Source organism: Lutra lutra, chromosome 11 (genome assembly GCF_902655055.1).
Source record: "Lutra lutra chromosome 11, mLutLut1.2, whole genome shotgun sequence".
In the NCBI taxonomy this organism is placed as follows: domain Eukaryota; kingdom Metazoa; phylum Chordata; class Mammalia; order Carnivora; family Mustelidae; genus Lutra; species Lutra lutra.
The window spans coordinates 104458877-104530965 of NC_062288.1; the positions used below are offsets into that span (position 1 = coordinate 104458877).

Sequence of the window (72089 nt, forward strand, 5' to 3'; positions counted from 1 at the left end):
AACATATATTTTTATCCCCAGGGGTACAGGTCTGTGAATCGCCATGTTTACACACTTCACAGCACTCACCATAGCACATACCCTCCCCAATGTCCATAATCCCCCCCCCCTCCCAACCCCCCCTCCCCCCATCCACCCTCAGTTTGTTTTGTGAGATTAAGAGTCACTTATGGTTTGTCTCCCTCCCGATCCCATCTTGTTTCATTTACTCTTCTCCTACCCCCTTAACCCCCCATGTTGCATCTTCTCTCCCTCATATCAGGGAGATCATATGATAGTTGTCTTTCTCTGATTGGCTTATTTTGCTAAGCATGATACCCTCTAGTTCCATCCACGTCGTCACAAATGGCAAGATTTCATTTCTTTTGATGGCTGCATAGTATTCCATTGTGTATATATATATACCACATCTTCTTTATCCATTCGTCTGTTGATGGACATCTAGGTTCTTTCCATAGTTTGGCTATCGTGGACATTGCTGCTATAAACATTCGGGTGCACATGCCCCTTCAGATCACTACCTTTGTATCTTTAGGGTAAATACCCAGCAGTGCAATTGCTGGGTCATAGGGTAGTTCTATTTTCAACATTTTGAGGAACCTCCATGCTGTTTTCCAGAAGTCTGAAGTTTTAATGTTGCTTTAAAACTAGGCATTAATTTGCCTGAGTTATGACTGTGGGCATGAGCTAGACAGACACACCTGTCCATCACCGCTCGTCTGTGCTTCAAGCCTGCGTCCTCAGGCGGCAACAAGCCTGGGCCCTTGACCTTAGGAAAGAGAATTTCATGCTTACATCGGCTTCTTGGAAAAACTCTTACCCAAGAACTGGAGGGAAGGGTCACCTTAGGACCAGATGTAAAAAATAACAGCCAAATAGACTTTCTGATTTTATTTTATTTTATTATTATTATTTTTAAAGATTTTATTTATTTATTTAACACAAAGGGAGAGACAGCGAGAGAGGGAGCACAAGCAGGGGGAGTGGGAGAGGGAGAAGCAGGCTTCCTGCCAAGCAGAGAGCCTGATGCAGGGCTCGATCCCAGGATCCTGGGATCATGACCTGAGCTGAAGGCAGACACTTAACAACTGAGCCACCCGGGCACCCTGGTTTTCAGATTTTGATTAAAAGATCGTTTTCTTGTTCCAATGGCACCACTCAACCTCTTATTTCGTCCTGTAAGAGGAGGACAGAAGTGTAGCCCTCTTTCCCCAGGGTGATGGCATCCCAGTCCTCAGGAGCGTAGCAGCCACTGAGCGATTACACGGTCGGCTTGTTGAGTGTAATGGCAGGCGGGGATTCAGAGGCCGGCAGGGTGGATTCGAAATGGGAGCGCTGGCCAAGCATTTTATTCAGGCTGAAATTGAAGTGATTCAGAACTTTTTGTGGACCCTTTACTCTTGATTTATAAAAGGAGATTAAAGCAAGAAGCAGTGAAGTAATGGTTTATGGATTCGTAGAAAAGGGGATAACGCAGAATATAAAGTGGAAAAAACTATAGTCCGAAGTTGCAAGACATGGACTGGAGTCCCACCATGACTGCTACCTGTGAATTTAAGGACGTGGCCCCTCCTCCTTCAGCTCCAGAGTCCTGGTTTACGAAGTGGGTACATCACCACCTGCCCTGTAATTGTGCTCGATGGGGAGGATCCAGGGTTGAACGATAGGAACAAACAGCCATTTAGAAAGAGTCCCCATACTCTCTGTTTATTATTCTGTGACCCTCCGTAGTAATCATGGTAGTTCGGGCGGTGGCAGCTCTGTTCTTGCAGGAACCCAAGGCGGGAATGGGGATGTAGAGTTTAGGTTTCTTGTCAACCCAAAGAGTGTCACCCATGGATGGATATGGGGTGGGACCTAGTTCCTTTCCTAAATAAAGCTCAAGTTCACTTGGTGGAGGTGGGCTGGAGACCACGCAGCCCGCTGCTGGGTGCAAAGCTTGGGGGCGTCCTGCCTGGCACAGGGTACCTGGAGCTGGGTTCACTGGGAACTGTCAGCTGGAGAGAAGGGGTGCGGGCCCACCTCTCCCATCCCTGTGCATGCGGGGGCTGCATTCTAGAGGGGCCTTCCCGCCAGCTCTCCCTTCTACTGGGCAGTGCTAGAGCAGCCTCATTTACGGAAGGAGAGAGTGACCTCTTGGGGTTCGGGCGGGCTGGAGTCAAGGGTAGTGTCTACAGGAGATGCTGGAGGAACAGAGCTGTCCAAGGTCCCTGTTGCCAGGCCGGGGGCTCCTGGTCCCGTGGGGAAGCTGAGGGTCAGCTCGTCCTGCTGGAAGCGAATCTCAGCCCGCTCGTTCCAGGGACTCAGCCCGCTCCCAGGGCCGTCTGCGGAGAGTCCGGCTTGTGGCACCACCACGGGGCTCAAGGACATGCTGAGCACTAGCGGAGCTCAAGGCTGAGAAGGAAGTCTGCTGCCGCGTGTCTCTGACTGCCAGTGAAGCCTCTTCCCCATGGTAACTGGATAAGAATATTTAGCAGCCGCAGTGGAGGCACACCTTCGAGCTGGTTGTGGCTGCCCCCAGTCCGTGGAGCTGTGACTAGGACGTAGGCTCAGGCGGAAGCCGAGAATGGCCTCATGCTGGGAACGAGCGTCCCCGGGCATCCGAATCCAAGTCAGTGGGAGCTAGGTGAGAGCCACAAGGCTCCCGGCCCCTTCTGCAGCTGCACCTATCTGGCCTGGGGCCTCGAGGTAGGTCACTGACTCTGAGGCCAAGCAGAGCAAAGAGCCAAGCCTGTGTATCCTTTCTGGAATCTTCAGGCACATGAGCCCAGCTGCCTAGCGGGATCAGATGCATGGACCCAGGGGTGATGTCCCCTTCTGAGGGGCTCAGTGCTCAGACACGCAGCCCGGATCCACTGCCCTGTGGACCCCCATCCTCACCATGATGTTAAATCACCTGCAGATGTAAGGCTTAGCAAAATGGCCCATGTGCTCATTTTTAAGATATCTTTCCCTAGGACTTCCCGGATGGCACGAACCCACCCAGTTACACATCTGAGCTTTCGAGAACTAAGGGCGTTGCTGGGGAGAGAAGATGTAGGACTGGCTTCAACGGGAACGGGGCCAGGGAAGCTGGAAGGCGGAAAAACCAGCTGCGGTGCCAGGTCTCCTGAGACTGAAGAGCTTTATTCTCCTGGAGACCCCACACTGCTGAGAAGATGACCAGAAAGAGGGGAAGGTCTCTGAATGCGTCCACTGGTGTGGCTGAACCCATCAAGGAGATCTGTCTGTGCTGTGGGTCAGATCGTGTGCTCCAAGTTCATATGTTGACAACCCAGCCCACCAGCAGCTCCGAGTATGACCTTATTTAGAAATAAGGTCATCACAGACCCAGTAAGATCAGAGTCATCATAAAGAGGGGGGTTTGGGTACGACACATGGGGAGAACTCCGTGGCACGAGGATGGTGGGGAGTGGGTGATGCTTGTGCAAGCTAGGGAGCTCTGAAGACCTTCCGAGCATCTGGGAGACGGCAAGCACCTCAGTCACAGCACCAGAAGGAGCCAGTCCTGTCCACACCTGGATCCTGGACTTCTGGCCTCGAGACGGTGAGACACTGGTTTCTGCTGTTTGCACGTCCCAGCGTGGGGTGCTTTTCTGTGGCAGCCCGAGAAGAATACAGCAGGGTGGTGGGTGTTCAGCCCCTGCCGGCTTCGAGAATAGCACCAGTGGATGAGTCAACTGATGTGTTCGTTTTATCGGGGGTCAGGGTGGTGCGGCGGGTGAATGCTGGGACCCAGGCCTGGAACATATCGGCTTGCTCTGTCGACAAATAGTTGTGGCTCCATTTTCAAATTGACACGCAGCAGTGCCTACTAAGTGAGACTGTGCAGAAGCTCTGTGAGATGGGGACAAATGTGGGCAAGCAAAACCCGTGTTGTGACGGTTCCAGGTGGGAGATGCTGCTTATTGTTCATTTGCTTCAGCAAGGATCTGTACACCTGCTGTGAGGTGCGGCGCCGTTCGGGGCTCAGGGAGCACAGCGGCACCCGAACTGACCGATCTGCCTTTGGGGCTTAGTGGACACAGTGGTTCTCAGTCAGTGGGAAGTGCTAGGGAGGAAAACAGACTTGAAGATAGGGAGGTGCTGAGATGGAGTTTGACACTGTAAGGAGGGGGACCGTGAGAAGAAGACAGTGCTGGGGGGCATCCGGCCTGTCCTGGAGCGGGGAAGAGCTGAGGACAAGGACAGACAATGTGATGTGTGACCTTGGATGCCAGCTGGGGTCCTGGCACACGCCACCCATCCCTACTGCTCTCCTCCCCACAGGGGACGCCTCCACGGTTCCCTGCCTCTCTCGTCTTACCTGCTGTCCCGCCTCACCTGCGTCGCTTACCACAGTGACTCCTCTGTCCCACTTCTCCATTTCCCTCGCCTGCCTCCCCTGGGGCACCTGCCGCAACCCAGTCCCAGGGCCAAGGGATGTCCAGTCACCCGGGGGACGAGGATGGTGCCATTTGAATGTCATTTGCCGCTAGAGCACGACTTTGACATTTGATGGAAGTAAATGAAAATGTTGAAAGGCGATGACAGAGACCTGAGGCTTTTCTGAATGTTTGCGACGGGAAAAATAGAGCCCCGAGGGACGTTCAGGCGAGTGATCAGCTAAGGAGAAAGTCAGCACCCCGCCATCCCAAGTTAAATTGTCTGCTCGAAGGAGCTGTGGCAGGCCAGACCCAGGAGCAGCAGGAGCTGTGGAAATGGATTCTGTGAGCCAGGGTGGAAAAGTGTCAACGTAGTGTGTAGCGACTGAGTTCCCGTTGGCTTGTGCTGGGGGGGTCCAAGAGAAGCAGGGCAGGTGGGAGTCTCGAGTCTTGGGGGAGACCCCTTTAGAAGATAACGGAACACTTCAAAACTTTGCCTCTCCTCTGTCCATGTGCAAAGCTCCTGGGTGGGGAAGGGCATAGTTTTTTGTTTGTTTTGTTTTGTTTTAGAGAGAGCGAGCACGAGCAGGGAGAGGGGCAAAAGGAGAGGAGCAGGGAGAGAGAGAGAGAGAACCTTAATCAGACACCACACCCAGCGCAGAGCCCAAGGTGGGGCCCCATTTCATGACCCTAAGGTCATGACCTGAGCTTCACTGACTGAATCATCCTGGCACCCCACGGAAGGACTTATTCTTGAAATCATGGGCGGCAGAGCCCAGAGTCTTCACGAAAACACCTGGAGGGGGTCGATCTCTGAGCCCAGGTCTTTCATCCGTAGGATGAATCGTGCCTCCCCGAGGTGATGCATCTTGTAAGCGGCAAAGCATAGATTCACATACAGATGAGGCCTGTGTAGCTCATGCAACTGGACTCATTAGGTCAAGTTCAGGAAGTTGAATATAACCTGCGGCAGGCCCTAAGAAATGAAAAATAACTCAAAATGTCATGCGAAAGAGCATCTGAAATGAGCCTTTCCCCCATAATTTCATGATTTTTAAGACAGATTTATTGAAGTTTGGCTTTTCGCTGCTGTGCTCATGCACAGCCTGTCTGTTGGATGGGGCCACATGGCAGGTGGGTGGGATCTGAGCGATATGTGGCGTGTGGGTCTGCAGCATACCCCAGAGAAGGACGGGAAAGGACAGGATTCAGGGGGAGCAGGGCTGTCAGGGACAGTGCAGGTTTGGATGAGAAGGGGGAGGTGACAGGTCATGATCGCCCAAGGGAAGGCATGGGTCTGTCTACAGGCTGCACAGAGCCAGTCTTTCTGGTCCAAACCCTGTTTTTCCAGTAGGTAATTCAGGTCAAATTGGCAGTGGGATATGTCTTTGTTTAATTGGCGTGGCTGATTAAACAAAGACCCCAGTTGACCACAGTCCCCACCGTTCCTTATTATAGTACCTTGAGTATAGTACCTCGTTTGTCCATTTGTTACCCTCCTGGGCCATGCGGTGTTTGGCTCGGGACCTGGTCTACCCCTTTGTTTATATAGAGCTCTGAAAGGTTCCCTCTGTGATAATGATTCTTCTGCCTCAGCACCTGTTGTGGACTTTGCCAATAGGTCCTGGGCAAAGACTTTCCCTTTTCTTTCCTAAAAGGAACTCAGATTTTGTTCAAGTGTTTCTATCCCTTCATCTCACAGTCTTAAGTTCTGCAGGGAAAGGAGACCCCGCTCTAGGGATGGAGCTCCTATTAACCCATACCTGATTATTCTGCTCCTTGACCCATTGACAGGTTGAGCAAAGGACATAATTCTGGCCAGTGGGACATGAGGAGGTCTTCTAGAAGCCGGAAATGGAGGTTTCTCATTTGTGTGGGAAAATTATTAGTCGCTAACAAGGTCTCTTCACAGCCATTCTGAGGAAGCATGCGCTGGGCGGGGGTGGGAGACCAGCTTCTTCCTTGTAAACAGTGGGGAGAACCTGATGGCGTCATTGAGCTGCTGGATTAACCCCGTGCAAGGTCTGCCCCACCTGTAGGCACTGTCAAGCCAAGGGCTTTCCTCCTTGTTGGTTCTGGTTGGGTTCCATGTTATTCTGTTTGCAGCCCAAACTCTTCTAACGCCCATCACCCCGTAATAGACTTGGTTTTTTGGTGCCATGCCTAAAATACCCCAAGTCATTTCTTCTCTGTGCCGAACGTAAGTTCGGAAAAGAAAGGACAGCTTTGGGTTCTGCATTTGCCTCTAAGAGCCTGGCATAGAATCAGACGTTGTATTAGCCATCAGGAAAGCACGAGATCTCTCCACGAACTGCGTGCCCTTCCTAAAAACAACAGGAAAAGAACATTTAAATCCCTCTGGATTTGGAAAAGAGGGGAAAAGATTGTGTTTTTCCTGATGTTGTTAGAAATCATACAAAGACTAGATGAAAATATCAACAGCCTTGACTTTCACAATTCCACCAGGAATTTCGGAGGTGAGATTAAAACCTCTAAATAAAACTCGGTTTAATTCTGTAAACTGTGTGTGTGTGTGTGTGTGTGTGTGTGTGTGTGTGTGTGTGTGTAGAGGGAGCAGAACAGAAAGGTAGAGATGTAGGCGTCATACCCCCAAATTCACCGCAATTGCAATTAGGGTGTCTGTAAACCGTAAAAGGTGGGGAGTATCTAGCAATCATTTGCAGACCAGCTAGTTTTCTGGCATTAAAAAAAAAAATTCAGTTGCCTTCCTCTAGCCTTCTCGGTTGAAACTCATTTATGAAATACAAAGCAGACCGAAAGCTACTGGAGCTGCACAGAGCTCTTCTTTCTGGTCCAAGGACTATTTCCTCGGCAGATAATCCAGGTCAAAGGGGCAGCCAGGGTATGTCTTTGTAGAGATAAAATTAGATTTCCTTGTTGCTGTTCCTAAAAACGGGGAGATCATATTGCATTTCACTTTTTCCGTTGCAGAGTCTGGTAGTAGACGGTTGCCTTGATGAGCCCCAGAAATGCCAGTGAGCAGTTTTATTTATTTATTTTTCAAGCTGTGGGGATGTTAAGGGACAGGTGTCGAGCGTGGGGACAACGAGGTATGGCTGCTTCGAATTCTTTTTTGGAGTTTCTTGCTGTTGTAAGTTCTGATGCCCTGCTAACCGGGCAGGAGGAGGAGAGGAGTCCGTCTCTGGTCATGTCAGAGACAAGCCTGGGGCGCCATTGGCGGAATTCTGCAGGGGCATATGTGTTCTGTGAACCCAGAAAAGAGAAGGGGCGGGCGCCTGTCCGCACCCCTGCAGAAGCCCAGTGTCCCAGAGGCTAAGACAGCATGTGGGGTTGGGGTAGCAGCTCCCCATTTGCAGAGGCCACCCCGTGTGGACCTCTTGTGGCTGGTCATCCAGGGGGACTATGAAAGCGTGAATACTGAGCTCCCCTGGTTGGTCCCTGCCCCCCACGAGCAGCTTGCGCTTTGCTCCCTCTTGCTCCAGACTTAGAGCAAATCGTAAATCGGATTGGTCCACGCAGGCCAACCTTTGTCAAAAGCATATTTAAAAGGAGCATCGTGCCAGGCTTTCTTTTGTCTCATTTCTTATTATATACAATACGAAGAACAGTGACGCTCCATTCTGGTAGAGTTGATTTCCAGTTCCACATCAGAAACTCTTTAAATTTGCAATGACTGCTTAATCTTAAATCCCGGAGGTATGTTTTAATCCAAAATTCAATCAAAGTGAGAAAGCTCCCTGGGCAGTGTGGCCTTCGATGTCAATCCCCTTTTATATATACATCGCTCAGTAAGGGAAATGAGAATGAGAGAGATGTCGTGTGCTGCATCAAGGACAGGGGTAATCGGATGATGTATGGTTGAGGCCATTCCTCTCTCAGATAAAAAATGGATTTTCCATTAAATCCAGAAGTGCTACAAGACCTCAGTGATGATCACTGCCCCTGTTTCAACTGGGAAAGGTGATCTGTGCGTTTTCTTCCCTGGAGATGGAAACCCATATTCAGCTTTCAATAATTGATAAGAACGATTTCACTTTGTCCTATAGGAAACTAAAACCAGGCGTTCGAGGGGAAGGGGTGAGAGAGGGGATGAGATTGAGATTCATTTCAGACCATCTGGCCCTGGGGACGGAGGGAAATTGAAGACCAAACAGAGACATGCACCCAGGAAATGCGTTTCTTGTTGCATTTATGACTTGAGGAGCGAGACCCCTTAAAGCAGAGTCGCCCTTTGGTTTCCTCCAGCTGTTTTTCCTGATCAAGGGGAAGGTAGACCCGCCTCACAGAAAACTCTAGTCAGGACTTGGAGTGCCAGCTTTCTACTCAAGGTCTTCTCCCTCTGGCCTTGCAAAGGCCTTTGCATGGAGTCTCAAATTCCCAACACACCATGGCCCAGAAAGCCCTCTGCAAACACATTCCATCGGATGAGAAATTCTGTAAGGGTGTTCCAGTTTCCTCCTAAGTCCTCAAAATCTCACAAGCCTGAGTTTGGCTTCTGAATATGATTCCCCATGAAAGCTAGGGCTTCTGGGATAACTGGCGAGGAGAAGGCAGTGGCGAGCACGGAGCCTTTTGTGTGGCCAGCAGGCTGGTACGGCCAACCCCTGGTTCTTCGCTGTCTCCGCCAGGGATGCGTCTGGCTCAGGCTGGAACGAGGGGGTAAGGGGTAATCGGTCCGTAGAGAAACAGTCCTCAGACGCTGCCGTGTTTTTGAGTCACACAGAGAACCTGCTTACAATATGCACCCTCAGAGCTTCTGATTCAGTAGGTCTGGAGTAAGAACCGGAAAATCTGGTTTTTAGTGAACGATCCAAGTGATTCCGACATAGGTCATGCATGGGCCGGACTTCGAGGAAAACTGAACTTGATGAATGGTCCCGAGTGGCTACTGAACTCAGTTTAAATCAAAACCGTGCCTGAGATCTCACGATGGCACCACGTGGGGCCCAGAGCTGACCTCTAACTGAGTTGAGGCACCCAGGCGCTCTGCGTCCTCGGGGCCCCCTGTCTCTCCACACTGGACAAGATTGTTTTGCCGCACACAGGAGTTGGAAACGTAGAACTGGAGAAATCACCTGTGAAAATCCCTTTAGAAAAGTTTCTCCACCTTTGAGATAATCCATTTTGTTCTCCCCTTCAGTGGGAACCACGAGCCTTCGAGGTCCATCTTCTGCGTCATTGGGCAGACATTCCACACCATTCCCTCCCCACCCCACGCCCAGACTTCACACCACAGGAGAGGGTCTCTGGGGAGCTGTCAGCTGCTGAAGGTATGGCTAGGGGGGAAAGAAGGATGTTTTTCCCCAAAGGAAAAAGGTCTTGAATGTCTAAAAACAAAATAAGGAGAATGTTAGGGAGCGCTTCTAGTGTGCTTATTTTATTTTATTTTTTTTTTAAAGATTTTTTTTTTTTTTATTTGACAGATAGAGATCACAGGTAGGCAGCGAGGCAGGCAGAGAGAGGAGGAAGCGGGCTCCCTGCCGAGCAGAGAGCCCGATGCGGGGCTTGATCCCAGGACCCTGGAATCATGACCTGAGCCAAAGGCAGAGGCTTCAACCCACTGAGCCACCCAGGCGCCCCAAATGTGCTTATTTTAAAAGTAAGCATAGCCTGAATGAAATAAAGTAGGTTAAGCTTTAAATAAGACCTGAAAACCTTCTATAGTATTTGTTGGGGAGGAACACACTTTTCATTGAGAGAGAGGGAAAGGGGGCAAGAAAATTGGATGGGGACGAGGCACCCACGTTTCGAGCCGTAGCAAGATGCACTATACGGAGAACACGCCAGTCTTCTGGCTTAGTGATGGTCCCAGGCTGAACCTTGTGTGTACTCATCACTGGGATTGGAAGGTGACTGCATGCACCTGCGAGACTGGTGCGCTAGGCCCTCAGGAGGCCACCTGCTGGGGGTGAGGGGTCTCCTGGACCTTACTCACCTCCTCCTCGGGGACGTGGGATTCTTACTCTTAAAGCCCAAGGTGAGGTAAGGAATTGGCATGCAATGCGGTGATCTGTGTGGGCACCTCTTGGAACTGCCTTGCCTCACTGTGATGGTGAGTGAGCAAGGTGGCCAGCCTGGCCTAAAATTCACACGGTTGCCAGGGGCTCTGTTTCCTTGGAAATGAGCATTTGAGTCATAACCCGTGGATTAGGATCCTGGGGCTGCCTTATAGGACAGGGGCCTTGAAAGAGCAGAAATTCACTCTCTCACTGCGCTAGTGGCCCCAGCTAGAAATCAAGGTGTCATCATGGCCATATTTTCTTTGTCCACTCAAAGGGAGAATCCGTCCTTGTCTCTTCCAGCTTCTGGGGGTCCCAGCAATCATGGCGTTGCACGCACAGCCCTGCAGGCTCTGCTCTGGTCTCCACGTGGCCTTCTCCCTATCTCTGTGTCTCCTCTTCTTCTGAGAACAATCACGCTGAACTCGGAGCGCACCTGACCCTAACGTGAGCTCATCCTACCTAATCAATCTGTGGGGACCTATTTCTACATAAGGCCACATTCACAGGTGCCTGGAGCGAGATCTTTCTGCGGGGACACAATTCAAACCACAACACCAGGTGAGCCCCCGAGAGCAGCAGAGGCGGTGGCTGAGGGGGCAGGAAACCTATACATGACCGTGAAGGAGGAAGAGGGGAGTCCTGAGTTTGCATTCCCACCCCAAGGGAGCGGCACCCCAAGGGCAACTGCAGGAACAGGACACGGTCTATTCCCTCCTTCTCAGTTCCCCCCAGAAGAGGCCCATGGAACCTCAGAGGATGTTTCCTGAGTGTGGATGGAGGTTCCTCAGGTGCCTGCAGCGCTGTGAAGGTGTCCTGCTCGCTAGGACAACCTCCCTTCCAGAAGGAACTTGTTCGTCAGTTGGCTCGTGGTGTCCAGCTGTGAGAAGCTTTGCTGCACGCGGTGAGGGTGAGCATATGGTTTCTGCCCGATGCTTCTGAGGGGCAGTGTTTGCTCCAAACCCCCCACTGGCTTGGCTGAGACTTATCAGATCTGCATCACAATTGGAGATAATACTCCCATCTGTCTGTCTTCCTGTCTGTGGTTTGCCTTCCACGGGCAGCCTCCCTCCCCTGAGTCTCCAGAAATCTCTTGCCCTCCTGACTCTTCCTCAGCATCCGCTCCTGGAGGACGGAGGTGGCCATATGAGCGTGGGAAACACATGCAACTCCTTCTCAGCTCCCTTCCCTGGTCTCTCCCTTTGCTCTGTCCTCTTTCCCTCTCTCTTGAGGCTCCGGGCGTGGGATTCTGTGTCCCACAGCAGAGAAAGATGCAGCACCAAATAATTATCCAGCTGAGGTTTGAGACCCCTGAAGGCGGCGTAGGTAGAAATTTGTGTGATACGAACACCAAGGTCCAGCACACCCTCACCACTGCCTTACATTCTGTATTCGGTCAAAATATCCCGGGGACTTCATCCAGAATTTCCTTTCCTTGGACACAAACATCCCTAGAAGGAATACAGTATTGTACTTTGGTTACCAGGAAGGTATACTTAGTGTGAATGGAAGTTTAATCCGGAGGCAAAACTTAAACCCATAAAGTAAACCTTAGAGTAGACAGGATGTGCGGACATCTTGCTGATGGTTGTTGCTGTTTTAGGTAGGCGGGGTTTAAGAAAATTAATTTGAATACCATCATGCTACCTTTTTTTTTTTTTTTAAAGAGATTCTTTTATTCATTTTAGAGAGAGAGAGGAGAGTGTGGAGGCAGAGGGACAGAGAGAGAGAGGGAATCCTTAAGTGGACACCTGCTGAGCACAGAGCCTGATGCGGGCTCAATCCCATGCCCCTAAGATCATACATGAGCTGAAACCAAGAGTCAGGCGCTAAACTGTGCCACCCAGGCCGCCCCTAGTCCTGCTACGTTTTGTTGGATGCATTGATCACTACCTGGTAATGGAACTGAACTGAATCAGAGCCCACCAGGAATGTCCTGGAGATACTCACTGTCAAAGGCAACCATGACCTTCTCTATCCTACACACTGTCTCCCTGGCCATCACTCATTAGCTCCCTGGTGTTTGAGCTCCCCTGAGAAGAGTAAAATATATTGCGAAGACAACAAGACTGAAATCACTGAAATGATGCTACGTGGCCCAAACACCAGTGATAACATGACAGCTGAATGGTACTTCTGACTCTAGTCGGGCTGGATAGGTTCTGCCCCGGAGAGAGCCCTGTGATTGCTTCCCTGATCTGTGATCTTCAATGGCAGGAAGGGACAAGGGGGGAAGCTGTTGAGACCCACTCACTTTGGGAGTAATTGCTGTGATTAGCATCACCAAAAACAAAGGGTGCTGAATGGCGATACCAGTCACCTGCTGGTCAGTCCACCTCTCTGGTCCCTGGGAGGATATGCGGCATGGCAGGCTGTGGTAGGCAGCCGTTAGCCTAACTGGGTGGTAGCCCCACCCCAGTAGCTGTGGGACTTTCATGGAGGGGACCAGCACAGCCTCTGGCTTTTGATAGGTGGTTGCTGACCTACAGATGTTTTCTTCTCTCCCTCCTTTTTGACTTGACTTATTAAGTTACAATTCACGCTTTGTACAACTTACCCATCGACAGTGTTTAATTCAGTGATTTTTAAAAAAGATTTTATTTATTTATTTGACAGAGATCACAAGTAGGCAGAGCGGCAGGCAGAGAGAGAAGAGGAAGCAGGCTCCCCGCTGAGCAGAGAGCCCTACTTGGGGCTCGATCCCAGGACCCTGAGATCGTGACCTGAACTGAAGGCAGAGGCTTTAACCCACTGAGCCACCCAGATGCCCCCAATTCAGTGATATTTAGTACACTCGTGGATGTATGCAAACATCACCAGTCAATTCTAGAACATTTCATCATCTCAGAAAAATATCCTGGACCCGTTAGCCCTCCATCTCCCTAACCCCCGATCCCCAACCCCCCCAAGCCCTAAGAATCCACTAGTCTACTTTCTGTCTCTATAGGGTTCTTGGTTATGGACGTAGAATATAAATAGAACCATGAAGCATGTGTTCCTCGGTGATGGGCTTCTTTGCACTCAGCACGTTTCCGAGGTTCATCCGTGTCCTAATGAGTGTCAGTACTCTCTGCTTCTTTTATGGCCAGATGGTGTTCCACTGTACAGATGTAACGCATTGGCTTATCCACTCATCAGTGGTTGGACATTGGGGTCGTTCCACTCTGGCTCTTATAAATAACACATTATCATAAGCACTTCTGTCCAAGTTTTTACATAGCCATGTTTTCATTTCTCTTGGGTATATACCTCGGAGTGAAACCAAATACATTCTTCTTGGGTCATCAGTAAGGAATGGAAAAAACCAACTTATCTTCAGGAAGTGAGGACAGCGGCTCTCATTCTCTGTTTTGCCCCATAGCCATGTGGACTCTTCAGTTGTTTGTCCTCATATAGTCCACAGAGACCTTAAACATCTCAACACAACCCCCCACTGGCCCCTAATATTGACGACAAAATGCTCACTGAATCTGATGAACGGAAAGGAGTCATTTCCCTAAATGCCCCAGTAACTCACATGGGAGCCAGAAGATAAGAGATAAAGCCCCACGAATGTTTGGGGCCTGCCATATCAGTGTAGTTTGTGGGATTTCTCCTGTAAGGTGAATGAATAGTTTTGAACTGTGGCACACTTATGGCTGAGAAAGAGGCACTAGACTTCGTACACCTCTTCAGGGTTTGGAAGCGGCACGTTACACTCTGAGGAATGTTCCTTGCCCCAGGAATTGGGTGAGTGGGGAGGCTGTCACTGTCAACAGGGGGCTCAGCTGAGAGTCCGGGCCAGGTGTAAGCTGTCCTGTCCCTTGAGCCACTGAACCTGGCAAGGCTGGGGGTGCGAGAGGTAGCCATGTCGGGTACGGAAGCTCTGTGAACCTCACGAGTGTGGTAGAGGAGCTGTGGCATGGAACCCCCAGGAGCAAGGTTACACCGTCTATTGAACAAACAGCTCCCCAAGGGTAAACGTGGTATAAAGTTGCTATGCTTCTGCCCTTTGTTGTCATGTCTTTGAGTGACATAATAGGATTGGTACCTAAGCCAATGACAAACATGCATGGGCTGGACCTGAGGGGGCAGCTTGTACAGACCTTTGTCCCATGGGATTACTTTATATGAGACCCAATGAGACACTTCCCAATAGAGAATGCAATTCTGGAAACAAATACAGGTTGTCTCCCACTAGCTTATGCTGCCGGTCGTATCACCAGGTCTCCTTGAGGTAGGATGCTCTCCCAAGTTTCAAAGTGACTGTACGGCTGAGGAGGAGACACGGTTCTGTTCCTTCGTGTCTCTTCCATCAAACACTACTCTAGATGGTGAGCTGGGCGCTGCTCTTAATTGACTTAACGATAAGTTGGCTGTGTGGACCGGGACAGGATGTCTCTGCAGGCATTCTGCCTATCTTGGTTGAACCTTCTGCAAGATATAAACACTATTTCTTTCCGAGGAGGAGGTATAACCAAACATTCAACCTATTCCTTATTCATGAGAGGTTAGTTTCAGTTTGCACAGAGCTCTCCTGGAAATTACATTTGTACCATTGTCAAGGTTGACTTTCTCGGGAAAGCAAAGGAGTGGTGTTGGCCAGAACTCTTTTTCGCATGGGGCTCTAACTTTAATTTCCTTAATTAAAAATGGTAACCTATTAGGTGACTTGACTGAAGCTTCCAGGGATAGAGTCAGGCATGGCTGGATCTAGGGACTCACAGAATTAATCCATTCACGGTGTCTCCCTTCCCATTTCCCTCCTGTCTCTCTTTACTTCAAAGACTTTATTTTTATAGGTTTGGGTTGTTCCACTTTATAGAACTTGGTGGGTGGAGGCTAGTGCTGGCTCTCTTACTGTCAGCAGTTTCAGCAGAGAGAGGATTTTGTTGCCCTGAACTCCCATCATTATGTCCCTAAATTGGAACCAGGCTGGGTCCTGTGTCATCCTGCCTAGGGAACTGGGTGTTTGGTTTGTCCACGCCTGGGTGCATGTCACCCCTGCAGCAGAGGCGGAGAGAGCCATATCCGAGCAAGGGACGCAGAATGGGGGAAAGGTGGTGTTCCAAAAGGCCACTCACTCTTTATCAGAAAAAGGGAAAAGGGATCCTGGGCAGGCAACACATCCAGTGCCCACTGCAAGCAACCCCCCACATCAGCTGTGTTCGGAGGCTTTATCTTTAAGTCTGAGCAGATTACTAATGATTAGAATGCCCGGGGGAAGGCTCATCTTATTTCAGAAAGACCACTTTCAAGTAGCAGCTTTTGACTCTAATCAGTTTGCTAATTATAATTATTTTCATTAAAGCAGGTGCTCAAGAGCCTTCCACTTGGCAACACATTGTTAATGGCTTGAGTTATTGCATGTGGCTGGGAGCTTTTAAAGTTATATTTCTTGCCGAGTATTTGATCAATAATTTGAAGCAATTAGGGGCAAGTTCACCTTAATGGAGTTTTGCTGTGTCTCTGCTACTTTTCCTCCTTTTATTCTGTGAACGTGAAAGTGCCCAGTGGCTACCTTGGGGAGCCTGCACTGGGCTTGACTCACATGTTGGTGCTGATGTTACTGTGACCATGTAAATCCTATTTAGAGTTGGGCTTTGTGGCATGGTGTAGTTTCTTTTTCTTTCTGGTATCGGATAGCTTCCTTCCTTCCTTCTCTTCCTTTTCCCTCCCTCCATTCATCCCTTTCTCCCTTCCTTCCTCATTCCTCCTCATCCTCCACTTCTACCTCCTTCTTGTTCTTTCCTTGTTGCTATAGGTACTTATCACTAACTCAACCCCAAATTCTCTCCCCATTGTGCAAATCTCCTCTCAATATATTAGTGGGCACTTGGCAGGTATCACTTTTGTCTTCTTAAAGAAGTCACTGCTGGAATCTTCTCCAGGTAGGTGCCGTCCTCTTTCTCTGGTTTCTATGAAAGGAGAAGAAAAGAATTCAGAGCAAGAGGGACAGGTAGTGGATGGCTGGGGCTCTTATCCAAGTCCCTGAAAATATACACACTTGGGCCAGAAGTTAGCTTTTTGTTAAATATGGCTCATTCATTGTGATTTTGTCTTTTCTTATAAACCAAAGTGTCTCTAAGCACATCAGTATTTGACATCCCGTTAACTCCAAATCCCCATTGACTTTTCCCACATCTTCTGCGGGATGGTTGGTGGTGTACACACTGACCACGAAGCACCTTCTTGATATTCGGAGATGAACTTCATCAGTTTTCAGTAATTTATGAGTGGGAAAGAGGGTGTTTGTCTGTCTGTTCCCAGTGCATTTGTAATTCATGTGTGTGGCAGCTTGATATAAATCAGAATATTTGATTTCCAGTGATATTTCACTAGTCACACATCTGAAAGGGGAAGAGAAGATATTGTACCTAGAATTAGAATAAATCCAAAATCTTTTTTATCATGTTTGACTCTATTCAGAACTGACTTACCTGTAACATTGCATCTGATCCTCAAAAAGCTCTCGAGGTTTGGTAAGAAGATTTGGTGTGGTTCCTTAGGGTCAAAGATATTAATGGGTCCACATTCAAGGTCAGTCAGTGCCCGAGATCACACCACTGCTTTCCATATTTGGTTCTTGAAGAATCCTTGATGTGAACACTGTCCCTATAACACGTCCTCAAAGGTAAGAGAGGAACCACGAGGTATTACTATTTCTGCCCCATGGACCACCCCTCTGGCGGGCAGGCTTGAAGGCGAGGTTGGGCCAAGGACAAGGTCAACCGCTGCGGAATGATGGGGCTCTTTTGACCTAGGGATGTTGAAAACTGAGTCATGGGGGGCTGAGCAGTTTTGTTTCAGAAGTGTTGGCTGAATGTAAACTTTCAAAAAAATCTTGATATAAAATCTCATCACATAACATTGATTACGTTAAGTGCATGAGTCACTGACTTCTAGTACAGTCACATCACTCTGTGACCTCCACCACATTCAGTGCAAAACCATTTTCATGACCCCAAAAGGAAACTGTGCCCATGAGGCAGTTAGCTCCCATTCTCCCCTTCTGCCCCCAGTCCCTGGCAAGCGCCGGTCCGCTTTTCGTCCCGGTGCTTTACCTGTTGTGTATATTTCATGGAAGTGGGATCACATGACAAGTGATCTTTCACGACGGCTTTCACTCAGTGTTGTGGTTTGGAGGCTTGTCTGTGTTGTAGCCTACAGAGGGACTTCCTTCCTTCTGATGGATGAAGAAGACGGCATCGTATGGACATGCCACAGGTTTTTTACCCCTCTATCCACTGATGGTCACTGGCTTGTTTCTACCTTTTGTCTACTGTGAATGGTGCTGCTACGATCATGTGTGTGCATGCATTGGAGTCCCTGTTTTCAACTCTTTGGGTATATACTCAGGAGTGGGGTTTCTGGATCATACAGTATTTTATATTTAATTCTATATTCTATGTCTTATAGAATATATAAAATATATTTTATATAAAAATATATTTATAAATGTATAAAAACATATAAAATATATTCTAATATATAAAATATATCCTATATTTTAAGTAGGATCCATGCTTAGCATTGAGCCCACCATGGGGTTTGAACCCATGACCCTGCTATCAAGACCTGAGCTGAGATCCAGAGTTGGACGCTCAACTGACTGAGCCACCAGGCGCCCCTCTATATTTAATTTTTTAAGGGACCACCCAGCTGGTTTCTGCAGTGGCCGCACCGCGTGTGATTCCCACCAGCAGTGTATGAGGCTTTGAACTTGTCCACATCCTCACCCACACTTGTTATTTTTAATTTTTAAAAAATTACAGCCATCGTAGTGGGTGTGACACAGCATCTTTGTGTGGTTTTGACCCGTGTTTCTCCCATGAATGGGGCCGAGCTCCTTTTCGTGTGCTGCTCTGGTGTCTGGGTGTCCTCTGACATACTGTCATCTTACCGTCTGAGGAAGCGTTCTTACGATGTGAGAAGCCCCGGCCCCTGGGTTTGCTCTTCGCCCGGTGACCCATGAGTAGGTGCGGGGTAAAGGGGAGGTGGGTGTGTGGGAAATAAACGAACCAGTCCTAATCGTTCCCTCCACTCAGCCCTGCTTTGCTCTTACTGGACGGGCTGCTTTGAAAACGCTATTCCGCACCGGCGGGGTGTCTCAGCTTTTCTAAAGCCCACACACTGTCTTCTCTGACTCTTGGGGGATCTGGCCTCCCTCCAAACAGCCGTGTGCTGAGGACAGAGCTGGGCACAGCTGCGCCTGGTAATGAAGCCCGGGTCCCTCGAGCTGCCCGCGACACTGTTCAATAAAGAGAGCTTCCGAAGTCAGGCTGTAGGCTTATCCCGCGTCCTTTTCCAGCTCCTCACGGGAAACTTCAATGCTCGTTAGCTCTTCTGGAGTCTTGAGCCAACAATTTTAGACAAACCATGAATCTGCTGTGGGCCAGTGCGTGGTGTATGCTCGGCCTCAGAGGGATAGTGGATATAAACCCCGAAGTTAACTCCCGCCTTCTCCTGGAGAGGCTCTTGGAGCATGAAACGCCGCTCCTCACAAACCTGCCGTGGCTCTCCCTTCCCACGATCCGTGGGTATTCCTGCCAGCAAGATGTGGCCCTGCCCACCTCCTCAGCAGCTCCCAGCCCCTGGACCCCATCACACAGGTGGTTCTGCCTTAGCCCTGCAAGTGACGCTTGGGGACACACCAGAGCCAGCCTCACACCTGCTGCTGTCCTTCCCCCTTCCTCGTCCTTCTAGGACGAGGCTATGAGAGGCTGTGAGAGAAGCCTTGCCTTACCCACTTATCAAAAACAATACACCTCTTCCTTTGGATTTTGTTAGTGGAAAATTTATGCTGCTACTTGTTGAAAGAGGAAGGAAATCTTATTGAGGACCGATGCGATAGGGGTCGAGGGTTACGACAGGGAGAGCAGTTGGGCTCATCTGCGAACACAAGGACAAGTGAGCATTTATAGGTAAGCAGCAGGGTCAGGGAGGGGTCAGTGGATGGAAAGTGAGTAAGAGGAGATGTCGGGGGGGAGGGGATGGCCCAGGTATGCTGCTGACCTCATGGGATTCCTGCTGCAGGCAGGCCAGGGAGACCAGGTGTCAAGGCTGAGGGATTCTCTTTCTAGGACCTTAGCAGGATTCTTGCGAAAAGTAGGTTCTGCACATCCAGCAAGGATGGGGCCGGAGGGCCAGGTCTAATTGGAAATGGGGTGAGAGGAGCCTGACCGAATTTGATAAGGAGAAAGGCTTTGACATTCCTCATGGTCCGGATCCCTGGGGGTTTTGTTTACTGGCCTGATCACCATCTACACCTTTAATGCTTGCAACGGAAGAGTTGGTCATTTCTTGTTTTGTCTTCCGCAGGGAAGCAAAAGCTCGTGGCCTAGAGGTTTTTCACCCTTTCCAGCCCTATCCTCAGTGTCCAGGGCAGTGTGTGTGCCCTGTGAGCACGTGCATGGTGGGAAGTTGTCCAGAGTCATGCGAACCTGGAACGTGGGCCCTTTCTTGCGCGGCGGGTGCACACAGAAAGCGGATGGGGCTCAGGTGGGCTCTGTAAGAAGTCCGCCTACCTGTTAGTCTCGGCAGCTCACCTGTAGGACCGCGGACACATCATCGGGGTCCACATCCCATGGTCCTTGGTGTAGGGAATTCCTTGGCAGGGCGAGGCTTCTGCAGCGATAGAAGCTGTTAGCTTTTCCATCTCCCATTTCATGCTGACATTGCCTATCTCCTGTCTTTCTCAGGCAGCCTTGGGACTGCGCAGAAATTCAAGGAAACTCACCGGGGAAACCTACTGTAGTACAGGCTGGGCAGAGATGACAGAATTGAAGCAGGGGTTCAGGGGGAGCCTGTTTGATCCATGACACTGGTCACGCTTATGTCGTGATAGCCCGACAGTCAAGGCTTCTTGAGGAATTTAGTTTCCAGCACTGTTAGAAACTGGACTCGAGCAAGCTTGGATCGTACGTCCCCTTATCCCATGCTTGTTCCTGGCATCCAGAATTCTGCAGACACTCCTGGGAGCCCGGCGCGGGCTGGGCTAATGCAACGTTAGCCGCAGTGCAGAGGTTTTCTATGCTTTTTTGAGAACAAGGCCATGAATCTCCACAGTAAGCTCCAGCTCTCTCAAGTCTCGAGAACCCGATGCCTGTATTTCACAGTAACTTCAGGTGGGAAAATGTCTTCTGGCACTCTTATTTGAGAGGAAATGGGCTGCAAGGTCAAATGCAGTTTCCATCTGACCATGAGAGTCATCAGAGCTGGTGACTGCCCATGTGATTTATGAGAACTTCGGCCAGAAACATACCCTTTATTAAACAGCTTTCTTGCCCACCCCTGGATTGCCAGAAATACCGTCTTGGTACCTTGAGTCAAGGCAAATGTGTTCTCTGGAGCAGCCGTCATGGGCCAGCCTGCACTCCTCATTTGTTTTAAAGATGTGGTCTTTGAAGCCCTGTGCTAGGCCTGGGAAGGCAGGTCTATGGAAGCCAGGTGTGCGGCCCTCCGGTCTGCAATTTACATCTGGTTAGCCACGGTCCTAGCAGGCTGTCGGGCTCATCTTCGAACACAAGGACAAGTGGGCTTCAGCCTCCAGAGTCCCTGTGGGTTAGATTAGGAATGGTTAAAGGGCAAAGAGAGGATGGAGGCCCACCATTCTACTGGCGCCATGACTTGGACTAGTTTAGATTCCTTACGAAAGTGGAATCACGCTGTGTCTATCCTTCCTGGCCTTATTTTGGTCAACACGATGTCCTCCAAATTCATCCAGGTTGTCACCGATGGCCCAATTTCACTCTTTTGAAGGGATGAATAATATTCTATTGTATATACCACACCTTCTTTATCCGTCCGTCCACCAGTGGATGCTCAGGTCGCTTCCATATCTTGGCTATCGTGATTAGTGTTGCCACGAACACAGGAGTGCGGATAGCTGTCTCTTAGAGATCTCGGTTTCAACTCTTCTGGATAAACACCCAGAAGTGGGATTGTTGCATCATATGGTAGTTCCATTTTTAATTTTTTTTTTTTTGAGTTAGAAAATATATATTTAAGTTATCCTGAGATTTTTGTTTTCTATAGGGAAGCTGCATAGTGAAGCATAACGATCCAAGATTTATCCATGTTTTATTTATTATCTATGAACAACTGGGCAATTTTTAAGTTCTCTGAACTTTAGTTTTCTCCTATGTAGTAAAATGGAGCTAATACTACCAGCTTCTAAGTTGTAACACTGAGATAACATGTGTAAAATCCCTAGCACCTCCCATGCAGATTAAATGCTCACACGAGGGGTCAAACTTATAGGAAAATCTACACAGTACAGTGCTGCTTTGAATTTCCTTATAAGAGAAAAACTAGCAAATAATATAGTGCTAGGCAATTTTACTTAATACTTAACATATCTGAATAACTGATTAAAAAGCAAATATTTATCCGATTTAAAGAGTTGCACAAAAGGAAAATAATAGGGAAACTAATTGCTTGTTTGCAAAATTCATTTGGATGTGGGGTCAGTTTCATTAAACTTAAAAAAATTCTAAGTCTTTAGACCCTAGAGCTCTAAAAGTAGCAGTTAGAATTAATACTGGTTTGAGATCCATGGTTCACAGAAATCATTACATTTTGTCTCTTGATGCTATGGATTTAACAAAAGATTGGTAGAAACATGAAACTTCTCACATGGATTAGACATCAAGAGACCAATCTGTGCATATAAACTAAAAATTGATAATACATTCAGATATGATAGAACCATATAGCAAATACGAAGTTGTTAACAACTTTCCAGAAGGAATAAAAAAAAGTATTAATAAAGAGTGGTCCTTTTCATCATTCTCAAAAATTCTTCCTCATTTATCTCTCCATCCCTATCACGATCAGCTTCATCAAGCATTTCCTTAAGTTCATCATCTGTTAAATTTTCCCCCAATTCCTTAGCAACCCTCTTGATATTGTTTAGTGTTATGCTTCCAGTATCATCATCATCAAATAATTTGAAAGCCTTCAGTATTTCTTCTTTTTCATTTTTTTCACTCATTTTTACACTCATTATGGCAAAAAAATCTTCAAAAGTAATGGTGCCAAATCCTTCTTTGTCGATTTCAGCTATCATTTTTTTAATTTCTTCTTTCTTTGGATCAAGTCCTAAGGCTTGCATGGCAATCTTTAGTTCTTTCACATCTATGGTTCCAGACCCATCAACATCAAATAAATCAAAGGCCTCTTTATTTCTTGCTTTTGGGTTTCATTCGGTTCAAGTTTTGCTGCTCTTTTCTTCCATTGGTCTGAACCTGTGCAGTAGTTGGATGCCATGTCACCAACCAGTGAGGTCAGCCGGGACCTCCCAGCCGCCAGCCGCGCAGCCCAACTGCAGTCTACACAGTTCCCATTTTTAATTTTTTGAGGAACTTTCATACTGTTTCCCACAGCAGATGCCCCATTTTGCACTCCCACTAACTGTACAAAGGTTCCACTTTGTCCACGTCCTCTTGATGATAGTCATTCTGACAGGGGCGAGGAGGTATCTGGTTGTGGTTTTGATTTGTATTTCTCTGATGACTAGTGATGTTGAACACCTTTTTGTGTACCTGTTGGCCATTTATATGCCTTCTTTGGAATAATGTTTATTCAGTTCCTGTGCCCATTTTAAAATCAGATTGTATTTGTGCTCTGAAGTTAAATGAATTCTTTATATATTTTGGATCTAACCTCTTATCAGATAATGTGATATGCAAATATTTTCTCCCATTGGGTAGGCTATCTTGTTTTGTTGTTGATTTCCTTCACTGTGCAGAAGCCTTTTGGTTTGACATAGTTCCACTTTTTAATTTTTACTTTTGTTGCTTGTGCTTTTGGTGTAAAATCCAAGAAATCATTGCCAAGACCCATGTCAAGGAGCTTATCTCTCATGCTCACCATGTTTTCCTTTTAAGGGTATTTAAAAAATATGTATATACTTAAGAGGCCCTGAGAGGCTGGCCACAGCCCTCACTGAGTGGTCTCTTACAACTGCAAATGTGGGGGTTTCTCTCTGGGATCAGTAACCTTTCTTCTTGACAGTTCCGGCATAGGTGTGGTAAAAGCTCCTTGCTCCTGCTGGCCACCTCCTCCCACACACACCTTCAGCTCCACTGAATTACAAATAGTCAGTCACACTCCTTGAATGCACCGTGTGTATTGAGCTGGGACCCTGAAGGATATATTTGAATATCATTATGGATGCATAGGTCTATAATTTTCCTTTGAGCATCACTTTAGCTAGATCTCACAGATTGTTATGCAGTGTTTTTAACATCCCTTTTTTCTCAAAATCTTGTAAATTGGGTTTCTACTAAAAGTATGATATACAACATTAAGTTTGTTAGGATTATTTGTGTAGGCATTCTGTATATTTAATTTTTAGTCTGCTCGACCCGTTTGGGTCCCAAGTGTCATATTCCCCATTATCTTTTGTTGTGTCTGGCTTATGGATGTTATTGCTGTGTTTTTGGGTTCATAGCCATCAGTCACATTATTAACTTTATTACATCAGTTACATTATTAACTGTGAAGTATAGGATTTATATATATTATGCTTCTTTTCCCATTTAATGCTCTGAGGCCTGAATCCTATCTTGTTGGATATCAAGATCCAGGGTACTACTACTTGTGTTTAAAAAATTTAGACTATTTAATTTAAATTCAATTAGCCAACATACAGTACATCATTAATTTCAGATGTAGAGTTCAGTTATTCATTAGTTGCATATAACACCAAGTGCTCATCACATCACGTGCCATCCTTAATGCCCATCACCCAGGTATCCCATCCCCCACCACCCCCCCCCAGCAACCCTCAGTTTGTTTCTTAGAGTTAAGAGTCTCTCATGATTTGTCTCCCTATCCAATTTCTTCCTAGTTTCCCTCCCTTCCCCATGATCTTCTGCACTGTTTCTTATATTCCACATGTGAGTGAAACCGTGTGATCATTGTCTCTCTCTGATTGAATGTTTCACTCAGCATAATACCCTCCAGTTCCATCCATGTCACTGTAAATGGTAAGAGTTCATCCTTTTTTATGGCTGAGTAGCATTCCATTGTATATATACACCACATCTTCTTTATCCATTCATCTGTCAATGGACATCTGGGTTCTTTTCACAGTTTGGCTATTGTGGGCATTGCTGCTATGAACATTGGGGTACAGGTGCCCCTTTGGTTCTCTACATTTTTATCTTTGGGGCAAATATGTGATAGTGCAATTGCTGGGTTGAGCCCTGGACTTTAAATCTCAAGATACTTGCCATTTTATTATTTATTTGTGGTTTCCCCCAACCACACAACTGCCTTCTTGAGTAACCTCCATATTGTCTTCCAGAGTGGGTGTCTGGCTCACATTCCCACTGGCAGTGTAAGGGTTCCCTTTTCTCTGCATCTTCGTCAACGCCTGTTGTTTCCTGACTTGTTAATTTGGCCATTCTGACCTGTGTGAAGTGGTATCTCATTGTGGTTTTGATTTGTATTTCCATCATGCTGCATGATGTTGAGGAAGCAGTCAACAAAACTAACAGGCAGCCCGTGGAATGGGAGATGATATTTGCACATGACATATCAGATAAAGGGCTAGTATCCAAGATCTATAAAGAACTTATCAAACTTAACACCCCAAAAACAAATAATCCTGTCAAGAAATGGGCAGAAGATGTGAACAGACATTTCTCCAAACAAGATATACAAATGGCCAATGGACACATGAAAAATTGCTCAAGATAATCTTTTGAGAAACTTTTCCAAGCAGGGCAAACAATATGTCACCTGCAGAAAAGGAACATTTTATTTCTTTCTCTCTAGTGTTTGTAACTTTTATTTCTTTTTCTCTTCTTATTGCCCTGGCTATCATCTCTGATGTCATGTTGGATAGAAGAGGTGACCATAAATATTATTTGATTTAAAAGATACTTACCCCCCAAAAAACCCATACACACACCTTATCAAGTTTGATGACTTTTCTCTACTGCCACTAGATTCCTTAAGTGTTTTTTATTTATTTTTTATTTTTTTAAAAGATTTTTATTTATTCATTTGACAAGCAGAGATCACAAGTAGGCAGAGAGGCAGGCAGAGAGAGAGAGATAGAGGAGGAAGAAGGCTCCCCACTGAGCAGAGAGCCTGATGCAGGGCTGGATCCCAGGACCCTGGGATCATGACCTGAGCCAAAGGCAGAGGCTTTAACCCACTGAGCCACCCAGGTGCCCCAAGTGTTTTTATAAAAAAAAAAAAATAGTTAATGGGTATTTAGTTTTATCAAATATTTTTCTTCACTTATTAATGATCATATACATTTATCCTTTTATCTAGTAAGTAACAAATTATTTAAGAATGACTTTTTAAGACTTCTTGTCATAAACCTTAACTGACTATTATATATACACAGATTTTGGGTTCATGCTATTTTTTAAATTTAGAAAGTATCTATGTGCAAAAGTGGTTTTGTCCTCTAATTTTCTTTCTTGCACATTTACTTAGCAATTTATCTGTTAGCATCTCAGGGGAATGTCAAACAGGCAGTTGGTGTACTATTTTGGTTTTGGTTTTCAATTGGTAGTGGATGCAATGGGAAATTGATACCCATTGCTGAGGCACCGCAAAGCATCTCCTCTTCCATCTGAAGGCAGAGATGTTCATCATCTAACTAACCCTAACCTTTTGTATTCTTTTTATACAGCATATAGTTGGATTGTGTTAGGTTAACTGTTCTGCCAGTCTAATTCCGCCTTTTTAACTTGAGATTTCAATCCATTTACATTTAATATAATTACTGATAAGGTAAGATTGGCACCAACTACCTTGAGATTTGTTTTCTGTGTGTCCATTGTTGCTTTCTTCTGTGATAAAAATCTATTTTTCTTGTGTAGAATTATAATTCTCTTATTTCCTTTGCTGTATATTTTTGAGTTATTTTCTTAGCGATTGCCCTGGGGGACCACCCATTAACCTCTGGATTTGTAAGATACAGTTCAGACAACTACAAATTTAGCCTTAATAGTACAAAAAAACTTCCCTTCTGTATGGCTGTAACCCCTTTTATGTTGTTGTTTTCACAAATTACATCTTTATATATTGTGGACCAATCAATCTGATTCATAATTATTGCATCAGGCAGTTATATTTTAAGACAAATAGGAAAAAAATGATTTGCAAACAAAAAATATATTTATACTATCTTTTATAACTACCCATGTAGTTATCTTTACTGGTGCTCTTTATTTCTTGATGTGGATTTGAGTTGCTGTAAGTGTCCTTTTGTTTCGGTCTGAAAGAGTCTCTTTAATATTTATTTAATAGAGCAGTTCTGATAACAACAAACCCTTTTAGTTTTCTCCTCCATTTTAAAAACAGCTTTATTGAGATGTAATTCACACACTACACAATTCACTTATTCAAAATGTACATTTCAATTTTTTTTAGGATATTCACAAGTTGTGCAATTGCCACCACAGTCAATTTTAGAATGCCTTCATCATCTCAAGGAAAAGCTCCATACTCTTCAGTACTCATGCCCCTAGATACTGATAATCTGTAAAGTTTAGGAAGAACTGATTTGGTCCAACTCTGATTTGAATTCCATTTGATGATTGGGCTTACATTGGAGGATGTATAAAATCTTATTCATCTTTTCTATGTTCCTAGAATCTCTGCTAAAGGAAGAACATCATGGTTAGTCATGTGAGCATGACAACATCCTTACCAGGTGGCTTCCTCTAGTCTGTTGTCACTCTTGCAGGATAAGCAAGCAGGAAGAAGAGTATATGGTCACAGGTTTACTTGGCTGAATTGAGTCAGTGCTGCTCTAACAGTTTTCTCAATGGGATGCTATTGGTATTTTGGGCAGAACAACTCTTATTGGATCGGTCTAGCCTGCATATTTCAAAGTGTCTAACATCTCTGGTTCCCTCACACTAATATCAACTTTTCCCCACCATTCTGTCCCAAACAATAACCCCACACCCCTAAAGTTTCTAGATGTTCTCTTGGTGTAGGTACCAACCTCTAGCTACTCCCTTTTGTCAACCACTGAAAAATACCCATGGGTTTGGCAAATGATGGGTGTATCTTCTCAGGAACAGAGCTTGGGAGCAATTTGAGAGATGTGTATGACTCCTTCCTCCCTGTACTTTTAAAAAAAATTTTAAAAAGATTTTATTTATTTATTTGACAGACAGAGACCACAAGTAGGCAGAGAGGCAGGCAGAGAGAGAGGAGGAAGCAGGCTCCCTGCTGAGCAGAGAGCCTGATGTGTGGCTCGATCCCAGGACCCTGAGACCATGACCTGAGCCGAAGGCAGAGGCTTTAACCCACTGAACCACCCAGGCACCCCCTCCCTGTACTTTTTTTACTCTTCAGTTTTTCCTGGGTCATTGAAATTGACTTAGGATTAAAGTAATATGGAAATACATTGACTTTGTCCCATCATTCAGGGTAAAAACTGTTGAGCCCTGGACTTTAAATCTCAAGATACCTGTCATTTTATTATTTTTTTGTGATTTTCCCCAACCACACATCTGCCTCACTCTTGTTTTTAATTGCAATGCTCCTGAAAGATTCAGAAATCCCCGAGGGTAGATATTTTTCATTTGGGATGGCAACATCAACTCAAGACCTTTTGTAATATTAGTGCTTTCAGAATAATGAAGTCTTGAATTTTCTTACTTTCATTAAAATCAACCACTGAAACAGAGTTTAATGCCCCAAACTTTGCCCTTCCATCAGGGAAGTTACAGCAGCTCAATAGTACTGACTGTGATTTATTTCTGTAAGGCGTGTAAAGAACTCTATATGCTCGTACTTTATCTTCCATTAATCTGGTAATTTGCTGTCACTGTCCCATCTCCCCCGGACATAGGCTTCGGAGATGCGGCACCTCACAGATGTTCACACATTTACATAAATGTGGGCAGGCTTGTTTTCTGGAAGCTCGCTGCTTCTTGGAGAATTAGAGGATTCTTCTCTTGTTCCTGCTTGGAGAAGAGCCGGCCATCGCTGGGCCCACTGGAGTCATGTTACCAAGAATACTGTATGATTTATCCTATTGAAAATATTCAATTTCTCCCTTATGGGGGCAACTCAGTTAACAGACATACCTCCAATCAACATATCTTACAATATTACTGAACACACGGGACACATGTAAAACCAACCATTTCAGTTCCAAGGTCCTGAGCCCCTGTTTGGGCTGTTCTACTTGCCTAGAATACCTTGCTGCTTTCTTCCTGCTGAAAACATTTCCGACACGGATTTCAAGGACTGATGTAAATTCTACTTGTTCTTTTAAATTCTGTCTGGTATGACATCCTTTACCAAGCTTTTTTACTGAGTGTACTTACTACCATCACATCTTTGCCGTCCACCTGAACGTTGACAACAGCGTGTCTGAGGAGACAACCTCTGTCTAAGCCCTGGGAGCGCGAGGTGGCTTCCGTGCTCCTTGTGGAAGGTGGCAGAGGAGACACCAAGTGAGGGCTCATTTGTGGATTGTACAAAATTCCAGAAAGCACTTTATCTTCCCAGGTCAGAATTCAAGCCTGCTTTCTTTATATCGTTAGCTCACCTCCCCAACACGTATCTGTGATGGTGTCTTGGGAAGCATACTAGGCGGCAGTCGGCCTAATGAGGACGGAAAGCACTTGTGCGTGTTTGGAAGCAGAGGGCTGTGTGCTGTCACAGACATATTTGCCTGCCTCCCTTTTATCTGTGGTCTTCACTTTAATTTATTTTTAATTGCCTATTTAGCACACCTAGCAATTAAGGTGAAATGGCTCTTTGACAAATGTGAGAGCTTTTTAATTAGTGCTAATTGCTTTTGTTAATTAAAAGTAATGCTTTATATTGTGTTATTGGTATTCTCGTATATACAACTGGATTAATGACTTCCAATCAATCCTGCCTCGAAAGGACTTTCCTTTGAAATCGTTGGGACTTCAGGGCTTGCTGCTTCTGCAGAGTGCACAAAGGTGCGTAGGACTTCAGGATAAGTGAGGAGGGAGACAGGGAGTGATTGTGCAAGGTGGCTTCAGCGGCTGGCTCAGCCTTTCCCCACGGATGTGGAAGTTCCTCCCTGAGGTGTGGTCTGGGCTGCGGCACCAGGCAGGGTTCCAACGAGAAGGGACACTCTCACCTTGTGGTAGTCTGAGGTTAATCTAATACTGGGGCTATAAAAGTGGGGCTGGGTAAAGGGAGTTGCAGCAAGACCTTTACCACCCTTACATCAGAGGGACACAGGGAGGGCATGTTTACTAAGTAAGAACCTGGATGCTGGAATAATTAGAAGCTTAGGCAGACTGCTTATAGAAGATCAGGGGCCGTGGGGTGGGGGACGTATCCAACCGGAAGCAACCTTGCAGGGATGGAGCCAGGGATGATAGCCTGTCTGCACTTGACTTTTTGTCTCTGAACACTTGCTAGGGGCCCCCTTGGCTGAATCCCACCAAGTCGGAGGGTAAGAGAGCCCATCGGTGAAATTTGTGCAAGTCAGACTTCGGGGGCAGCGGGCAGAGAGGAGAGTGGATCTGTAAAGCCAAATGGAGTAGATCTGAGTCGCCTGCTGTATTTATAGCAAACATACCTAACTTCTAGGCCAACTTGGACCTTGTGGTCCCTTTGGGGAGGGACTGGGGGAATTCTCCCTGGGTGTACTTACCATTGTGTTTTTTGTTGCAGGTCCTTTCCCGTCGGGACCGGCCTTCCTTCAGTCAATGTGTTTCCAGTTTGAGAAGTGGCTTAGTGAGGAAGCAGGGAAAGAGATCTTTGTGTTTTGTTGGGCAGCTGTTCTCCACTTCCCGAAGGTCAACCATATCTAATTTCTACCAGTTGTGTGGGTGTGGAGTACTGTATTTAGGGGCCTGTCCCTATTCCTGCCAGGGGTGTCCTCACCTGCTAACCATCCCCATAGCTCTCTCTTGGCCAGGCTCCTGGAGGCCTCCTTGACCTTGCTGCTCATTATGATTGGCCTATCCTGCTACTCACGGGTAGTGCCACTCATCCCCATTGCAAATAGGGAGGCTAGTCCTCCAAGGGCATTGGCGATCAGCAGCCCTGGCCTATGGAGGCAGCCACTACATCACCCCTCAGTTGTCCTGGTGCCCTTCCACCATGTATTTTATTTTATTTTTGTATTTTATTTATTTAATTTATTCAATTTTATTATTTTTATTTTATTTAATTTATTGTATTTTATTTTATTATTTTATTTTATGTATTTTATGTATATTTTATTTATTTTATTTTGTTATTTTATTTTATTATTATTTTATTTTATTTATTGTATTTTAGTTATGTTATGTTGTGTTATGCTATGCTATTTTTTATTGTAAGAAATGTCTTCCGGGTCCTCCCCTGGAGTGTTAGCATTTCGTGGGTTTTCTTGCCTGCATAGTGGCTCCTTCTAGCACACCACGTCCCTGAGTCTTTTGAGCCTTTACCCCACGGCCAACCGTGGTGATCCTGCTGGTTGTACATCAGCAACAACTTGGAGACAGCAGTGGCCCACACTAAGCCCCACCTTAAGACAGCACAGTAGTGATGTCTGCTGGGGCCTCCGCAGGGTGTTGGGTCCTCCTTCACAAAGCTAATGCCATCTTGATAGTTACGTTCTGTTCCCTGGATCCAGCACGCTGGCGACAATCCCACACGGGTTGTCTGTGCTCTGCTCCGCGCTGGCTGCCTTCGCTGATTCCAAAGGGCGCTCGGGTTCTGGGATGGTCCTTCAGAGTTGGCCTGAGATGGGGCAAGGAGGGGCCTAATTCATCCTCATCACTCACTCATCCGCTGCGCGATTACCTAGGAGATGGAATTGCTGGAAACCAATTTCTTGTATTAAATGTTCTCTGTGTAAGCGATTTAGGCTGGTTCTAATTAATCCCCCACTTTTGGGCATTGACGTTATTTCTTGCCTGTTACTGGGAGCACTGAGCTGTGACCATGTTTCTAAATCTTCGGGCACGTTCACGATTCTTCTATAAAGCTCGATTCCCAGAGGGGGAGGAATTGCTGGCTCGAAGGATTTAGAGGTTTTGTTCACCTACGGCTAACTTTTCTTCTGGAAAGCTTTTACTGGCTTATACACCCAGGCTAATCCTTTTTTGGTCATTGTCTGTACCTTAAACCTTCACATGGTTCCTCGGAGCCCTTGTTTTCCAGTCAGGAGCGTGTGGCTGCAGACAGCATGCCGTGATAGGAATGGTGACTTTAGTTCAGTGCTATGGATGATAGGCACAGCTGTCCCCAGCGGTCTTTCCAAACGCAACATATGGCACAGAACAATGGGAACAGGCCTTGCCTTCTGTGAAAGGGCTGCTAACCATTCCAAGCGCCGGGCGGATGGACACGGTGCCACCATATTGCCTGCCGCTGCCCACGTGTGTGCACTTCCTCTCTCCTGTCATTTCTGATGTCGGGCACCAACTCCTCCTCTATGAAGCCTTCCTTGACTTCACCAAGTGCCCGCTCAAATAATATGCTGTACCTTTCCCATGTTCCACAAGTGTATCCCATGGTGCTTACAATCATCGTAATAACGGCAGGCAGAGCTGAAAAAGCTGTTCTTTTCACCAAAATTCTGGTGATCCTTTTTTTTTTTCCTCCAGGGAGCCAACAACGTGTTCGCTTCCTGAGGTCGACACTTTCATAAGGTCAAGATGCTACCCACCACCTTCCGCCCCTCAGTTCCTTGGTAGTTCCCCCGCATCCTGTCCATACACAGGTTGTGTGTTGTTTGTTAGTGTGTTGTCAGATTAGTGTTGTTTGTTACACTCAGTTGCACACAGGTTTGCTGGCCCCCTACGCTGAGTGCAAGCGCTAGCTCACGTACAAGATAGACTCTCAATTAGAACTGGGAGACTGAACAATGAAAATACCACAGGACACCTAGTTAAGTATGCATTTCAGGTACACAATACATTTTAGTGTATTTTGGTATGCCTATGCTATGCTATTCATTGTTTATCCAGAATTCAATTTTAATGGGACATCCTGTATTTATTTGGCAACCCTATACTCAAAGAAATTGTACTGTTTCGTGTTGTGTTGATAATGCCAAGGAGATGTGTGTTGCCTGTTATGTGAGTTTATAAGGAAAAATTGTTATCTTAAAGTAATTTACCCATCTATTATGCTTAGTGAAATAAGTCAATCAGAGAAAGCCAACTATTATATGATCTCCCTGATATGAGGAAGTGGAGATGCAACGTGGGGGGCTTGGGAGGTAGGAAAAGAATAAATGAAACAAGATGGGATAGAGAGGGAGACAAATCATCAGAGACTCTTAATCTCACAAAACAAACTGAGGGTTGCGGGGGGGGGGGGAGGGAGAGGGTGGTTGGGTTATGGACATTGAGGAGGGTGTGTGCAATGGGGAGTGCTGTGAAGTGTGTAAACCTGGTGATTCACAGACCTGTACCCCTCGGGCTAATAATACATTATATGTTAATTTAAAAAATGCAAAAAAAAAAAGTAATTTACCCATCTACCTGGGCTCTACCACCTCCTCCCTCTCTCCTCTTGTCTCTCACTCCCACTGGCCTCACCACCTGTCTTCTTTACCTTCGCCGTGCCTCTGAGGACTCTAAGAAAGTTCTCACCGCATGCTAAGACACATGCGCAGTGAATCTAGAATGAATCTGACAAAAAGCACAGATGTCCTTCCCATCGTTATCAGTGGCGCACTGAAGTCTCCAACTATTACTGTTGAATTTTCTATTTCTCCTCTCAATTCTGTCAGTTTTTGCTTCATATAGTTTTGAGCCTTTTTGTTAGGTGCATGCATGTTTATAATGGTTATAATTTCCTGATGGATAGACCCTTTTATCATTATAAATGTCTTTCTTTAATTCTAGTAAAATTTCTTGTTTTAAAGTACACGTAGTCTGATATTAATGCAGTCACTTCACCCCCTCTCATGGATGCTGTTTATATGGGTTTTCCCATCCTTTTATTTTCAGCCCTGTACATCTCTTGAATACGGAGCGTGTTTTCTGTAGACAACGTATCATTGGGTCTTGCTCTTTAATCCAGCTTGACAAACTGTCTTTTGATTGGCTTGCTTAATCCATTTTCTTAATCCTTTCTTCTCCTGGAATGACACGCCTACCGTATGAGCAGGTGCTGGGTTTGAGTGGCAGCCCCTGGTCTTCTGGGCTTATTTTCCTGGTGTGCAACCTCCTCCTATGAATGAGCTGGGACGGGGTCACTTGGGGTCTCACTCTTGTCAGCCTCCTGTACCTGGGGTAGACATTCTGCCCTATAAGATGGGGCTGGCAGGGGGAATGAAGCCTCATCCTTTCAGCCATGCCTGCCAGGGATTCTGGGGGTATGACAAGGGCCCATGGTATCCCTAAGTGAATTGGGAGCCCTAGACTGGGTGCTAGGTGTCTGCACCTGCCTGAGCCAGCTCACCCAGCTCTGTGTAATATACTTACACAGACTTAGGAGATTTTCTCAAACAAATATTTCTCCATTTCCTAAATGCCCTTAGGACAATTCCCAGAGATCTTAGGTGATTATTTTAAAAAACAGTTTTCACTAGTCAAGTGGTAGATTTTCCAGGGACAGCGGTCACTGGGCTCCTCACACCACCATGCCAAAATTCTCCCTCTAATGGCAATTCTGAACTATATAGAATAAAACTCTTCCTCTTTCTTTCTTTCTTTTTTTTTCTCCTATTTCCTGCACTGGTGTGCGGGCTGCAAATTACCATTTTTATTTCATGAAAAGGTTTTGAGCTAGTATCTTTATTTGCAATGTATGACACTAAGTCCCCCAATGTTACCTTTTAAATATTTGGATTGCAGCATTTTTGTTACACCTTCTTGATCCAGAGGACAAAAGGCACTGTTAGAGCCACTGCTCTTGCTTCATGAATATTTGTGAATTTTTACTAACAAATGCCTTTGGACCAGTAGTCCTGTTATAGATTTAAATCCTCACCCTAGAGACAAATTTATTGTTTTTATTTGTGCCCTAGGGAGAGATTTAGCCGAGCCAGAGTTTATGTGGGGCTCTATGATAACAGTGCTATGTAGCCCCTTGAAATGTTAAGTCATGTGTGTGTTCTGTTCAAATGGTTAAAGACTTCCCTGTTTGTTAGAGATTTTACCTGTTGTTCTTTACCTCACAGTTAATGGTAGACCAATATGTCAAAGACACCACAGCAAGTAGCCAAATCACCTTTATGCTCGGCGTTCTCCGGTCTTCAGTGTAATTGATGAGGCAGGGTGTATTTTTTTCCCTTTGCTCTTTAAGGATTACATATGAGGATTTGTTTGTGTCCTTCATGTCCCTGATGTGTGACACTGTATATGTGTGCATATTTCCTGTCGAATATTTGAATCGATGACCCAGTTAAACCACATTTGCTAAGTAATGGCCTGCTGGGGTGTATTCCTGTGGATTGTAACTTTTAACCAGACGTGGCTCTAATTAACCCTTTAGGCACTTGGAAACCAGCTTGTCACCCCTCTTCTTCTTACCAACCAAAAAGCTTATGGAAGACTTACTGTGGTAATACTTCCAGTGGAATCTCAGGGATACAAAGAAATATTCACCTGAGTCTCCTGCAGGAACCCCTACTTCTCCCAGTCAGATTCCAGATATGAAATTATTCAGCAGATGGAAGTTCATGTTTGGGGGCGCCTGAGTGGCTCAGTCGGTTAAGCAGCTGCCTTCGGCTCAGGTCATGATCCCAGGGTCCTGGGATCGAGTCCCGCATCAGGCACCTTGCTCATCAGGGAGACTGCTTCTCCCTCTGCCTGCCGCTCCCCCTGCTTTTGCTCTCTCTTTTCTATCTGTCTCGCTGACAATAAATAAGTAAATAAAATCATTAAAAAATTTTTTTGTATTCTTTTATAAACATATAATGCATTATTAGTCCCAGGGGTATAGGTCTGTGAATCGCCAGGTTTATACATTTCACAGCACTCACCGTAGCACATACCATCCCCGGTGTCCATCACCCAACCACCCTCTTCCCATCCCCCCAACCCTCAGTTTGTTTTGTGAGATTAAGAGTCTCTAATTTTTTTTTTTTTTTTTAAGAAAGTTTGTGTTTATCTTTTTGATTCTCCCTTGTTCCCTTCTCCGGTGTGTCTCTTTCTTCTCTCAGATAGGACCTGCCCTTTTATCTTGCTCTTCCTTTCATGCTTTCAAGCCCTGATTTCAAGAGGCCTGGGTCTAAGCCAGTGTCTCTGTCTTTGTGGGGCCACCACTCTGGTGGACAAGCTGTGCCCCAAGCGACAGCATCTGGCCAATGGAGCAACAGGACTGAATTCAGACCACCCTCTGCTTTGCAAGTCCTGAGTCCTTGTGGACTGTTCCAGAAAATGGGGATGCCCTCTGTAAGTTTTTTGCCCTAATAGAGCATCTTTGCCTAATTCTTATGATGGTACTGTATGTGCAAGCTGAGATCCTCAATATCTGAATTTTAAGGAAAGGACCTGTCCTTTCTTGTAGAGTTTTTCAAAGTCAGAGAGAAGATAGACTGTTTTAGGGCCCAGGGGACCACCTTGTGATTATGAACTCCTAGGATGAAGCTGGAGGTCTGCCCTACTTCTTTACAAAGCAGACCTACTGCCTGTCCCCCATTTCCACCCCCGCCGTATCCCATGTATCTGTGAGAGGAGGAGACTAGCTCTTTTCACAGGGATGACATGTAAGACTGGAAAAACCCAGTGGAAGCTTCATGTTAAGGTCTGGACTATGGACATCTCTGGGAGAGAAAGGACAATGAATACAATTGTTACAAGAAACTGCAGCTCAGACAATGGTGACTGTGAGGAATCTTGACCACGACAGGGCCAGGGGAACGTGGGCTTGGGACATTGGGAAGAACAAGCCCCAGTACAGATACTCCCTAGGATCAGAACAGGGGACCTGGAATTGGAAATTCTGAATCCAAGTATGCCAATCTGGGCAGCCAGCAGGGGCCTGCATGAGGAGGACAGTCACCTACGCTGTCATCAGACTCCCCTGCAATGTCTGTCGAAGTCTCCCGCGTTCAAGGTGGACGTAGAATTAGAGAAAACTGTGGTCGAAGCAGGAATGCCCATGGCATACCGGGGTCTTTTATGGACATGTTGAATGGTGTCTGCCTTTTAACTTAAGGGAAATAGAGAGAGAAAGCAGCAGGACTTGAATGCTAATCGGAGTCAGAAGCAAAGCCTGCGGTCAGGATTGAGGGGGAGATACGGCACTGGGGCGTCTCTGGTGGCAGGCATGCAAGTCCCGGGTCTCTCCCTAGCTCCAGCTCGCGTTCTTCTGGCCATAAACGCAGCACACACAGGGGCAGCCCTTCCTTTTCAGTTTAGCATTTCTTGGGAATCCATGGCCAGAGGGTGTCACTGTTCTCAGGTCTAAGATTTTCTCCTTCCCACCTGTGCCTTTCTGCCAGAAAGCAGATACTCTGAGAGAGAGAGAGAGAGAGAGAGCATTGATTCTATTTGAGCTTCTGTTGAGGATTTATACACAATTGGCAGCAAAGTTTGAAGAGAGCCAATGAACTTTCTGACCTTGTAATGTTTAATAGAGGTTTTTGTCTCTCATTTCTGTAACTTTTGAAATAGTTAAAAGATGCTTGCTTGGCTCTCGTGTTGTTGAAGAGAGCAGACTATACATGTAAATTCAGCCTAATATCATGAAAAAAAGTCTTTGTGATGAGAATTTTTAAAAAAGGTAATTTATTAACAGCCAAGCATTGCAAAGATATGTGGCTGTATTCGCCAAGAAGGGCAGCTCTGATCACTCAGCAGAGCCGGAGAATCATTTCTTCTCTGTTTCCCCTTAAAGTAGTGTGCTCTACTAGTTGTTAAAAAATCAAAATGGTTAACACTGACTCTGGGGCACCTGGGTGGCTCAGTGGGTTAAAAGTCTACCTTCGGCTCAGGTCATGATCTTGGGGTCCTGAGATCGAGCCCCACAGTGGGCTCCTTGCTCAGCGGGGAGCCTGCTCCTCCCTCTCCCTCTGCCCTCGCTGTCCCCCACTCTTATCTCGCTCATGCTCTCATGCTCTCTCTCTCTTTCTCAAATACATATATAAAATCTTTTTTAAAAAACAACAACTCTTAAGAATTTTGTTTTATAAATTTCATTTACAAACCAGATGATGATTAAATTATCAGGTAATTTTTTCCCCCCACTTTTACAAAAGGGAGTAGCCCTTGATATTGCTGTGAGCTCCCATACTGCATGAACTATCATTAATTGCACCCAGCCTCCTAGCAATGCGACCACACAGCTTCCGCACGTAGGATGACATTCAAGCTGAGACCTTCTCGTTGGCAAAATCGTCTTCAGTACTTTCACTTGTAGGGAATTTTGGCGAGTGGGTGCACGTCGGGATGTATCTTAGGGCTTGGATAAATACCAAGATTGGTATTCCCAGAGAATACCCAGAGTTCCTAGGACAGGGAAAACCTTACTAAGATGAGAGAAGGAATGCTTCCCAAGCTTAGGACTATGCTTAGGGATGGGCTTCTCAAGTTTGGCTCTTCAACAGGTTCATCTGGAGAAGTTTATGAAAAGCAGATTCCAGCCCTGCCCCTGTTGAGTCTATAAAGTATGTCTGGGGAGGGCACAGGCATCATTTTTTTATAAGGGCCTTGGAAAATCCTGCTATACAGTGTTGTCGATAAACCTCCTGTGCTCTTTACGGTGATTTTCAAGGAGCCACATCCTAAAAATATTCGTTACGGAAATCAGCGAGTCTGTGGATGAGTTCTTACTGGGCTGCTTCCCTTTGTTGTAAATGGCAGCGGGGCTTAAAACTTCATGTGACACACTGGAGCTCACAATGGAAATTACGAATTCTGTATGACAACCTTATTTATCCGCTTCACGGCGCATTCGATATTTTAATATTTTAATGTGTTCACAGCGTCTGTTGTGTTGGCTGAAAATGAGCTATTCTGTGACACTGCCCAGTGACTATTTTGCGTAGAATTTCTCTTAGATCCAGACAGCCCCCAATGCCTCTCCTGTGCTAGCTCAGCCCTGTGCTAAAGGTTTCAGGCCCCGGGAAAAATGATCTGAAAGAATGAGCATACTCCAGAAAATGTCATTAAGATGAGAGTGTTGAATTATATTCATTGATTTTGGAAACGGCTTTTGTTAGAGTGAAAAATCAGTTTTAAGTATTTTTTAAAAAGGATTATGAAGGATTTGCATTTGTTTAATGTGAACTAAAATTCCGCAGGTGGCCCGAAATGTCACCATCATGGATTTAATCCTTAATTTAAGTTTTGGTTTCTGGTGCCTCGGTCATGCTGACAGCGCTGGTAGGTTTCAGCCCGGTGATCACTCAGACGGCCTAGATGCCGGGGAAAGGCAGATCTGATTGGCTGTCATTAACTTTGTGATCTTGACCAAGCCTCCAGCCTCTGAGGCCAGGGTGGACTTGAGAGCTTAGCAGGGTGTAAGGTTGTAAAAGTATCTCAGTCCCTACCCTCAACTCTGCCGCCCTCCATCCTACACAAGGCGAACCCATCACCAGACGTCAGACCTGGAAAATTCCTCAAGCTTGTGGACCCCTGGTGTTTCTCAAGAGCTGGCCCAGAGGGGAAAGGGGACTGGCCTGGGCATTTTGGGGTGAGTGTTGTTGCCTACGTGGAGTTGTTTCTTCCTCTCCTCTGGTATATTCCCATCTTCGCTCCTTTCTCATCTTGGTTTTCTTTTGCTTGGTTGGTTCCATGTCGCTCAGAGCTGGATCCTGGATCATCACCGTGATATTCCTGCGGCACCTGAGTCTCTCTCCGAGGAGTGGTCACAGCAATAGATAGTTTTTTCTTCTCCCATCAAAACTGGCTGCCACCTTACATGTTCCATTCTTGTTTCTATCAATTTCCAAGGGGCCTCTGAGCTGTCTTTGTTGAGTTGATCAGTCTTACGGTTAGCCATGAATATTTAGGGCACAAAATGCACCATGTTGGAGAAGAATGAAAAGACCCAAGCATAAATGAATATAGCCTGAATGGGGGGGCGTGAGAAGTCTGATCTTTTTAATCACTGACATTTGGAAAAAGTGGGGCTAGAGCTTGGAGGGCTCAGCAGCCAGGCTGAGGAGTTTGAACTTGAGGGAGAAGGGATAAAGGTGCCAGGTACACTCGGACGTGCAGACTGGATGCAGGAAGTTAACCAGGAGCACTTCCAAATCAACGGCCAAGGAAGGAGAACTGGCAGGGGCCGAGTTGGCACTGATGGGCCCCACAGCGCCTCTGCTGGCTGTGCTGTGAGGGGCTCTGAAGCCGTACACACGGTGCCTGGCGGTTTCCGTCCAAGTCGGGCGGTCATTAGGTGTGGGCTTCCCCTTCCTCTGGTGCCATGACCTGGAGTGAAGGAGCTGCCTTCATCGGAGGACAGTTCTCGGAGAGGGTGACAGCCCAGGAGGCCAGTCAGCAGGCCCAGCTGCTGGGGGAACAATTCTGCTACCCTGAAGGAGAATTTGGGTGGCCTACCATGGTGCCCATTATAGGAAGTCAGGGCTGTTCCTTAAGTAATCTACTGTCAGGGTCAAAATGGTTATTTGGAAGTGGTTAGGTGCCTTTGAAAGAACAACCGAGTGAGTCCTTCAAACTGAGATAGGACGCTAACCCAAAGGCACTGAGGTTTACAGTAAAGCCCTGCAGAGAAGCGAGTGGCATCAATACAAATCATTATTATACCTAATAGCATTTGCTCCCATACCTTTTGCACTTGACCGGCACTGTAGCAATGTTTAAATATGCCATCTTGCTCTGCATTTTAGAGACCGTGGCATGGTGTGCCGTGTTTCATTCCCATTCTGCCGGGTGTCAGCATTTTTGTGATGCAATTAGAGGCATGTAATTCCCAGAACAAATGAGCCATTTCAAATATTGTGAGATGTGTAACTCAATATAATATGAGCCTGCAAAATAATTGAGTTTAGAGAAACAAATATGCAGGGGTTTGGGCTGAACAACCTGGCAGATGAAGAGCCCGACGGTCCCCTCCCCCCGCTGTGATCATCAGCATGGAAGTGACACCTGAGGAGAGCGACTATGGGAAGCAAACACCTGGGGGCCCTCGGCTGCCTTGTTAAAGCTGCCCTTGCCTATTAGAGATGGGATTTCATGTCCCATTGGAACGGTGGACAGTATAATCCAAATAAGGAGGAACTGTAAATAGAAGCGCTACCACGAATAGAGAACACTGGGCTCATGAAGCTATTTTGTTCTCCTGTTATTCAACCCAAAGTGGATATAATTCATCTTCTTTCAAGAAAATAGGTGGCTTTGAATCTTGGACTTCGAGATCTCATTTGAAGTCATCAAATCATTTTTAATCATTCTTGAGCTCACCTGGCAGGACAGAGGTGATATGTGATTGTTGGGAGGCACTATGGCTGAGTTTCAGCAGTTGGGTTTCCTGGTTTCCCTCCTCAGGCGTCACCCTGAGGGTCAGGCACGTGCCAGAATGTTATCGAGGGTGTGTTTGACTCAGCGGCTCTGGGTCTGTTCCAGGGGGGAGGAAGGCAGTTCGCCAAAGGGGAGGCTGGCCACCCACCAGTGTCCACGTGTTCCCATGGCCACGTCTCCCAACCCCGTGTGGGCATGTCCTCTCCAGATTCTCCCTGACCGACTCACAGCGATCGGTTCCATCTCTCTGTAAGACGGGCTTCCTCAAAGAGCACCAGCGGCTAGAGCTGATGGAAATCAACGGAAAATGAAATGGTCTGAAAAATGCAGAGATGGTTGGAAGAGTTAACCGAAACGTCAGAAGTGTAGAATGCCACACCCAGTAAGGAGTTTGGATCGTGCTGTGACTAAGGTTGTATACGTTCTGTATATGAACAAGAAGATGCCATCGGAGATCTTGCCACATGCGAGGCATGTGAAACTGCTCAAGCAGAAAGAACTGGGATAAAAGCTGAAGAAGGTGCTTAATGTGAGTTTCAGGGATGGGCACATAATCTAGTGACTCTCACATGACATGCGAACCAGTTGCTAGAATTCCAGGAGTGTGCGCCCATCGTCCCGGGAGGCCACAGGTGGAGCGATCTGTTCAAATGTTTCCATCCCAGGTGTGGGGGAGCAGGGACACTAGCCATGGGTGCGGGCATTTCCTCTGCAGTGGGAGGGGTTGCCAGGGGTGCCTGGCATGGACGTGTGTTAAATATAGACCAAACCTGATGTTTAAAAAATGCCATGACAATTCAGAGTCTGGGGCCGCTGGGTCAGGGGCTTGGCCCATTTTGGGCAGCAAGGCAGGCTCCGTGACTGCAGACCTACTTTTTTAATGAAATCAAAATATTAAGGGGGCAAGATTGAGACATTTCTTTTTTAAAAGTATTTTATTTATTTATTCGACCGAAACACAGCAAGAGAGGGAACACAGGCAGGGGGAGTGGGAGAGAGAGAAACAGGCTTTCTGCTGACCACCCCCAATGTGGGGCTTGATCCCAGGACCCTGGGATCGTGACCTGAGCCGAAGGCAGAGGCTTCATGACTGAGCCACCAGGCACCCAAGTCAGAGTGCTATTTATGATTTGGGGACCGCTGAATTGTATTTAGTGACAGGAGCAGGTTTTCGGTACTCATGAGAGATTTACTGATGTTTGTCTACAGAAAACACACACATCACACATGCACACCCCCACACACACATGCACACACATACACACTGATAAACCCGCAGTTGGGTGAAGGGGAAGTGTGCGGTGGGGAAGCGAGAGATGGAAAGAAGAAGGAGATTCACCAAACCTGACTTGGGAGACGTGGCTTCTGGTCGTGCTGAAGTCTCAGGGACCGGACTAAACTTTCCTGCCTGCTGTGAAGCTGGACACAATGTATTAAATGAGTGTTTCCAGTTGTGACAATAGACAGCATGGGCTTGTGACCTAAGAGAAAAGGAAAAGCCAAGGTGAGCTTTGCAATCGCCTGGCTTTCTGCCTGGTGGGCGTCTGGACCATGACGTAGGGAGGGGAAGGCAGAGAGCACATCATGCTTACTGACCTGAGACAGGTTGGGGGTTTGGGGCTGCTGGAGAGGGGTTTGGCAAGGTGAGGTGCGGGCGAGGATACACCTGTTTAGAAGGAGACCTCTGGGAATCTGCAAAGAGTCACCTGTCTGAATCCAAGCTGCATTTTCTGTGGGAGGCCATGGCATGTTTGGAGACAAGGACCAAACCAGGCCCTGACTTGTGTCTCCCTTTAAGTCCAAATACCTTAATAAAGGGTTACAGACAGGAAAGGTTGAGTAACACTGAGAAAGGGTCTGTGCTATGTGTCGTGCGCTCACCTACGTGACTTCCCACACACTCTCCCTACAGAAGAGAAGAATGTGGTCAGGGTCATGAATTCTTAGTTGGTCCTTGTTGTTCCTGTACTTCCCATAACCCACTCCCTGGTTGATTATCTTGCTAAAGGCATTAGCCGTGACTACCTGGCATCACGAGATTTGCTTGTAGTTGATGTAAACTTGTTATAGGAACTTGCGGTCATCTGACTAGATACTGATGTGTTATATTACTCCTTCTACTGTGGTCTGCCTTATAAATGCTTGTAAGATGTGGAATAAAATCAGCCCTGTTGGACATCCTCCTCAGTGCTCCTCCTGCCCCCATCTCTTTGTCTCTTAATTTCTTTTCACCATCCTCTTACCCTCACGTTTCCTGGTCGATTTGTCGCACCAGCCGCGACAAGTGGCGCCCGAACAGGGACCGTGAGCACATTTCAAGGGAGCGCGCAAGTACAGGTGAGTGGTTATCAAGATTCAGGTAAGAGGAGCCCAGGTTGATGGGCGACAGCAGGAGTAAAATAACATGGGGCAAACACAGTCTATGGAACAGGAGGATCTTTTTGTTATGGCATTGCAGGCCCTTTTACAGCAGAAGGGGTCTAAGCACTCAAAGTAGGCCTTACAGCAGTTTTTTTGGTGTGGTGTCTGATCTTTGTCCTTGGTTCCCTAAAGGAGGAACGGTAAATTTACAAATTTGGCAGAAAGTAGGGCAAGAGATTAAAAATCAATTGAGAATTAGAGGACCATGTACTTGCCCTGAAGGAACCATGAAAGTTTGGGAAGATATTCAAGAGGCTTTAGATCCGCAACATTCTATAGAATTAACCTCTGTAGCTTCTCATGATTCTAACAAGAAGAGCGCCCCCGGACCTAACACCCCCACTCCAGATCTTCCCACCCAGGTCTCAGGTAAACATTCGAAACGGAGTGGAACCAGGTGGAAAGTAAATCAGTATTTGAACTAAGTTAAGTTTGTTGGGTTAATTAGAGTAAACATGTCTTTTGAGTTAACAGTAGTAAATGTGAAACTTCAGAGTTTTTACTTAAAGTCAAATAAGCTCGTGTTATTTGTTAAAATCTGTTAAAATCTGTGTTAAAATCTGTTAACAAAGAGATGACTAAACTGATGATTAATTGTCTGTCTCAAAGTTTTAGTGGGTAATTGTTAAAGTAGCTTTCAAAGTCTTTGCTAACCTGAAACTTTAAATCAAATGGGATAAAATGCTTGAGCGCTGGTCACTGGAACTAGGTTTGTGCTTTTGATATCTGTTGGTAAACATCTTCTGTGCTTAACTGAATTCTGTTGTAACAGCCCTGGGGCCAGTGTCTGAGCTAGACCCATTCGTAAAGAATGGAAGGGGAGACTGATCACCTCCCATTAACCAGGGATACCCAAAGGGGAGGGCGTCCAACCTGTTTGAATCTGAAGAGTGCCTGACTGTGTGAATGCGTCTGTATGGCTCCACCGCTTTGGCTACGGAGTCTGAGTGGGCTGCACCCTGAGTCTCGCGGGGCGTCACATGGCATAACGGTCATCTACTCCACGGAGTAGCCTGGTCCACGGTTTATATGGACAGACCTTGGCTAAGACGCTCCTAAGTTCCCTCGAGGGACGCGAGCAGGACAGCATCTGAAAGATCCCCCTCCCTTTGTCTGCGACATCATTCACGATGGGAGGGAAACCCAGAAAACTCACTGTCTTAGGAAGAAAAAAAGGAGACAACACTCTGGATGGAGCTGCTCAGGAGGAATTTTCCGTGAAAGCTTGTGTTCCCCGCCCTTTTTTATTAATTGTGGGCCCCAGTACAATTTCACCTTCGGTGTTTAAGGGGCCAAAAGGAGAATACCTCACGTATCACATAGAGTGTAATGAATGTGTATTAAATAATTGTATACCTATTTCTTCTTCTGTTCTAAAAGGACGCCCCATTATGATATTTTTAGTAATGCAACCTCCGTATGTACTCCCCCCGGTGGAAGTAGAGGATCCCTGGTATGCCAATTATGGGTATCAGTTAGCGTTAGAATTACAGGCACAGGTGAAAAGAGTTAAGCGCTTCATAGGGTTACTTATCATTGGGATAACTATATTAATCTCTCTAATTGCTACAACTACTGTTTCTACTATAGCTCTTTCGCAATCTGTACAAACTGCCACACATGTGAATTCTCTAGCCCAAAATATCTCTCATGCCTTGGCTACTCAGGAGCATATAGACCAAAAAATTTAAGCCAGTTGGAAGGACTGGAAGAAGCAGTAGAATTTCGGGGGGGATGGGCAATTATCGGTGTTAAGAACTCAAATGTCTTTAATATGTCATGGAGGATTTCAACATATTTGTGTCACTCCCTTAAAAGCCTTGAACTATTCTTGGGATGCTGTTAAACATCATTTGCAAGGAATATGGTTTCATAGTAATGTGCGTCTAGATCTTGCAGAGTTACAAAAGGAAATTGCTAATATAGGACATTCACAACTAGATGTACAAAATCCTGCTACTATAGTTTCTCAGATTTTAGATGGGTTGCACGGATTTAATCCTGGAAATATAATGAAATATTCCTTTTGGATTTTTATCATTATATTCATTGTCTTGGCTATATTGATTGTAGGATGGGGAGTTTCCTTGTTTCGTACAGGACAACAACGATTGCATGCTCAGGCACAGATTCATATGCTTGATTTATTTAAAAAAAAAAGGGGGAGATGTTAAAAAAAAGGGGGAGATGTTGGAGGCCATGGCATGGTTGGAGATGAGGATCAAACCAGGCCCTGACTTGTGTCTCCCTTTAAGTCCAAATACCTTAATAAAGGGTTATAGACAGGAAAGGTTGAGTAACACTGAGAAAGGGTCTGTGCTATGTGTCGTGCGCTCACCTACGTGACTTCCCACACACTCTCCCTACAGAAGAGAAGAATGTGGTCAGGGTCATGAATTCTTAGTTGGTCCTTGTTGTTCCTGTACTTCCCATAACCCACTCCCTGGTTGATTATCTTTTTTTTTTTTTAAAGTTTTATTTATTTATTTGACAGAGATCACAAGTAGGCAGAGAGGCAGGCAGAGAGAGAGAGAGAGAAGCAGGCTCCCAGCTGAGCAGAGAGCCTGATGTGGGACTCGATCCCAGGACCCTGTGACCATGACCTGAGCCGAAGACAGAGGCTTTAACCCACTGAGCCACCCAGGCGCCCCCCTGGTTGATTATCTTGCTAAAGGCATTAGCCGTGACTACCTGGCATCACGAGATTTGCTTGTAGTTGATGTAAACTTGTTATAGGAACTTGCGGTCATCTGACTAGATACTGATGTGTTATTACTCCTTCTACTGTGGTCTGCCTTATAAATGCTTGTAAGATGTGGAATAAAATCAGCCCTGTTGGACATCATCCTCAGTGCTCCTCCTGCCCCCATCTCTTTGTCTCTTAATTTCTTTTCACCATCCTCTTACCCTCACATTTCCTGGTCGATTTGTCGTGCCGGCCGTGACAATTTTCCTGGGGCCAGAGTCCACACTGTTGAGCGAAGCCAACTCCCAGTGACCTGTGAGCTCCATGGCACACTGGCCTTCTCACAGGCCTGGGAGACACCGCAGTTCTGACCAGTCAGAGTGGATGGGCCATGCTGAGCACTGAGGGTACCCAGTTGACACCCCAAGAAGGCCACGGTTTGGGAGGAGCACTTAATTAGCCACGGCATAAAGCCCACTGCTGGCCAGAGTTTCTCAGCCTTGGCTCTACTGACATTTTGGGACTGATTATTCCTTGCTGGGGGGAGGGGCTGTCCTGTGCTAACCAGTGCGTTCACCAGTCTCCATGGACTCAGAGCTTCAAAAGGACCAGGATGATTTTCAAGTAAACTAATTACCCGGTGAAACAAAGCTCAATATTCTCAAAAGACAACAAATAGTTTAAAGCAACCAAGATTGCACCCACAACATTCCATACGTGTGCTGCACAGATCCCTCCCGAGACTCAAGGACGCGTCTCCCGGGTTGTGTCGTTGCTCTGACAGGTGGCTCCTGTCTGCCCTGTGGCATGGTCAGCTGTGTAGTCACCTTGCCCTGGGTCACCCCCTCTCTCTGGGCTGGCCTGTAGCCTGAAGCCCTGGCCCCCTGTGCCAAGTTGGGAAATCTCTGAAGAACCTAAAAAAATAAATAAATAAATAAAGGTAATTACATGGATTTAGGAGTACTAAAAAAAAAAAAAAAGAACAACAAAAAACAAACCCAGCTAATAAGCCTAGTGGAAGGAAGGAATGTGGGAAAAAGGAAACAACGGGTGAGGCCAATAGAAAGCACACAGCAACAGGAGACTTCTTCCAACCGAAGCAACAATTGCATGAAATAGAAAGACACGAAATTCTCCAATTAAAAGGCAGCTTATACACTAAGAAGAACAGCAAGACTGTGTAAATGCCATTTCTGAGAGATCCATTTTGTTTTATTTTATTTCTTTTTCTTTTTTTTAAATTATGTTATGTTAGTCACCATGCAGTGTTCCATGATTCATTGTTTATGCACACACCCATGCTCCATGCGATCCGTGCCCTCCTTAGTACCCACCCCCAGGCTCACCCATCTCCCATCCCTCCTCCCCTCTAAAACCCTCAGATTGTTTCCCGGAGTCCATAGTCTCTCATGGTTCATCTCCCACTCTGATCTTCCCCCTTCATTTTTCCATTCCTTCTAATGTCCTCCATGCTATTCCTTATGTTCCACAAATAAGTGACACCATATGATAATTGACTTTCTCTGTTTGACTTATTTCACTCAGCATAATCTCCTCCAGTCCTGTCCATGTTGATACAAAAGTTGGGTATTCATCCTTTCTGATGGAGGCATAATACTCCATTGTATATATGGACCATATCTTCTTTATCCATTCATCTGTTGAAGGGCATCTTGGCTCTTTCTACAGTTTGGCGATTGTGGCCCTTGCTGCTATGAACAGTGGGGTGCATGTGCCCCTTCTTTTCACTACATCTGTATATTTGGGGTAAATACTCAGTAATGCAATTTCTGGGTCATAGGGTAGCTCTATTTTTAACTTTTTGAGGAACCTTCATACTGGCAAAAAATGGGCAGAAGACATGAACAGACACTTTTCCAAAGAAGACATGCAAATGGCTAACAGACACATGAAAAATGTTAAACATCATTAGCCATTAGGGAAATTCAAATCAAAGCCGCACTGAGATACTACCTTACACCAGTTAGAATGGCAAAAATTAATAAGCCAGGAAACAACATGTGTTGGCGAGGATGTGGAGAAAGGGGAACACTCTTACTCTGTTGGTGGGAATGCAAGTGGTGCAGCCACTCTGGAAAACAGTGTGGAGGTTCCTCAAAAAGTTAAAAATAGATCCATTTTAAATATGAAAAAAAGATTGGTTAAAAGTAAAAAGACAAAGGTGGATATATCATGCAAATATTAATCATACGGAAGCTGGTATTGTGGACCAAATTGTGTTCCCTTCAAATTTGTATGTTGAAGCCCCATCCCCAGTGTGACTGCGTTTGGAGGTGGGGCCTTTAAGGAGGTAATTAAGGTTAAGGGAGGTCACAAGGATGGGACCCTAATTCTCTAGGACTTGCGTTCTTATAAAAAGATGAAGAGACCCCAGGACCCTATCTCCAGACATGCACTGAGGAAAGGCCACGTAAGGACACAGCAAGATGGTGGCAGTGTACAAGCCACGGGGAGAGTTCTCACCAGAGACCAACCCTGCTAGCATATTGATCTGGGACTTTCAGCCTCTGGAATGTGAGAAAATAGGTTTCTATGGTTGAAGACACTCAGTCTTATGGTATTTTGTCATGTCAGCCAAAGCAGACTAACATGGCCGCAATGGCGACGTGAATACCAGACAAATTAGACTTTGGGGCGTGGAGTATTATCAAAGGCAAGAACACTTCCTAATGATAAAGGAATCACCTCATCAGAGGGACAATTCTACGCATGGAGATTCTCGCCCAGATCCCCCTTCAAAAAAGAACATTTTGCCCAGCTGTGGGGAGTGTAGTCAGTGAGTGGACTCCCCCAGTCAGCCCCCATAGGTCCTGCCCACGCTGCAGAGAAGTGCCTTACTATGTCACTTTTCCTGGGGCCACTCATATGCTGAGGGAGGCAGGCTGCAGAGACTCAGCCTCTATGGCACCACACAGGTTCCCATGACTGGCGACACCTATTCTGGAGTGCCCCGGTAATGCTCAAGCACACAGTCTCTGCTAAAAGCTGGGCATTGCTTTGCAAATCGGGAACTTTTACTCAGGAGGATACATAGTCTTACTCTGGCTCACTAGGGGTCTGTGCCGAGACTCTCTGAGTGGGGTTTGCCGGAGATTTGTCAGCTTTTGGTGCTCCCTGTGACTTGGATATGCAAGGCACGTGGCTCAGTGGGGAGGGCAACTGGGTTTGTGGCAGAAACCTCTGCTCTAGAACACACTTCAAGCTGGACTTTGGAAATAGCCTATGTCAGACGTCAGAACATGGTTCTACCCAAACAGCAGCGGAACTAGGGGGCCGCGGAAGAAGCATACCGAGCACCATGCCGCCTTCTCGTGGCATGTGATAGATACAAGGTGCCACGACCTGTCCTTTACAGAGGAGGGTATATTTTGATTTGCACCAGACTGTTGGACACATAAAACTTCACTTGTGTGGCAAGATGACCAGACCCTGAATGTCCATAGGACTTTTCTCCCAACCACTGGTACAGAGTTCCCTGAGATCCTTGGACACAATGTGGGACACGTGACCATTCTGAAGAGTGGTTTGGAAACACCACTGGGATTTAACCACTTAGAATTCTAGATTTGTTCCCGGGCTCCTGCTCCTGGTATGTTTCCTTTTCATTTAAGTGTTGTCTGGGAAACCTTTGAAGCAGAGGTGAAGCAAATGAGTGTTTGGCTTTGAGCTAGAGTCTCTCTTTCCTTTGTCTGAGCCTGGTCTCTTCAGGGGATTGGAACTGCTTGTAGACCTTCAGTCCCTGCGAGAGAAATCTCCTTGGGAAATGTCATGAAGAGAAGCATACTTGTGCGACTCTCTTCTCTGGTCTCTCTTCTCTGCAGTGATTCTGTGATAACAAATGTGTTTAAAAATCCATTACAATGGCAAATCTATAGATGGCAGATTATTTTGAATTTGCATCAGCAGCATAAACAATTTCACATTTCAAATGAACTTCTGCTAAAACACTCATGCTCAAATGTAATATAAAACACAGACAGATTTGAGCAAATAAGATACTGCTGCTTTGTTTTAAAATATTGGCACAGACAAAAATGTATTATTCATATCAACTCTCTCCATTGCCTTGAAACTGAAAATTATTTCTTTCACTATCTCTGAATAAATATCTAAGTTGGTACCTTAGCAACGATGATATGTTCATCTAGCTTGATGTGAAATGTGGAAATCCCATCTTTTACTTTCCTTTCTTCAGTCTTGGGTCCTTCCACCTGTTCTTTGTATATCTGTGGGCAGGAGCTTACTTTACAAAGTCTTGTCTGTCTGTGTCCTGCAGGACAGGGACCAGGGTGGGGTTGACAGATGGCATGAGGTCGGGCTGGTAGATGCTAGAAGTCAACTTGTCCAAAGATCAAGTTCAAAGAGTTTCTGCTAAGGCAGCCTGAGGCACTGTGGCTCCAGGAACACCGGTTGGAGAATGTGGGAGGTCAGACCACAATGCCAGCTAGCACACTGAGTGATACAAGTTCAAGAATTCAGACTATACTGTCAGAAAAGTGAGAGGCCAGAATTAGAGCAAGAGATGTGACTATGCCTGGCTGGGGAGCAAGGGCGTTCCTGTAGGGGGGATCTGTTCCTTTGGTCATTATGCAGTGTCTCTATTAAGCTACCCTTGGAGTTTGTTGCTATCAACGGCAACAAATAGAGTGTGTACGGGGAATTGGATTATACTTACATTGGGAAATACAGTTTGTGGTTGAAAACCATAGATATGTATAGTAAATATAAGTCTCAGAACCCAGACTTTGAAAATATCTGAACTTAATTTGTATTTAAGCCCTTATCCTGGCAGTCACCCCAGTTTCTGGGCTCCCCTTTTCTTTTCAACAGGATTATATCCTGTTTGAGGGCAAGCATTAATTTGTTTTGGTATTCTGTGTCATCAGTCCAGAAAGAGAGCTAAAGACTCATTCCTAACACCACCCTCAACGGCCCTCTGCAGCCAGAGTCTCCACTGCCTCTGGACCATGTCTGGAGCAGGGGAAGTTAATGCTGTGCTCACAATATGCCAGCATCCATGAGGGTTTCTGAGATTCCTCGTCATTTCTGTTCCACCCTCTGATCTGAGTATTGGTCTCTATGGTGTCTTCTGGGTTTATCATTCAGGATTATCTGGTGAAAAAGAACAAATAGGGTATATCTCTGTGCTCATATATATATATATATATATAGAGAGAGAGAGAGAGAGAGGTTTTAAGGAATTGCTGCTTTGTTGTAAAATACTGGCGAGTTAAAAATGTATTATTCGTAAGTTTTGAAGCAGTTGGTTCATGTGATTATGGGAGATGGCAAGCCTGCAATCTGAAAGGCGGGTTAGCAGGCTAAAAACTCAGGTAGGATGTCTGTGTTACAGTCTTGAGATAGAATTCCTTTTTTTCCAGCGGTCATCAGTTTTTGCTATTAAAGCTATCAACTGATTGGACAATTACCCACATTATGGAGGGTAATTAAAGTCAATGGATTGTAGATGTCAATCACATGTACAGAATACCCTCTTGGCAACATACAGACTAATGTTTGGCCAAGCAACTGGGCACTGCTATAGTCTAGCTACGCTGATGCAGAAAATGAACCATCACGTTGAGCTCTGAATCCCGTTGTTCCATCTGCTCAGACACACCCTGAAGCCCTGTCAGCTCTGTCACTTAATTGTACAAACCAGCCATGATGTTGGAGAGTCTGGCTGTCCATCTTGGGTTATAGCCACTGTTTCCAGGGGACCTGGTTCTACTAGTAGAGCTTTTTACCAGGTCATGACTATCAAGCTTTCCTGCACCTTCTAGAGAAGCTTCCACGTATTCTGGGTTCACATTTTTATTTCCAAATCAGGTGACGAAATGTAACTTGTTTTTCAAAGTTTAACCTCTGATTTGAAGCACCATTCCATCAGGGTGATAGAAATTGCATATCAATGTGGGCTTCTTCCTTCCTACTTTTCCAGGACAGCGTTCAAGTTCTGAGGGCGTGTGGGGACAGGTCGCAGTGGAAGGTCAACTCACGAGTGCTTTGGAGTCACCCGCTGCCGGCTCCAAGGTTGGTCAAGTCAATACCGAAACCTGCGTCTCAGCTTGAAAATGGGAACTGTTTCCATCCCAGGTCTCTCTGTGGCAACCGAGAGGGATTTTTCACTGACTCATGGCCATTGACGGCTTTGATGTTCTACTCATGCCCTGATACCGTGGATGACAGATACAGAAGAAAACACTCAAAGGGCTTCAGTTGGCAGATGAGACTCTGGACTAAGAAAAGACACAGCAGGGAACCCACTCTGAGGAGCCCGAGTGAGCTCCCTGGATGAGGAGGACTGTAGCCAGAACCAGTCTGTTTTCAGAAGGCACTCAGTGGAGGAATTCCATCCCCTACACGCTCTTCCATTGCTCCAAGATGAGGTCACCCCCAAAACCTTGGCATCCAGGTCAACTCTTCCTAAAGCATAGAATTCGGGGGCTGGGGGAACAAGAGGCAGGAAGCCCTTGGACAGGTGCTATTATACCTGCTTCACAGACCACCAGTTGCTGGTACAGGGGGCTGGGGAGGAGGTTTCTCTGGAAAATGCCATACAAAGAAGACCCCTCTTCTCACCTCTTCCCTCGTCTCAGAGTTAGGAGAAGGCTGTGAGGAGGAAGTTTAAGATGAATAATTTCTGTGTTCACTAAAAAAAAATTAGTGGTTGGGAAGCACATTTTTGAAAGCCTCATTTTAAGGAGAAATAATGTCTTAAAAGGTGTATCTGCCCCCAATACAAACCGAATGAAAGCAAACCGCTCAAATTGCTAGTGGCTTTCTCTGCAGAAGACAGCTCTGCTGGAGGCTGATATGACTCCAACATGGTTTCATTTAGCAGAGTGTATTAAATTATTGTAATTAGAGGATTTTTCAGCAATATAACAATGTTCCATTAGCAACTGTTCACCAGGAAGCTCAGGGACTCCACCAAGCGGCCGTGGTAACAGTACGCTTGGCAACCGCTCAGTCATGCATTTCGCTCTTTATTCTGTCCAGCTTGTCACTCTGAACCAAAACTAACTTTCTAGACAGAAGAGGCAGGAAATAAGCCGTTTCGGAACTCTCTAGAGAATTAGATTCCCTCCCTCTCTAACCCCATCTCTTAGTGGGATGTTGCGCTTCTGCCCAGGTCCTGGGTTCAGGACAGGTAGATGGCTTCTGAGTACTGGACAGAGGTGGAATGTGGAGGATTGTGGCCAGACAGTGTGCCAGGCACCAGAGATGCCAAAAGATGTAAGAATGGCCCCTGGCCATTGAAGACGGTACAGAGACCGGCAGAGAAGAGACGCTGTTTCACCATTAAGATTCGAAAATGTAAGTTCTAAAAGAGCCCACTGCCAGAAGTTCATGGACATCTCCTCCTTCCAGGCAGTGACCTGGCTGTATTTTTAAGGATGGGGAACATGAGCTGCCTCTTCCAGAAACTGGGAAGGAACTACTTTGTGGGATCCAGACAAACAAGAGTCAAAATCAAGACATGCTACTGGCTACTTAAAATATTCCCTTTTGGAACTGGCAAAGCAAGTAAATAAATGAATATAATATATATAGTATACAGTATTTCTTCTAACTTTAGTAATTAAAAAAATCAAAGGTAATTTTTGCAATATGGACACAGAGCTGTGTTGCTATAGACGTGTTTTTGATTCCTTCTACTTGTTGATTTATAAATCACTTTCAAGGCAAAGTTCTATTTTTCTTTCACACTGGATGAAAATTCAGAACGAACTTACCCTTACCATGTGCACAACTTCCTCTCTCCGCCCCTCAGAAGGGCTGTGAAAACTGCAGCCAGCCAGCCGTGGAATGCTGTTCCTCTCTTGAAGACAGAAGAATTTCCTCATGAGTTGTAAATAATACCTGACTTCGACTTTTATTTCACTTCATGATTGTCTGTAATTGTATTCCCTCATCTCTAGAAATGAGGGATTTGGGTTAGAGGTTCTCTCAGAACATATTCTGACTCTACGCACGGGAAAGCAAAATGTTTGCGTGGAATAGCCACTCTGATAATACAGGTGTCAGCAGGGTTCAAATTCCTGTATCTTCTTGACGCACATGCTAGCCAGTTTGTAAATGCAGATACTAATCCTCAACAACTGAGAAAGCGGGAAACGGCCACTCAAATATAGTACATATTGGCTTCCTACAGCTGTGAAGGAATAGACATGGTGGAAGTTGGTCTCCCGGTTTTACGTGTTGGAATTGCATGCAGATTTCCCAAAAACGATACTTCTACTTCCAAAGTTGAAATTTTGACTCTGTCCCCATGGATGCCATTCAGGAACATCCTTGCCCATGAGGCTAATGGGCTATAGGGAAGACTCCACTCTTGGACCATATCACATCCCAGGGAGCCTGGGGATCCACGAGAAGGCATTGCTTGTGTGACCACTGTTTTTCTGTGGTTCTGCAGACTCACAGCTGTGGCATGTCACTGCTGCATGCAAGATGTCCCATCTTTCATAAAAGAACATCAGATATAACCATCAACGTGTCTAACAGTTCTCTCTTAATTAGGCCAAAAGCAAAAGCGTGCTGTAGACCTAGGGGAGAGGACCCTGGAAGGGGTGGATGAATCCATGCTCTGAGCCAAATTCAGGACGAAGGTCAGCAGTGGGTTGGGAGATAGTCACACAATGACTAGAATATGCGGTTTAATGTCACACAATGAACAGAATATGAGGTTTAGGGACACCTGGATGGCTCAGTGGGTTAAGCCTCTGCCTTCGACTCAGGTCATGATCTCAGGGTCCTGGGATCAAGTCCCGCATCGGCCTCGCTGCTCAGCAGGGAGCCTGCTTATGACCCTCCCCCCCACCTGCCTCTCTGCCTACTTTTGATTTCTCTCTCTCTGTCAAATAAATAAAATCTTTTAAAAAAAGAATATGAGATTTAGAGATGGCTCTGAGGTGGAGTCTTGTCCCACCACACCAGCTGCGGGCCCTCACTAACTTACGTATGTGTGTGTGTGTTTGTGTGTGTGGTGTGTGTTTCCACGGGAAATAGAGTACCTACAGCACAGGGTTGTTTGAGGGATCAAGTAAGAATGTAGAAAGACCAGAAATGATGCTTAACATGTAATAGCTTCTCAATGAATATTAATTTTTTGCTGGTTTACAAGAAATGTGCAAATGCCGAGGAGAAGCTGGGCAAAAGTTCAATCAGATGGCTCCGTGACACTTCCAGGAAATAGGGAGGCAGAGAATGACTAGCTCTGCACCAAATACTTGTCAAGCTCCTTTGTGTTACTGGTCCTCCCAGAGCTATTTCTCTGAGACTTTCATCTGCTTCCCCTGAGTCTGAATCAGCACCTATGAGGTGGGTGCTAGGCTTGATCTGAAGCAGGTCAAGAGCGAGTGGAGTGTGTACAAGTACACAGCCCGCCACTGAGAGGAGGCATGGTGGCTCACCTTCCTGCCTGCAGGAGTCTGCTCTGTGTCTTTTTAATTTTTTTAATTAACATATAAGGTATTATTTGTTTCAGGAGTAGAGGTCTGTGGTTCATCAGTCTTACACAATTCACAACACTCCCCATAGCACATATCCTCCCTGATGTCCCTCACCCCGCCACCCCATCTCTCCTACCCCCCCTCCCCTCCAGCATGCTCTGTGTCTTTTAAGTACAGGACACCCATAGTGCAGGTACATACAGCTATACAGCAGCAGATCTATTAAAGAGGGTTTCTCTGAAGCTTTTAGGGACCAAGACTACTGGCTGTAGGCCTTCCTCTCAAGGCCTTTGGGGAGAATAGGCAAGGCAAGCCTGAAGAGCACAAAGCCCGCAGTCAATAGTGCCATCACTGGGGCTTGTCCCATTAATGCCACCTGTAATTCTGTGACACAAGCAGTCCCCTCAACTGGTGTCCTGACCCCGGGTCAATGCATATCAAAACCCATTTGTTTACACCAGCTGTTAAGCTGTACCCTGCCACCGCCCCCCGCCAAGTGCTCTGGACTTTTCTGACGATGACCAGCTCATTGATTTGGATTGGAGTGTTTGCCTGTCTGGAAATGGTTCACATGTTTTATTCTGAACCCACAGACGTTTCCCAGGCCCCAAGGGGACAGACAGTGGAGGATGTTAAGTGATGCAAATGGCTGATCTGAGAGCCCAGGCTTCCAAGAGAGGCTGGCTGGGGAGACAGGCGTCCACCTGGGCGCTGAGCATACATGGCTGGGCCAGAGCTTGGGCAACGGTGAGGGTGGTCCACAGAATGGCACGGTCGGACAAGGATGCTCTCCCTCTGCCCCTTGGCTCTCCACTACCTGCCCCCCTGCACCCCATCCCCACCACCACCACGATAGCAGTGGATTTTGTGGGCAGGAAACTTGCTTCTCTCGACCAGATAACAAACTGACCCTTGGTTCTCCCAGGCAAATGAGAATCAGTCCCGTAGACTGTCCTTCCTTGTGCATTGGAGGGCACGCACTGACCACCCGCAGAGTGAATTATGGAGGATTACTACAGTGTTTGCAAGCTGGATGGAAACTCAGTGATCTCCTAGTCTGGTCTGGCCAAGGTTAAACTACACTTTACTTGCATTTTCCATATTTGCCATACTTGGGCATATATACTGGACAATGCATAGGTAGTTTTTAGCTAAATGACTGAATTTCCTGGGATCTTTTGTGTCAGCAGTAGCAAATGGGCAAGAAAAGTGAGGATCACTTTGAGAACTGGAAATGTTTAGATTTATGGGGAAAAGTGATCAATGAATAATGTTTTTGCTGAAGGCCATGTTGGAGCTAAGTTATGTAAAGTGTTGGTAGGACAAGGTCTCAGGATTAGATAACAAAGCAGGGGATGGCTCTTTGTATCTCCCAAGTGATGCTGTAGCACACTGCCTCCTACCTGATCTTACTGCTTCCCACGAGTGTCCACATTCAATCCATTCTCCTCCTGCAGTCAGGGTGACCTTTTAAAAATGCAAATCAGCCACATTGCTCCCTGTACACCCCTCTAATGCCCTCCTGTTGCAGTTAGAATAAAATCCAGCGGCCATGGCCTCCAGAGCCCTGCCAGTCTGGCTCCATCCCCTGCTGCCCTGTCCATACTTGCCACTCCAGGCACACTGAGATGGGGCTGACCTTGTTCCTGCCTCTGCCTGGTGTGCCCCCTCCCCATCTTTGTGTGGTTGGCGGTCACCTCTTTGGTATTCTGCTCTCCTCTTCATTATCAACATGGAGGACTCTGCTGGGCCTCCACTCCAAATGTAGGTGCCTACTGTCCCATTGTATGAATTATGTTTCTTATTTTCTGTACTTTATGATGCTTTGATATCTTGGGGACTTGTTAATCCTGGAGAGACTATCCCTCCCAGGGCTAGCTAATTCCTAGAGAAAGTAAACAACTTGCTTGTGAGCACGCACCAGGCCCACAACCCCAACCACTTCTTTATCTGTCATGTCGCAGGCTCACATTCCCACTGTCCCACGCCCCCCTGGCTAGGTGTCAGATGACTGGGGTTCCCTATACCCAGAATTAGTTACACCATCCAGTCCTACACTTGTTCAGCTTGTCTACTCTGCCTTACCCATTCCTTCCTGTGAAACCCAGGATAAAGCCTGCTGCCATGCTCTCCTCTGGCTGCACCTGTCTCGGCCCTGGTGCATCCCGGTGGGGCCTTGCCGGGCACAGCAGGCCCTCTTCTTTTGGGAGCTGTGAGTAATAAACAACCCACCTGTCATCTTACTGCACCTGAATAACACAAATCTCAGGTACATTTTCAACACCTGTCCCCATGCAGCCTCCTCTCCATCTCACTACCCTGTTTTTGTTTTTTGGGGTCTTAGCAGCATCTGAAACTATCTTGCACATTGTTGATTTGCATTTTACTTGTGAATACAATCTACGGCCCCTCAAGGATGCAGGCATGCTGCAGGTAGGGCATCTTGTGTCTGGTAAGCATCCCTCTTGCCCAGACCAGAGCCTGGGAAAATGCGCAGTCAATGATTCTTTGTCTGAACGAGATTTGTAGACACTGCTAGAAGTGAAGAGAAGATCTATGAAGGAATGTTTGAGAAATCATTTTGAACTTTCTAAAGCACTATACAATTAAAATGGTGTGTTTACTGGTGGATACCTCCAACCTCTAAGATTAAGCATTTCCTTAATCCCCATCATCTTTTTTTTTCAGCGTAACAGTATTCCTTGTTTTTGCACCACACCCAGTGCTCCATGCAATCCGTGCCCTCCCCAATACCCACCACCTGGTTCCCCCAACCTCCCACCCCCCACCCCCCCCCCACCCCCGCCCCTTCAAACCCCTCAGATTGTTTTTCAGAGTCCATAGTCTCTCATGGTTCACCTCCCCTTCCAATTTCCCCCAACTCCCTTCTCTCTAACTCCTCTTGTCCTACATGCAATCCCCGTCATCTCTTGAACCCAAACACCTGCACACGCACCCCGCCGCCCACGTGCACGTGTCATGATGAGCACCAGATAATATATGGAATTATTGAATCGCTACATTGTACTCTTGAAACTAACATAACACTGCAGTTAACTAATTAGAATGAAATAAAAGAAATTTAGAAAATAAAGTATTTCATAGAGCATCACACCAGGCTTCAGAAGAGCTTCATGAAACTTCTGTCCATTTTCCCGCAGCAAGGCCAGGATACCTATAATGGTCTCAGAAAAAGTTCTTACTAGGGAAAGGCATGTCAATGTTGACACCTCCTGGACTTCCCCTTCTTCCCGGGCGATTTGACTACAGCTCCCAGCAGCCCCCGCAGTTAGGTCCGGTCACGTGATCAGGTTCTAGCCAATCGAATGCTAGTGGGAACTGACAGGCGCCGCTTCCGAGCCTGGCGCCTGCTGACAGAACTCTCTGGAACCCTCCAGACGCTTCCTGCCCAGGTGAGCCAGGAGCGGGAAGGTGGGAAGGCGGCCTGTTCCTGCCTCATCACTCGATGATGAGCCGCGTTGGTTTTGGCCGAAACCCGAGCGAGGAAGTTTTACTTCGCCAAACCGCCGAGGTGTGGCGGTCACGCGGTTCGGCGGCGACACCTGCATGAACGCGGGCGTCGCCGGTGTGGGGTCGGGTCTGGTTGCCCCAGACGCTGTGAGGACGCGTGGCCTGAAGCGGCCCTGGCGCCAGGGGACGCCCGTGCGCCTCAGGCCTGCGGCGGGGCGGCTGCGCTCTGCCCCGCCGGCCGCCGCGTGGGAGCCTCGGACCCGCGTCGTGCGCCGACGCGGTGAAAGGGGCGCCCGGGAGCGCCGAGTCCGCACGGCCTGTCCCGCAGGGTCGCAGAAGTCCGAAGGGACCTCGGTCGGGCCCTCCCCTCCGGGCCGCAGGCAGGTCGCCGGAAGGTGGACGTCCGGTGTCCTCCCTGCGCCGCCGGGTCCCCCAGGCCGGGCCGCAGGTCCCAGGCCGCGGAGCCTTCGGGCGGGTCCCCTGGCGGCCGAGCTGCCGTCCTCGCTCGCCGCCGTCCGCGCGCGCCGGCCTCCGGGGAAGGGAGGACCCAGCGGGGAGATCCTCCGGGTTCCTCTGTCCGGCCGGGGCAGCGGGGAGTGAAGGAGCCGGTTGGGTGTCCCGAGCCCTGCGGCCATTTCCTGTCCGCCGAGGTTTCTCCTCTTCTGGTCTCGGCGTCTCGCTTGCCGGGGCTCGGGAAGGGACGGGGCCGGCTTCCCTGCCCAGAAAACACCCTTGAGTCGGGCGCGAGGCGCTCCCGGAAGCAAGGCTGGGACATCCCGGTGTGGAGGACGCAGGTGTCCTGGGGAACCAGGGGCGTGACTGAGGTGGTCACCACGGGGCAGCGCTGACGAGCGGGTCCTGGTCTCCGGACTTTGCCCACGTGGGCAGCGGGTAGCGGGGTCCTCAGGGCTTCCTCCGCTGCAAGACTGAAGACGCCGCCCGTCTGCTCCCGTCAGTGACCGCTGTGGTCCGGGGTTCACGCTGCTCATGTGCGCGACGTCTTCTCGGTGACTCAGCTGTACTTTAAGAATACCTGCGCCCGGGGCGCCTGCGGGGCTCGTGGGTTAGCGCTCTGCCTCCGGCTCAGCCCTGATCCCAGCGTGCGGGGTCGAGCCCCGCAGGGGCTCCCTGCTGAGTGGGGAGTCGGCTTCTGCCTCTGCCTCTGCCCGCCCCATGCTCTCTCAAATAAATAAAATCTTTAAAAAAAAAAAAAGAATATTTCCAGCTGATTCAATGTTTAGTTTGCCTGTTTTATTATTATTATTTTTAGTTTTACTTCTTAAACTCTGGTAAGAATGATAAACACGAGGTCACAGCCTTGTGATGGGCAGGCACGGGGCAGCGGAGCTCGGAGCTCCTCCTCCTCGCCCCTCCGCTCAGGAGCGGCAGCTTCGCGCTCCCCTCCTGCAGCCCTGGCAACCGCCTTCTCCTCGTGTTTCCGTGAGTTCGATGCTCTTAGTCACCTCCCAGGGTGGAATCATGCGAAACGTGTCTTTTTGTGATGCTGTGGTGTAGACACACAGTGTCTGTGATGCTGCGGTGTAGACACACAGTGTTTGTGATGCTGTGGTGTGGACACACAGTGTCTGTGATGCTGCGGTGTAGACACACAGTGTTTGTGATGCTGTGGTGTGGACACTCAGTGTCTGTGATGCTGTGGTGTAGACACACAGTGTCTGTGATGCTGCGGTGTGGACACACAGTGTTTGTGATGCTGTGGTGTGGACACACAGTGTTTGTGATGCTGTGGTGTAGACACACAGTGTTTGTGATGCTGTGGTGTGGACACTCAGTGTTTGTGATACTGTGGTGTGGACACACAGTGTTTGTGATGCTGTGGTATAGACACAGTGTTTGTGATGCTGTGGTGTGGACACACAGTGTTTGTGATGCTGTGGTGTAGACACACAGTGTCTGTGATGCTGCGGTGTAGACACACAGTGTCTGTGATGCTGCGGTGTAGACACTCAGTGTTTGTGATGCTGTGGTGTAGACACACAGTATCTGTGATGCTGTGGTGTGGACACACAGTGTTTGTGATGCTGTGGTGTGGACACTCAGTGTGATGCTGTGGTGTAGACACACTGTTTGTGATGCTGTGGTGTGGACACTCAGTGTGATGCTGTGGTGTACACACACAGTGTTTGTGATGCTGCGGTGTAGACACACAGTGTTTGTGATGCTGTGGTGTAGACACACAGTGTTTGTGATGCTGTGGTGTGGACACTCAGTGTGATGCTGTGGTGTGGACACACAGTGTTTGTGATGCTGTGGTGTAGACACACAGTGTCTGTGATGCTGTGGTGTGGACACACAGTGTCTGTGATGCTGTGGTGTGGACACACAGTGTCTGTGATGCTGTGGTGTAGACACACAGTGTCTGTGATACTCTGGTGTAGACACACAGTGTCTATGATGCTCTGGTGTAGACACACAGTGTCTGTGATGCTGCGGTGTAGACACTCAGTGTTTGTGATGCTGTGGTGTGGACACTTAGTGTGATGCTGTGGTGTAGACACTCAGTGTTTGTGATGCTGTGGTGTGGACACTCTGTGTTTGTGATGCTGTGGTGTGCACACTCAGTGTTTGTGATGCTGTGGTGTAGACACACAGTGTTTGTGATGCTGTGGTGTGGACACTCAGTGTTTGTGATGCTGTGGTGTAGACACACAGTGTCTGTGGTCCTGCGGTGTAGACACTCAGTGTTTGTGATGCTGTGGTGTGGACACTCAGTGTTTGTGATGCTGTGGTGTAGACACAAAGTGTTTGTGATGCTGTGGTGTGGACACTCAGTGTTTGTGATGCTGTGGTGTGGACACTCAGTGTTTGTGATGCTGTGGTGTGGACACTCAGTGTTTCTGATGCTGTGGTGTAGACACACAGTGTTTGTGATGCTGTGGTGTGGACACTCAGTGTTTGTGATGCTGTGGTGTAGACACACAGTATCTGTGATGCTGTGGTGTGGACACACAGTGTTTGTGATGCTGTGGTGTGGACACTCAGTGTGATGCTGTGGTGTAGACACACTGTGATGCTGTGGTGTGGACACTCAGTGTGATGCTGTGGTGTACACACACAGTGTTTGTGATGCTGCGGTGTAGACACACAGTGTTTGTGATGCTGTGGTGTAGACACACAGTGTTTGTGATGCTGTGGTGTGGACACTCAGTGTGATGCTGTGGTGTGGACACACAGTGTTTGTGATGCTGTGGTGTAGACACACAGTGTCTGTGATGCTGTGGTGTGGACACACAGTGTCTGTGATGCTGTGGTGTGGACACACAGTGTCTGTGATGCTGTGGTGTAGACACACGGTGTCTGTGATACTCTGGTGTAGACACACAGTGTCTGTGATGCTCTGGTGTAGACACACAGTGTCTGTGATGCTGCGGTGTAGACACTCAGTGTTTGTGATGCTGTGGTGTGGACACTTAGTGTGATGCTGTGGTGTAGACACTCAGTGTTTGTGATGCTGTGGTGTGGACACTCAGTGTTTGTGATGCTGTGGTGTGGACACTCAGTGTTTGGGATGCTGTGGTGTGGACACTCAGTGTGATGCTGTGGTGTAGACACACAGTGTTTGTGATGCTGTGGTCTGGACACTCAGTGTTGGTGATGCTGTGGTGTGGACACTCAGTGTTTGTGATGCTGTGGTGTGGACACTCAGTGTTTGTGATGCTGTGGTGTAGACACACAGTGTTTGTGATGCTGTGGTGTGGACACTCAGTGTTTGTGATGCTGTGGTGTAGACACACAGTGTTTGTGATGCTGTGGTGTGGACACTCAGTGTTTGTGATGCTGTGGTGTGGACACTCAGCGTTTGTGATGGTGTGGTGTGCACACTCAGTGTTTGTGATGCTGTGGTGTGGACACACAGTGTTTGTGATGCTGTGGTGTGCACACTCAGTGTTTGTGATGCTGTGGTGTGGACACTCAGTGTTTGTGATGCTGTGGTTTAGACACAGTGTTTGTGATGCTGTGGTGTGGACACTCAGCGTTTGTGATGGTGTGGTGTGCACACTCAGTGTTTGTGATGCTGTGGTGTGGACACACAGTGTTTGTGATGCTGTGGTGTGCACACTCAGTGTTTGTGATGCTGTGGTGTGGACACTCAGTGTTTGTGATGCTGTGGTGTGGACACTCAGTGTTTCTGATGCTGTGGTGTAGACACACAGTGTTTGTGATGCTGTGGTGTGGACACTCAGTGTTTGTGATGCTGTGGTGTAGACACAAAGTGTTTGTGATGCTGTGGTGTGGACACTCAGTGTTTGTGATGCTGTGGTGTGGACACTCAGTGTTTGTGATGCTGTGGTGTGGACACTCAGTGTTTCTGATGCTGTGGTGTAGACACACAGTGTTTGTGATGCTGTGGTGTGGACACTCAGTGTTTGTGATGCTGTGGTGTAGACACACAGTATCTGTGATGCTGTGGTGTGGACACACAGTGTTTGTGATGCTGTGGTGTGGACACTCAGTGTGATGCTGTGGTGTAGACACACTGTGATGCTGTGGTGTGGACACTCAGTGTGATGCTGTGGTGTACACACACAGTGTTTGTGATGCTGCGGTGTAGACACACAGTGTTTGTGATGCTGTGGTGTAGACACACAGTGTTTGTGATGCTGTGGTGTGGACACTCAGTGTGATGCTGTGGTGTGGACACACAGTGTTTGTGATGCTGTGGTGTAGACACACAGTGTCTGTGATGCTGTGGTGTGGACACACAGTGTCTGTGATGCTGTGGTGTGGACACACAGTGTCTGTGATGCTGTGGTGTAGACACACGGTGTCTGTGATACTCTGGTGTAGACACACAGTGTCTGTGATGCTCTGGTGTAGACACACAGTGTCTGTGATGCTGCGGTGTAGACACTCAGTGTTTGTGATGCTGTGGTGTGGACACTTAGTGTGATGCTGTGGTGTAGACACTCAGTGTTTGTGATGCTGTGGTGTGGACACTCAGTGTTTGTGATGCTGTGGTGTGGACACTCAGTGTTTGGGATGCTGTGGTGTGGACACTCAGTGTGATGCTGTGGTGTAGACACACAGTGTTTGTGATGCTGTGGTCTGGACACTCAGTGTTGGTGATGCTGTGGTGTGGACACTCAGTGTTTGTGATGCTGTGGTGTGGACACTCAGTGTTTGTGATGCTGTGGTGTAGACACACAGTGTTTGTGATGCTGTGGTGTGGACACTCAGTGTTTGTGATGCTGTGGTGTAGACACACAGTGTTTGTGATGCTGTGGTGTGGACACTCAGTGTTTGTGATGCTGTGGTGTGGACACTCAGCGTTTGTGATGGTGTGGTGTGCACACTCAGTGTTTGTGATGCTGTGGTGTGGACACACAGTGTTTGTGATGCTGTGGTGTGCACACTCAGTGTTTGTGATGCTGTGGTGTGGACACTCAGTGTTTGTGATGCTGTGGTTTAGACACAGTGTTTGTGATGCTGTGGTGTGGACACTCAGCGTTTGTGATGGTGTGGTGTGCACACTCAGTGTTTGTGATGCTGTGGTGTGGACACACAGTGTTTGTGATGCTGTGGTGTGCACACTCAGTGTTTGTGATGCTGTGGTGTGGACACTCAGTGTTTGTGATGCTGTGGTGTGGACACTCAGTGTTTCTGATGCTGTGGTGTAGACACACAGTGTTTGTGATGCTGTGGTGTGGACACTCAGTGTTTGTGATGCTGTGGTGTAGACACACAGTGTCTGTGATACTCTGGTGTAGACACACAGTGTCTATGATGCTCTGGTGTAGACACACAGTGTCTGTGATGCTGCGGTGTAGACACTCAGTGTTTGTGATGCTGTGGTGTGGACACTTAGTGTGATGCTGTGGTGTAGACACTCAGTGTTTGTGATGCTGTGGTGTGGACACTCTGTGTTTGTGATGCTGTGGTGTGCACACTCAGTGTTTGTGATGCTGTGGTGTAGACACACAGTGTTTGTGATGCTGTGGTGTGGACACTCAGTGTTTGTGATGCTGTGGTGTAGACACACAGTGTCTGTGGTCCTGCGGTGTAGACACTCAGTGTTTGTGATGCTGTGGTGTGGACACTCAGTGTTTGTGATGCTGTGGTGTAGACACAAAGTGTTTGTGATGCTGTGGTGTGGACACTCAGTGTTTGTGATGCTGTGGTGTGGACACTCAGTGTTTGTGATGCTGTGGTGTGGACACTCAGTGTTTCTGATGCTGTGGTGTAGACACACAGTGTTTGTGATGCTGTGGTGTGGACACTCAGTGTTTGTGATGCTGTGGTGTAGACACACAGTATCTGTGATGCTGTGGTGTGGACACACAGTGTTTGTGATGCTGTGGTGTGGACACTCAGTGTGATGCTGTGGTGTAGACACACTGTGATGCTGTGGTGTGGACACTCAGTGTGATGCTGTGGTGTACACACACAGTGTTTGTGATGCTGCGGTGTAGACACACAGTGTTTGTGATGCTGTGGTGTAGACACACAGTGTTTGTGATGCTGTGGTGTGGACACTCAGTGTGATGCTGTGGTGTGGACACACAGTGTTTGTGATGCTGTGGTGTAGACACACAGTGTCTGTGATGCTGTGGTGTGGACACACAGTGTCTGTGATGCTGTGGTGTGGACACACAGTGTCTGTGATGCTGTGGTGTAGACACACGGTGTCTGTGATACTCTGGTGTAGACACACAGTGTCTGTGATGCTCTGGTGTAGACACACAGTGTCTGTGATGCTGCGGTGTAGACACTCAGTGTTTGTGATGCTGTGGTGTGGACACTTAGTGTGATGCTGTGGTGTAGACACTCAGTGTTTGTGATGCTGTGGTGTGGACACTCAGTGTTTGTGATGCTGTGGTGTGGACACTCAGTGTTTGGGATGCTGTGGTGTGGACACTCAGTGTGATGCTGTGGTGTAGACACACAGTGTTTGTGATGCTGTGGTCTGGACACTCAGTGTTGGTGATGCTGTGGTGTGGACACTCAGTGTTTGTGATGCTGTGGTGTGGACACTCAGTGTTTGTGATGCTGTGGTGTAGACACACAGTGTTTGTGATGCTGTGGTGTGGACACTCAGTGTTTGTGATGCTGTGGTGTAGACACACAGTGTTTGTGATGCTGTGGTGTGGACACTCAGTGTTTGTGATGCTGTGGTGTGGACACTCAGCGTTTGTGATGGTGTGGTGTGCACACTCAGTGTTTGTGATGCTGTGGTGTGGACACACAGTGTTTGTGATGCTGTGGTGTGCACACTCAGTGTTTGTGATGCTGTGGTGTGGACACTCAGTGTTTGTGATGCTGTGGTTTAGACACAGTGTTTGTGATGCTGTGGTGTGGACACTCAGCGTTTGTGATGGTGTGGTGTGCACACTCAGTGTTTGTGATGCTGTGGTGTGGACACACAGTGTTTGTGATGCTGTGGTGTGCACACTCAGTGTTTGTGATGCTGTGGTGTGGACACTCAGTGTTTGTGATGCTGTGGTGTAGACACACAGTGTTTGTGATGTTGTGGTGTAGACACACAGTGTTTGTGATGCTGTGGTATAGACACACAGCATTTGTGATGCTGTGGTGTGGACACTCAGCCTTTGTGATGCTGTGGTGTAGACACACAGCGTTTGTGATGCTGCGGTGTGGACACACAGCGTTTGTGATGCTGCGGTGTGGACACACAGTGTTTGTGATGCTGTGGTGTAGACACACAGTGTTTGTGATGCTGTGGTGTGGACACTCAGTGTTTGTGATGCTGTGGTGTGGACACTCAGTGTTTGTGATGCTGTGGTGTGGACACTCAGTGTGATGCTGTGGTGTAGACACACAGTGTCTGTGATGCTGTGGTGTGGACACTCAGTGTCTGTGATGCTGTGGTGTGGACACACAGCGTTTGTGATGCTGTGGTGTAGACACACAGCGTTTGTGATGCTGTGGTGTGGACACTCAGTGTTTGTGATGCTGTGGTGTGGACACTCAGCGTTTGTGATGCTGTGGTGTGGACACTCAGTGTCTGTGATGCTGTGGTGTGGACACACAGCGTTTGTGATGCTGTGGTGTAGACACACAGTGTTTGTGATGCTGTGGTGTGGACACTCAGTGTTTTTGATGCTGTGGTGTGGACACACAGTGTTTGTGATGCTGTGATATAGACACAGTGTTTGTGATGCTGTGGTATAGACACAGTGTTTGTGATGCTGTGGTGTGGACACACAGCGTTTGTGATGCTGTGGTGTAGACACACAGCGTTTGTGATGCTGTGGTGTGGACACTCAGCGTTTGTGATTCTCTGGTGTGGACACTCAGCGTTTGTGATGCTGTGGTGGACACTCAGCGTTTGTGATGCTGTGGTGTGGACACTCAGTGTGATGCTGTTGTGTAGACACACAGTGTCTGTGATGCTGCGGTGTGGACACTCAGCGTTTGTGATGCTGTGGTGTGGACACTCAGCGTTTGTGATGCTGTGGTGTGGACACTCAGTGTCTGTGATGCTGTGGTGTGGACACACAGCGTTTGTGATGCTGTGGTGTAGACACACAGCGTTTGTGATGCTGTGGTGTGGACACTCAGCGTTTGTGATTCTCTGGTGTGGACACTCAGCGTTTGTGATGCTGTGGTGTGGACACTCAGTGTGATGCTGTTGTGTAGACACACAGTGTCTGTGATGCTGCGGTGTGGACACTCAGCGTTTGTGATGCTGTGGTGTAGACACACAGTAGCGCATCATCGAGCCTTTGAGCAGAGGAAGGTCTCCATGTCCTTACGGTTCAAAATACAGTACAGCGTGCGGTGGGCAGACACGTTCGCTTTGGTGCACCGTCTCCGTGTTTGTGACTTGTGAGCTGAGAGGTCTTAGGCAGGCGGCCCGAGGAGCTGCCTTGAGGGCCTTGTGGGGATGGGCGCCTGCTCTCCCCTCCACCCCATGCCCCTGCCCACCACATTTCTGTTGCTTCGGTTTTGGGGCTGCAAAGTAAGAAAGCCTCCCGGGCTAGATGACCCGAATGTGATGACATTCCTCGTTTCAAGTGGTTTAAACAGGTGTTCCCTAAAGTCTTTACGTGTCATTCAGAATTTAAAAAATGCAGCCCCTTTTCCTGAGTCCTCTCTCGGTTCTGGAGTTCTTGACTGTCTGACATGGGGCAGGGCTGAGAGCTGCCTCCCCTGGCCCATGCTGGGGCAGCCCACACCAGGGAAGTGCCCTCCCGGCTCCATCCCGGAGGACAGTCTTCTCCGGCGCCTTCTCAAGGCTTGTACCGTCCGGCTGCGTGGGGTGAGCCCGCCCGCCCGCAAGGAAACCCAGAAGGCTCGTTGGTGAGGTGTTAGCGTGACATTCACAAGCATCGGTGGTGCCTCGGCCCTGCTTCATCCTTCTGGTGTTTTACTAGCCCCGAAGGATAAGGCAGTGAGTGCCTCCTAGACGGGGTTTCCTCCTGGAAGTGGCCGTCTGTGACGAATGTCACAGGGACTGGGAGTAAATACCGTGTGTCACTAATTCCTCTAGAGACACCGGGATGAAAATATGTAAGCTGTGCGAATAGGAACCTGCGCTTCCCGGAGCCCTGCTGAGATCGCAGAGCCCCCAAGGCGGCGCATGAGCCGCAGCGATGAGGTCCGGGCCCTGAAAGGACCAGCAGGAGCCTCTGCAGGGGACCTCCCTGTAGGCAGATCCCTCTTACGTGTCCTGTCCATGGCTCACACTCGTACCCTACAATATTCCTGGTGTCACATCGTCTCTAGCTTCTCTTCTGTGAAAACAGGGTCCTGGCTCTCTGCTGCTGCTTTCATAAAGCATGTCTGAGTTCTTGAAAATCCCTTTAATCCTTTGAAGGATTGAAAGATTGAAGCCCGCACTGGATTTTACGGTTCGGCCCTTACCAACTCAAAATGTTAGAGAGTGTTTATGGGCCAATCACATGTCCAGTAAAGGATTTGTATCTAGAATATGGGCACCCTCAAAACTCACAAACAACCCTATTACAAAATGGACAAAAACAGGAACTGACATTTCATCAAAGAGGGTAGATGTGGGGCGCCTGGGCGGCTCAGTGGGTTAAGCCTCTGCCTTCCGCTCGGGTCATGATCCCAGGGTCCTGGGATCGAGCCCCGCATCGGGCTCTCTGCTCAGCGGGGAGCCTGCTTCCCCACTCTCTCTGCCTCCCTCTCTGTCTACCTGTGATCTCTGTCTGTCAAATAAATAAATAAAATCTTAAAAAAAAAAAAGGATAGATATAAGGGTGACATGGGCATGAAAAGATATTCGGCTTCCTTAGCCAGCCAGGAATGCAGTTCAAACCATGATGAGAAACTGCTACAGATCTGTTAAAATGGATTAAAAAAACTGTGGTAACACCAAATCCTGGACAAAGAATGCAGGAAAACTGAAGCTCTCATACACTCCTGGTGGGAATGTATGCAAAGTAGTACAGCTGCTCTGAAAAATAATTTGGCAGCTCCCCTTGAAACAAAAGTGGACTTTCCATACAACCTAGCAGTTACACTCTTGGGCATTTATCCCAGCGAAAGGAAAACTGATTTCCACACAGACGTTTGCACACAAGTGTTCACAGCTGCCCTATTTGTAATAGGGAATGGCATGATTACAGAAATAGAGAGCAGGTCTGTGGTTGTCGAGGGTTAGGGATGAGGGGGACAGAGCAGGTGTGGTGATAAAGGGTATCACGAGGAGGGAGCTTTGTGGGACGCACAGTTAAAGATGTTGATTGTGGTGGTGGACCCACAGAGCTACCTGTGTGGTGAAATGGCCCAGAGCCACAAACACACCTGGGCAAGTGCGTGTGTAACTGGTGAGGTCTGAATGAACCCAGTGGATGGCACCAAAGCTGGTTTCCTGGCTGTGATATCGTAGTATATATAATTACAGAAGGTGTCACCACTGGGGGAGATGGGGTGAAGGGGACATGGGAACCCCCCCCCCCCGTCCATTTCTTCCTCTGAATCTTCCACTATTCAAAATAGAAAGTAAAAAAATACCTATATATGCTCTAAGGTCCCATAGAGCCCAAAATGTTTATCAAGAAAAATTTTATGGAAAAAAATTTACAGCCAGAGCCCTGGGCTGGACCTGAGAGGACCAGAGGGTTCAAGTCCTGTTCTGTCTCTGCTAGCTGGGCGAGCCTGGCTGATGCACTTTTGATCCGTAACTTTTCATTGCCTATTGATACAGTAGGGATTTTAACAATTGCTTTATTTCAGAGACTTATTGTTAGGATTCAGTGAGATACTATATATAAACATTTTGTAGTGCCTGGAGCACTGGAAATTGCTCAGCAAACGTTAGTTCTTCCCATAATATAACTTATAATCATGACATTAATTTCAGCTTGTGTATATGGAATAGAAAATACCCGTTGTCTCTGCAGAGAATCTGGCTGTGTTTTCAGATTTTGGTGTTTGAGACATCATTTGGAAGAGTCTCAGCTATAATCTTGGTCTTGAAATCTCTTGGCAAGGATACTTGTGTATCTGTAAGTGTGTGTATATTTGGTAGAGGAAGAGCATTTACTGGTTAGCACCTTATCATATCAGTAGTTGGACTGAAGAGAATTTGCAGCTTCCTCTCCCCGGTGTCCATGTTCTGCAGGGTGACCCTCATTACCAGAGCTGCTTCTGGGTCACTCAAGTGACTGTTGCCACAGAATTTACAGGCTCTACCCACAGTTTACCCAATACATGAATTTCCAAAAAACTCTCAGTTATGTGATAGCTTTTAATAACTTTACTACATCCTTGGGATTATCTCAGTAATGAAGTTTGAAGAACTAAATGGGTATTTTGGTGGTGTGGTTACTACTGTCCATTAGACATTTGCTGGCCGCCATGTTGAACGTTGGCGTGTCGTTACGGAGTTTCTGGAAAACAGCTACCCAGGAGCTTCCTTTCTCTTTTGTTCTCTTTAAGTTTCTCGTGAGATACTGAGAAGTGATTTATGTTTTGGTAGATCCTGACTCAGTCTATGCTGGTTCTGCCTTTCTAGCTGTTCAGACAGATAGTGGGCCGGTGGGTTGGACGTGTCTATGGCATTGAGTTTTCTGGGTTCAGTGACTCGCCCAAGCTCGTGGTAGCAATTGCCTTATGTTTCTTACTGGAACCCACATTTTCTCTCTCGGCTTTGGCTTTGGAATTATAGACTTGTGGTTTTGGAATTTGCAAAGCTTCCAGATGTCCATTGAGCCACTTTCCAGCCCATGGGAGGGACAAGGGAAGGCAACTCTGGCTTATTCCCACAGCCTCACTGCCACGCTCATCAAAGCAGCTTGCTCCGGGGGCCCCGTGAGGGTGCACTGTGCACACAGTCTGCCCCCTGTTCCTGGTCGGCATGGTGGGGACCCCGGCTGGACCTGGAACACCCCCGAATGCCTCATTACTGGAACTCCACTCCCTAGCTCGTGACAGCTGTGCCTCCCGACAGCTGCTAAATCCTCTATTTCCAAACTTGGGGTGTGTGGGCAACCCAAGATTTTCCTGATGCCTTTGATCCAACCTCCTCTCAGACACTGATCTATTAAATTTCTTTCTTTTCCACTGGAAACATTTCCTGGGTATAAAAGATATTCAGATTCATAGATTCCAATCAAAGCCTGCTAATTCCTCTTTTGCTTTTCTCTGATCCCCTCCAGATTCTCTTCCCTTTTTCTTACATGTCCACGCTCGCTTGCAGGACAGTTGGTCCTTAGCACCTGCCCTCCCGCCCCCCCACTCCCCAGTACTCTTGCAGAAAGGTGTGCCAAAGTTGGGGATTGCATTCGCAGGATGTTCACCCAGGGAGACGATCAAGCCCCATTCAGACAGAGAGCTCTACTCGCTAATCATTCACATAATGTGAAAAATAAATGGGGCTTGTTACCATTGATGCTATTAGCATGTTAACTTTCTTTAAACCATTCTAATGATGATTAAGTAACGATTGGATATTGCATTATGAAGAGTTCTCTGTGTTTGTGTATATTGGCTGGTTCTTTATTGGCTGATCTCTGAGGATGGGGCATGAAGGCAGGAGATGAAAAGCTGAGATTTTGAAGAGCTTTTAACATTTTATAACTAAATTTATAAGAAGCAGCTTCTAAAACACTCTTATGAGCTGACACCCTTAACATAAATAATTCAACTAGTCGTAATTAAATATTCTAACTGAGGTTTTGGTCATTTCCTTTTTACTTAGTTTATTGTACCAAGTTGCAAAGTTGAGAAACATTTTTAAAAATTGAGTATCTCTTATCATTCAGATAGCTTTTTAAATTCTACTTGACATCGACACTTCCTGGCTTAAATTGATGTTAGTCTTGGATTGACTGTCTATTCCGCCTCAACGAGAAGCATTTGGGACAGGTACTGAGTCTAGATCCGTGTCACCGACACTCACACCT

The 72089-nt window shown here is 47.1% G+C and overlaps 1 protein-coding gene and 1 long non-coding RNA gene across 2 annotated transcripts; both read right to left on the reverse strand.

Moving 5' to 3' along the window:
• Positions 1-21725: 21725 nt before the first annotated feature.
• Positions 21726-22661, reverse strand: LOC125080905 (centrin-4-like). The gene is given in 2 exon segments (XM_047695098.1): positions 21726-22510; positions 22513-22661. Coding segments are annotated over 2 exon segments (504 nt in total). The 5' UTR covers positions 22595-22661; the 3' UTR covers positions 21726-22088.
• Positions 22662-50598: 27937 nt separating this feature from the next.
• Positions 50599-53625, reverse strand: LOC125080670 (uncharacterized). Its single transcript, XR_007121451.1, has 3 exons — positions 53545-53625; positions 51805-51975; positions 50599-50917 (listed from the first exon to the last, which is right to left on the reverse strand). It is a non-coding gene; the product is annotated as an uncharacterized LOC125080670 (long non-coding RNA).
• Between the last annotated feature and the right edge of the window lie 18464 nt (positions 53626-72089).